Source organism: Anticarsia gemmatalis, chromosome 10, assembly GCF_050436995.1.
Source record: "Anticarsia gemmatalis isolate Benzon Research Colony breed Stoneville strain chromosome 10, ilAntGemm2 primary, whole genome shotgun sequence".
In the NCBI taxonomy this organism is placed as follows: Eukaryota; Metazoa; Arthropoda; class Insecta; order Lepidoptera; family Erebidae; genus Anticarsia; species Anticarsia gemmatalis.
In genome coordinates, this window is record NC_134754.1 from 6,485,761 (window position 1) to 6,546,708 (window position 60,948).

A 60,948-nucleotide genomic window follows, 5' to 3' on the forward strand; every position below is an offset into this window, starting at 1 on the left:
AATATAGAATATCAAATTTATACGAGACTCTTACTGAACACACTTAGGGTTAAGTATAACAATTAATAAAACCAAACATGGATTGTTAGTACTATTTATGCTTTACAGGAGGGGTATTTACAGAAAAACAGTTTTTTTTATAATTGCAATCCCAATTGAAAATAACAATTTAGATGTGTCCGATGCAGGTTTCTAAAAATGAAAAAATCTCAAGACATGCATATTCTATCCTCGAACAACTTATGGAGAGCCTTGTAAGCGAGGTTATCGGCTGTCAAAAGTATACAAAATTTAAAATTGAGAACATTTTTCACCCATAGACTTATACGGGCTAGCGATAGACAGTTTGATACAGCCACTTCGTTTTGGTGATACATAAAGCTGTGATTTATATTATAATTTAGTGCACACCAAGGCTCTCTACAAACTTGTTGGACTATAACACCTAACCTTTGCAAAATACAACGCATTAACGCATTCGTTATAGGCACTACTTACTTAATATAAAACCTACACGTAAAGGATGCCGGATTTTTGACATTTTATTTTACCGCTAGGGATTTCCAACGAGTTTTAAGAACCTAGAATTAGGATATAAAGTAGAATACATCTTTTACAGTATACCTAGAGGTTGAGGAGATCTCATAATAACATGGTAATGTTATAAAATCAGACAAGGAATGAATTTATAAGTGACTAAGTTGTCACGAATATGACGTAATAACTCTGCCTACCCTAAAATAGGTAGGTTCTGTTAGTAGTAATAATATGTGTCACTTATATAAAAATCAAGAAGCACTACCAAGTACCTACGTAAAATACATACAATATTTTTTAGAACCAGTTTTGAGTCAATTGAAAATTTTATTTATTTAACGCAAACTAAGTAGTCACCACAGAGAATCTACAAAGAGTTTGATAAAGACTGAAAATTCACGGTATTTTTGTCGCACAAAATACTGCATAATTTGTTTTGCCATAGATCATCAATCAAAGAAGCATAGCAGTCGTCAATATTATTCCTACGTGTCTCAAAGAATGAACACCAGCCGTTTTATAGCTTTACCATTGACAATCACTTTATTACTTCACCCAAGTCCAAATGGTCACCAAGCATACCGTAATCCGAACCACAATATAAGTACTAACATACAAGACCGAATGTCATACGTCGCTTTACCTTCGTAAATTCATATATTGCATACAAACCTGTAAAATGTTAACGTGAAGTGCAATGTACGATTATCATTCGATCTTCATAATAAAGTACAGTAAAGCGGGTGTGAGGTAAACGCGGGGGAGCGGCGGTTCATTCATCAAGCCTTCATAAGGCTCTAAACCTAATTCGACAAGCAACCTCGCAACATCCGCTCTTGCAAAACGTTATTTCATTCATAACTTTAGCGCGTGCCGTGTTTACACTGAGCTCAAAACAATATGGCCAATTAATTACGTGTTGCCGTGTAGCGCTTGTCGGATAAAAACTAATGAGTAAGTGGAATGAAAACGGTACTGTATGAATATTAGATGATGTCATTTTATTTATCTTAAAAGGAAAGCGCGCTTGGTTTGCGTCACGGCCTATAATTAATTTGCTTGTTTGGGTATGGTGATGTAGAGTTAATAAGTCTAAGGATAGAGATTTTTACTAGGCAAATCTTGAAATGTGTTTAACCAAAATGCCACACATAAGAAATTATGTCGTAGCCTTAAAGGTGTAAGAAAAGTATGCTGCAATTTCTTACTCATTCATGAGTTTATAACCAACCTCCCAAATCGTTCCACATGAATTGAAGTAGGTACCTAATGAAAAATTTTATAAAATCAGTTTTACAAAAGTAATATCGGAAATAAAGATTTTGTGGGTTTGGTATAACCACAGCCGATAGTGGCTGCCGCACCCACGCGACAGCGAGCGACGGAAAATAACATTTAAGTTGAGCCGATGACATCAGCGCATGCGCCGCGCGCCGCGCCCGCTACCGCCGCGCACCGGCGCGAGCGCAGCTGCACTACACCGCACCGCCCGCCGCCGCCGCACGCGCACGCAATCACGATTTTATAAAAATACGAGCTTATTCCAACAAAAGATAGTAATTGAGGCTCGGACACGATAAAAACCTATATGGCGAAAATTCCTTTGTTCGTATTTGCTGTTATAAGTTGTGTATTTTTTTATGGTCACTTGAACCGTTCACCCGATGTTGGTACATGACATTCTTATTTAAGAAGAAGACGATGCCAAATGGTATTAAAAATCGTTCAATCAAGAACAAATTACACACGTGCTCATTATAGTTAATATGCAAATTGTAAATAAATATTGAATGAATAATTAGTTTCACGATTCTTTTGGTCTCTACTATTAAAGTATTAATGTGTAAACAGAACTGTGCGCTGTTACGGCAGGGATCAGTGTCAAAGATGTTGTTCACAGTAAATGAAAACTAATCAGTTACTTCCTTAAAATTTATTAACGTCTCGAATAATAAATTTAAACATTATAAAGGGACTAAGCGCACGCCATAGACAAAACGGCTCGCTCGATCTGGGGTAAGACAATCCGTGCGATGAAAGCCAGCTCGCTCTTCCTAAATCAACGTCAAATTACCACCTTTTAATCTTTTGTAAGCGATTCGGTTACACACACGTGTTCTCGACTCGACTAAATAGTCGCACAGACTGAAATACTGACGGAGATTGCCGTATAAATCTGACGTTTGAGAAATTTTACACGTCTTTGTTACAAATATATGTTTGTCGGCGGTCAGCTATATTATTTTACTATTAGCCCGTGAATGGAGCGCGATGTCGTAAATGACCCATTCTTTTGTGGTGAGTTTCGGGTTTAAATTTATTGTAGCGTTATGTTTGAAATAGTCATTTAAGATAGAATCGGTGTAAAATTGTGTAATTTCGTTCTTTGTACATTACAGTATGATGTAATAAGAATCGGTCGATGTGTCGCCGAGAGATCATCGACACTTAAGGCTTTATAGACAATAAAGCAGACAAGTGTAATGGAGTCTGACGTGCCAGGCGGCCTATAAGACAGGTCGTAGGGCACTCCGTTAGGACTCATTGTGAAACAAACTGTTGGGAACGATCCCACCGCTGTAAAGAAGAATAGTATGCACATAAGGAAGTACGACTGTGAACACACCTTTGTTCTGATGATAATAATGTTTGAGCATTCCAATTATTGTGTCCTTTTGCTCTATGAACTTTCAAATCTACCTGCTAAAATTCGGAAGTTAAACATAAAAGTTCACTAATTCTTATTTTAATCTCGTTTAGTTACAACCGGAAGGTTTTAACATTCGAAATCAAACAAATCCGACCAAATAATTTTAGTATTAAACAATATTCAGCCCTTTAACATGTTTCAAAATTTCGATCCACAATAGGTCGACACAAATCTCATAATTTCGAATGATAGGCTGTATGATAGTTCGCCGACGTAGATTGCTGGTGAAGATAATTGTCTTGAGTTAATGTTGGCTAAACAAAGTGCGTATGGTGAATGAATGACGGGCGTGCGCCGCGGGCCTCGGGGCTACGTGGAATAGAACGCGTATGGGAAAATCTACGGACATATGTTTTAAATGCTTTTACTATGGCGCGCACTGCGACTTTGATACAATCGTATTAAATAGCGGTACGAATTTAATCGAAATTATTTGATTTGCCAAGACGATTGATAGTGTTACGCAAGTAAAAATAGCGATGATTAGTCAATATTTTCTTTAAAATACAAGGAGACTATTTCATTCTCACTGTTGTTTACTTGCTACTATTACGGACTAAATTGTTTGATCACAAAATGGTTGTATTTTTTATGTTTGTACCTGTACCTACGTAGTAAGTAGCTCTAACCTATGCTACCTTGAAATGAAAATATCACCAACAATTCCTATTTATAACTTAGATTTTGTCTCTGTTAGGTAAGGCTCACTGAGACCAAGTTTTGCCTCACAAAGGTTCAATGTTTTTTTTTATTGTTGATCCTAAAAATAATGGTGTGATGCGTGTAAGGGCCAGCCCTCACTGGCTCATATCAACGGGCACAACAATGGCCAGCACACACGTGTAGCGTTCCATTAGACGGGATAAGTGCGGCTAATTCCCACTCTTGATGCTGCGCTAACGCATTAGAATAAAGATACGAGGGGTACAAATAGGTATAAAAGTAAGAACACGGACTGATTTGATGATCGACGTAAAGAATTTATTACAAAATTGCTGTCTTTATATCACTAGAACAATGAAATATTGTTTTTAGTTACTTTATTGTCGGTGAAAATGTTTACGACTCGTACCTATCCTTCAGTTTGTGACAAATTATCACAATGTGTCGGTCCACACCGTTGAATATTATGATTTTATTCAAGCTTACACATAATTTTGTTAAATTTTCCTTTCCGTGGCAGTTGTTTTACCGTAAATCTTTCAAAGTGGTCAGTAATGTTCAAGTACAATCACTTGGTCTATGTATGAGGTGCTTATTCATTTGTGCGTCGCAGTCGGCTCGTTAGCAATTGGACATGCCCGTTGCACGAAATATTTCAGCGATTGAAGCGGCGGTAAATTGCACTCAACAATAGCACGCGTCCGCGGCATGCGCCCTGCGCCGCAACTAGACCCTATTTACTACAAGGGTTTTACGATTCTCTCGTTATATTAAAATTATGTTTACTGGTTTAGGATGCATGTACCAGAAAATTATTTCACTGACTCTACGGCACTTGCCGTCTCAACCAATAAATTAAAGTAATTGTTTGGTACAGTATTAGAAAAGAACTGTTACTGAACAGTACAATTCTTCGTAGCGGATAAGGATATAAAATGAGAGTGATTCCCATAGGCGTGGCCGGTACCGGCGGTATTAATTACAGCGCAGTGATCCGAGTGGAGCGACGCGGCGACGTCGCTGGCGCATCCATCACACGCGTCAGATAGCGCGTTATGAACGACGCACAGATTTGTAGTCGTAATTTGTACCACTGTCATCACATTTCAAAGACAAATATAAAGGATTGAGGACCGGAATGACAAGTGTCAACGAGCTCATTCGGTTGGTATTTTAAGAGAGGTTTTTATTTAACACGAGCAACAAGAGGTGGATTGATCGAGACAGGTTTCAAGTGCCGTTCGATGGCCAGGTAACGTCGCCTCGACGCGAGTCCTTTACTGTCTCGCTCAGCGTTCCGAGAAATGTCCTTACCTAACTCTTCACATTTTACTAACAACAATCACATGACTCTACTTATGTTTCTTTCTCTCATCGGTTATTATTTTATTGCCAGTATTCATTTGAATTGTATAAAATACATAAAAAATGGGACGAGGCCTAAGAAAACTCCAAGTTATCACAAAGATCCGTGACAAAATAATTATATTATGTACCTACCTACCTACCTATTTCACGCGCTGGAACGCCAGTTCTGAACTCAACGGTTTTTCCAATAAATTGCCGTGTAACCCAAAATATTTTTGTCGAAAATATGGTCATGTTTGGAATATTAATTCATCCGGTATGAGGTCTGTCGTCGCTACACAATTACACGGGTCGATAGTATCAGATGCTTCGGAGCCGGCGGCAACGTGCATGCGTCAAAATTTAATTACCCGCGAATTCGCCACTCACTCACGCGCGGGCTCCAGAGATACCATCAAATCTTCGGTTCAGCTTCACAACATCCGCTCACATTAACCCAGTGCTGACAGACTGTTCGCCTCAATGCATTTTCTGATTACTCATTAGCATTTCCATTTCATGACAAAAACACGTGTTAATAGTCACTTGCATAGTTTGTAGATAGGTGTAGTAGTCATTTAGTTAATTTCGCATGTTTCAAACTTTACCAAAGGTTCGTATGCCTATGTCCGTATAAAGTAAGAAATAAAAAGATTTGTGGGCCAAAGCGCCTGAAACCAATCAATATCATCAACAATCGGCGCGAATTAGTGGTCACTGTAATTGAACATTGATAGCTCTTTGTTATAAATCATCCTAGTGTTGTGTCGAGTCATCGAATATTAATTAAGAACTGTGAGCACTCGGAATATCATCTCGATCTCGCTCGGTGTGACTTGTAGGTACATATTTATCACAAACATTGTTCAGTACTATGGTGGCTGCACTTGCATTATGTTATTTATGAGTTCTGATAGTCATTCTTGTTTTGCCACCTTCGTGGCGAGATATTGTGATAGAACAAGTGAGTCGTCACGGGTGTGGTTCTGATTCACTAGTCATTATTATTTCGTAGAACATAGAATACTATTGTGATTTTTAATAATCTATCGGTTGTTTAATAATAGCTTAATTGACGGTCGAAGATTCATTTTGACGGCGTAGTCCGTGATTTGTTAGTTGTCGATGTTTGAGTTTTTAATTACACGTAACTAAAGATGTGTTATTAGAGAGGCGGGGTGCAATGTTTTCGTCACGGCTATCTCTCAACGAATGAAGCGTTTGCTCTTGTTCTTTTTGGACAGGCTTATTTGTTGTTGAAATGATCTCACATTATGAAGCGATGTTTCGTAAGAACCGACAAAAAATATTTGTTCGGATAACCGATAATGTTCAAGAAGAAAACATTGAATCGAGCCAATCTTTCCTTATACATGGGCATTGATTTACTGAGTATTACAATTTACAGATATGGAAACAATAAAACAATGATATTACATCTGAACGACGACGCATAATATTAAATTAACTGTTGACATCGCGAAGGCTCATCAATCTTTAAATATATTCTGATACGAATAACATATTCATAACCTACTTGGCGTGGAACAGCTACAAGTAAGTGTACGCCAACAAATTGACGTGTCATCTTTTTCTGATGTTGTTACTTTTCTTTTGCAAAAGTGAGGAAGTACTTGTGATTATCGACGCAATCAACATGTTAACGGTTAATAAGTAACATATTGTACTTAGCAAAGTATTGGAACATGTAGGATGTTTTAAGATAATAAAACAACATGTGCAACTGAACCCATCGAATATTGTATTATAAATAAAATAATAAAATGAAGGTCTAATCTATGCGTACAGGGACGGACTGCAGACAGTACAGACAGTACAGGCAGTGGTCGACGCAGCCGCGGCGTGTTCGGAGCCCTGCTGCGCAGTGACATGTCAGCGGTGCTCGTCCAGCCCTCAGCTAAGACAAAAGACAAATTAATTTTGTACACAAGGCATTTAATTTGAATGTGAATAGCATGAAGTGCGACGAATGGCCGCGGAGAACAATGGCCGGCGCCGACGGTCCCGCCTTTTTGTTTTACACTCAATGAAAGTAAAAAGTACAAAATCTAAACGTTGAACAGACAATTCCGTATTATGATATGGACACAGTAATGGAGGGCTGGCGAGGCGCCTAATAGCTTATAATATTAAATGTACGTGATGGAGCAGAGCGAAGTGTAAAGCCTGTAAGATCGCGCGGCCGGGCCTCACGGGTCAGTGCGGCCGGAAATAATCGTTAAGTGTAAAATTTTTGATCATAACGCCTGAATTATCTTAGAATAGTGGCGCGTCAAATTGCTTTCGAACAATCCGATGTTCTTATCGTGAAATGGAGTAACGTAGTATTGTTTTTTTAACTACATATTTTTTTATTTGTCTGTATATCGATTCAGACCAATAAATTAAAGTTAATTTAGTTCAGTATTATTTATCAGATGTTCTGTTATGATTTCAAAAAATTGAGTTATAAAGTAGGGAGGTACCTACAACTTTACAATATGTGTGTTAATATAATGTGTGCTCATTATATTACAAACAGACACTGTTTATGTATGCATAAAATCAAAGAAAATTAACGGCAAACTATGACTAGGCAATTATTTAAAGATGAGGAATTTGACAACTATCAGGCATTTTCAAAATAATTATGTTTGTACTATCATATGCAAGCTCATTGATTACATATTGCTTTGTATTAATGAATAATGAATTATGTAGAATGTACCTACCTACTGTTTCAAGTATTATTTTACTAACTCAACATTTGGAGAACATGTTTATCTATAAATAAGATTACGACAACATGCCAAAGGCCGTTCATACGAGTGTAATGTATGAGTTATTGTTATCCAATAAAACTTTAGTTAATGTATTCAATGTTGAGGCTAGATTGAAAGCAAGTTTTGATTAAAACGATCGAAACTGTCAGCAACAAATCTTGAGTGATGGAAACAAGTGAGCCGCGAGCGACGGACGTTACACACCTACCGACAACACCGCGTGTTTACTTTATATCATTAGTCCATCAATCAAGATCTGTTGAATCGTAACTGTAAGTTAAACACTAACAATCATTGGATGCGAGGCTCGGCCGCCCATCAATCAGAGGCTGTTGACGCGGTGCCTTCGGGTGTCGCGGCCTCAGCGCCGCAGCAGCGCTGGTGCTCGGACGGTCTGACCGCTGCGCTCGCGCCGGTGCCGACGCCGCAAGTGCCGCAACGCCCTCTAATGACAGCTCTCGCGCCGACCCGACACATCCAATTCACATGTTAAATGGAATTCCCCTTTGCGCCTCAAAATTACCAACGTCCGTGTTATTAAAGTGTTTGTTTCTTATCGTTTTTTGTTTAGATGTTTTATCCAATTAGTGCTACCGTGTCGAAAGGATAATGTTGTAATGAACATATAAAACGTTTAGCGCGTTAAAAGCGGAGCCTTGTCGGCGGCAGTTACAAAGTACCAACGAGGACATCCCCCATTCTGTTATACTTGTATTATTATGACAAACATTGTTGTCAAGTTTTGCTCATAAGTTATCTAGTAGTGGTAAGTTTAGCAATATAGGTACCTATTATTTATTATCATTATCAGGTCGTTATAAGGCCGTTAAGGAGGTCACTCTAATTGTCTATTGGACTCCAAGAGTCCAATGTAACAAATTCAATGACATTAGCAAAATCCCAAAATATCGAATTGCACTCACTCATTCTAATAGGTAGAGTCACTGGTTAAAAGCGTAATCGGCTTAACTTATCATTAATAATCATTTATAACTAGGTAATAGAATATAAGCTAGTTAAAGCTAGGATCATAAAACACACTTCCTTGATCATTTATTTCAGGTATTATTCACGAATATGTTTTCTAGTCATATTGATATACGATATTTCACGCCAACATTACTAACCATTACCATTTATAGATGTTTAGAACATATTAAAGTCAATTAAAAGCACCAAGTGAAGAATACATACATGCAACAAATTACCCATAGTGTATGTAAACTTAGTATCCAATGACATCGAGTTACATTATACCTAGTAACTTTATAAAGTGTTTGTACATAAATGTAAAGAAGCAGTGCGTCTCGCATAATGAGTGGTTTGATCCAATCGCGGAAGTGCCGCAATGACGATTGATCGATAGTCTACCAATGACTGAAGGGCATCATGCTCACCTACTTACAAGTAGAATAGTCGGTTCTATTATAAACGCACAGGTGTATTGTAAATGGCGCATTAACGAAAATTATGAAAAACATTTCCAAATAATTTCTTATATAAATTACACTAAATTGGTAACCAAAATCTAAAACTATGGTGTATTTACATACGTAGTATCTGATTAAGCCATTACATTTCCATGCTAACATGGAAGTAAAAGAATAATGTAACGTTTGTTTACCTTCTGCCGTTAGTCAGTAGGGCCGAGGCCGGGAAATGGATTGTTATGGTGTTTGGTCAATGTTTAACATCGTACAAGAACAATTTGTATCAATATCGCTTAGAGTTTCACCCACCCCGCTGAGGCGCGATGCGTGAACGATACATAATAATAAATAACACTCGTATGGGAAGGGAGCGTATCTAGTGCGGAGCTGTCATCGATGGTCCGGTTTAATTTAATTGACTGAGCTACGTGCCGATGATAAATGTAAGCGGGGTTAAGCATATGCGCGGGACTCATGAATAAATCGCCCCTCGGTGAGACGAGCTGATTTGCGATAAGCGCGTATTTATTGCGTTATTTGTGCGCGCCACCTGACGGAGCGCTGCGACGGGGAGTAGCGGGCGCGCGCCGCCGCGGGAGGCGCTCTATTGCCTTTCACTCCGCGGCATCCCTCCCGGGAACAAGCGTGCTGAACGCGCCCTCCGACGCATAAATCACACCGGACGTAACAGCATTAACTGTTGATGGATTTCACCCATTCAATGCTCGCTCGATATCTGTACAAATTGCTTGTGTGCATCCTCATTGTCTTCGCAATAACGAATTGAAAAAGGTTCCATTTCTAAAAGCTGCTCTTTCAGTTCGTTAGAGTAGAAATACGATGCACTTGTAGAACGCTATATCTGATTATACATGTTAGATATGAGTGCGGTAAGACGGTAAGTTGAAATAAATTTATGCGATTATATATCAATGAAGCGTACGGCAGCAATTCTTGACTCAGTGACATTTAGAGCTGGCAACCTAATTATATTAAACGATATTCAGTTGCGCAACGATGAGTGCCCGCGATATATTCACGTGTAGGCAGATATTAGAGGACAAGACGAGTAATTGGACCGCGCCGGGCTACCGCACCGATCAATTATGTTTATATGAATAGTAATTATTTTATTATGCAAGTTGATTGAACGGATTTCGGTTGGGGCGCTCTATTTACCGTTCGTGTAATTACGTATTCAGATTAACTCTATCGAACGGTCATTAGATGCACTTTGTTCACATTACATATGTATCTTCAGAAAAACTCAAATACCTGAATGTAAAATTTAAATAAATGAACAAATTAATAAGCGAATAAACTGATGAACATCTATACGTTTCGTAAACGATTCCAATCGTAATCAACGTAAGTTAGTCAATACTCAACGCAAACAAGCATAAGTAACTGTAGACGTCGAAAATAAATTTATGTTCATGTAATGATATTCCGAAAGCGATACACAGTACAAGTTAGTACGGCTCCGGAGTACGGACTGTACGGAGTGTACAAAGTGAGCAACAGGCTCACGTCCGTACGCAGCCGCAGGCGCCGATACACGTCGCAAACTAAAAATGTGTATAAATTATGAAGATTACATGAAAAAGAGAAATGTGTTACATTTAATTTTATTACATACGATAACTTATGGGCTAGGCACGGCACTCGCTTGAAAAACACGTTGCTCTATCCTTTTATTTCTACAACATCTTAAGATATGCACTACGCGTAAGCGACTTTCCTACCAATGCACCAGAAATAAGCTCTATATTTACCTAAAGCAAACGTTTTAATTAAGGCGTTTGGATGATAATACCATTTCATAGTTACATACAGATCATTTGTGACATTAAAATATCAATTATTTATGGTGTTGAGATAGAAACAGCTTTTCGAGAAGAACTTATCCTTCGGCTTATCTATGCAAACTTGTTAATATTATAAACGAGGTACTAGACTACAAATTTAGAAAAGATGAAATGTTATTTATTATCTACAGCTGCTAAAATAATCTGTGTTTTGTTTTGAATTTTAATTAAGTACAGTATTATTTTTGTTTTAAATAATATTTGAATACAAATCATCGAGTGATCGAGTTCTTGCGGATGGTTAACGGTCATGTTATTGACAAAAATAATAAAATCTATAACAATAAAAGAGATATACGACAATTCCATAGATAGCATTGGAGTATTAAAAACTTAAATTACTATCTTATAGTTTGCTATAAGTTAACGCGAGTAAGTTGCGTGACTGTTATCTTGATGGCCTTGTAAAACACAAAACGTGATAATAAGTTGGTGGAAACATAATTTCATGTATATTTATTGGCTGTTTACGCTCAAGTTTCTTTATTGCGCCGGTGTCTATTATCAACATTATAACTTACACATAGATACAGTGTTATCGAGGGGACATAAAACTGGTACAAACCTAAGACCCCGCAATCTGCTATTAATGCGATATGGTGACATTTGAGGACGTTTTCCGCATGATCCTCGATATCGTCGAGGGACATAAAAGGTTCTATTAATTTAGGTGTAGATATTTTGTAGGCGACCGGCGAAAGCTTCAGTAGATACTATCGAAGGTAATTTGTAGCCGGCGAACTAATCAAAATATTTGTCTATCGGCAAGTGAGGCAGATCGCGATGTTTATCGTCTCATAATGTCCGCGTGTCGGTCGATAGCTTATCTCTGAGGCCGCGGATCGTCACTTAAGCATAGCTTAGATACAGATTGTAGTTTTATAGCCTTCTGTGATCTATCTCGGCCGGCGACAAATTGTTACATTTCCTGAATGGGTGCGGCATCGGAGTGGAATCTTTTGAAGCGTCATTTAGCTACTGTAATCTTCTGAGAAAAAAGATGCCGATCAAGTTTTGAGTTTAATACTTTGTAATAAAAACGTCTTACAACAAACTTGGAATGTCACAACAACAAACTAAGATTTGTCGAGCGGCTAATGGTGATCATGGGAGAACAAAAAAATATTTGTCTGTGAAGTCTGCTAATGTGTAACTAAGCCCGTGAGTGACACGGAAACTCTCTTCACACACGTCTGACCTCCAACAAAGGAGTTCTGTTTGTCTTGTGTCGCTACTAAAATATTGAAACGACGAGCGAGTGCGTGCTCGCCACTGCGACTCTACTTGTAGAGCGTGTGATAGCGCTCCACTGCCAGCGATCATTTGAGATCATTGGTTTTATATCTTATACCTACTATATCTTACAGTGTTACTTATGAGTACACACGTAATACGACACAATTAATAGTAATGATCAACAAGAAGAACCACGAGGAAATATAAGTATTGCAATGTTACTTTCAGTTTATACGTGTTTCGTATGCATAACGTCTGTCATAACCTCCTTACTCAAACACAGTTGACAATGTGAATAAGAGAAAAAAGCACTTTGTTTTTGGGATATGTTTTTGAGCGTCATGCTTAGTGTGCACATTCCTTGTGGCGAGTGTCTCACTGCATGTTTGCTCTCGCGACATAGTAAGGTACGGTTCAACGCGCAGTGTCCGGTAGAGTTCACTACATGCTCCACTGCGAAACGACCAGCGTCCGACCAGTTTCTGTTTAGTCAGACACACAAGCCAAGCTGACGGCACTTTCGGAAGTGAACCATTTGACGAGCAAATATCCTTCACACGGCAACCAACAGGTTCTGTGCATTCGCGTTCGAGCTTTTTAATATGACTGATAGTTAGACAAGAGACTTTTCAAGACTTGATGTCGCCTTGGAGACGGTTATTTGTTGTAAAACATTTCGATTGTCACTAATTTTGTTACGATGATTATGCACACCATTTTAAATTTTTTTTACTTATGTAAAATTTTTGCACCTCATCTCTAGTACCTAGACTACCTAGTTGTATAGCTCTGGTAACAAATTCCAACAAGCGTAATAAGTGACCAGATTGAAAATAATTGTGCACATAATATATTCCTTCTAGATAAACGTAACGAAGTCATGCACGGTCGTGTTTTGTTCAATATTGGACGATTTTGTCTCAATAATTCCTGCGCTGGGCGGTGTCACGCGAGCGTTCGCCAAGACCAATTAGTTCGGCGCCTTGGTCTCAACACTGCAGGTTTGTACCACAATAAATCAATAATTAAACAGTTCATCTACCGGCAAATGCTGATTTATTGTTGCCAGCTCTCCACGCTCGCGACAAAGTGTCGCGCGACTTATTATTATTAGGTAGATGCCTCTCTATACACTGCAATGAGTATTAAATGTACAAACTATCTTATAATAAGTAATCATAGAGGGTTTGTTTCATTAGGTACAAGACAAGAAGCAATTTTTTAATCTAAAGTACCTATATTGAACCTGATTCAAATAATAACGTAGTAGCCTGCCGATATGCGACCTATCGATAGTTGAAATATTTAAACTCAGCCATATTATTGCTTCGTCATAACAGTCTTACAATCACAATGTTGAAATTGGCATTTAATTTTCTCACAACATTAAATCTGTTAAGTCAGTAGTTAAATCCTCAGTCATGTTTGTTTCTTTTGCATTAAATAACACTACAATTGTATGGGATAATTCGTGTATCACTGAGCCTGAAGTGTGAGAAGCCGCTGACATTTCAATATCTATTTATTTTATTAGCTCTATGAGTGAGGTTTGCCCCACCCCGTGAGTCTGAGGGTCAAGTGCGACAATCACAACAGTTCGGTCAAAAAAGTTCAAGCATCAGTGATGAATAGCTTTTTTAATATCCGCGACATAGATCAGGAAAATCTAGAGTCACACGGCATACTAACACGAATTAATGACGGTCTATCTTATTAGTAAATTCCCGCAATCAGCAAAAGAACTCGCTAATATGTTGAGCATAGACGTTGTTTGTGTAGCATTTCTTTGTTAATTTCTCTCTAAGCGGCACAAAGTGAAAGATTAAGTATAGTTTACTTTGTGCATTAACGAGTGTGTCCGATCTGAACAGGGCTGAGTTTTCACACACGCACTGGCTGTCGTGTTTGTTTAGCGCATTAGTGGCGGAGCGTAACTGTCGCGAGTAACGATGACACGCCGCTACGGTAATGAAGTTTACGTGCGCGATGCACACTCAAAAGAACATAACATTCCACAATGTGTACAAGAGGGACGCTTTTTGTTGTAAACGTTGAAGATTAACAAGCATAAACAACATCTGGTATCTGACTAGCAATCATTACTGAGAACACTCGAAACCTTAACGTTGAGCATTTCAAATTAAAGTAAATTAAAGACATGGAACAACTAGAGGTAAGTTAGGTAGGCGACGCGACGCGGGTGTAGCGGCGTGTCGCGGCGGAGGGCGGCGGCGCGCTGCGCGACAGCTCTCCGTCACCACGAGGGCTCTTCGCGAGGCCACCGAGTGTTTTCATACACACACAACGCGCGGACGTGTTAATTCGTAGACACTTGGTTTTTTTACCGCGGTGATCGACGACTGTGGGAACGTTTTTGGGTGCCTTCGTTAGAAGTACCTACTCCACGCTGTAACGAGCAAACAGTCGGAATAACTCCGAGTATCGCTCCTGCGTTAAGTGGCTGTCCGCTGTCGGAATTTATGACATTTCACGTGTAGGTAATAGGCGATCGAGTTCGAGCTAACCGTGTGTTACGACTGTGCGTAGACGCGAGTTATAAAAATCATTTTGGTTTCCAATTTGAGCGTTATTGTCTGCGAGACGAGAAAGTTGTCGGTGGCGCCGACACCAATAAAACTCGCAGCAACGCGGCAACGGTGCGCACGCGTCGCCGCCGAGTGGCTCGTGTGCGCTGCCGATAACTCACACAGATTCTCAGTCCACTCATATAATACGCGTTTATCGCTTTCAATGTTTGGTATCAGTGCGAGAATGGCAAAATGCCAGATGATATCAGTACGCGCGGATCATATATTACTCTGACAAGGCAACAATAAAGCTGGTTACCTGTTAGCGCCGAAGCTTCGGTATCTGCAGACAGACAAATGGTAGCTTCGCCGATCTTTGACCTAAACTCGTCATCTCACCTGCATTTCTTGAATTGTATGCATAAATTTCATTGTTCTCTATATCAGTATTGCATATAGAACCTATTATTGTCAAACTATGTACAGTAGGTACCTATATCTATACTCATTTATCTATTCGAATTCAATGGCAGATTCACCTAAATGTCCTCGAATGACCACACAATGAACGTATAACGGCAATATTTTTCATAACTTATTATTTATACAAACTACGAAAAGTCTTGAATGTGTTGGCTAATACTATCCCACGCAACGGAATCCTTCTTTCAGCTTTCTTCACAAAGTAGAGTCTAGACGAGTAGGGCGAGTTTCGCGAGGACAATGAACCAACTTTTAAGTAGCCGAGACCTTCGTGAACTAACTTATTTATAATTTAGTTAAATTAGGTGTTACTTGGTATTCCATTCATGGTGTGTTATGGCATACTTTGTAAAAGTAAATCAATGTGTCGTGATTAAGTTACACAGAAATAAATGTCTCTTCTTATTAACTAATAATTAGTATAGACATTTTTATAGTTAGAATATTTTTTTCTAATGTTTAAGACTAATTTACATCGTAGTGAGTGACATGCACAATAAATCAGACACAGATACAAACGTTATTTAAAGTGGCATGTATTTCAGCAATAGTTGCTTGCCTTTACCTAATTCTGTAACAAATCAAACGGAGAACATACCCTCACTGGTTGACAGGTTGTTGACGAGAATCACTTTGTCTCACAGTTACTAATATCCGTTCATGAATACATTACAATAGACAAATTGAATTCTCAAATAGATTTACATAAATAGTGTGCAATAGCAGCGCTATTATAATGCTATAACGCGTTGTAAGACAATAGCTGAGCAGGCCCTCCTACCTCCCACGTGTCGTGAGCCGTTTGGTAGACGCGGGCGCATGCTAATCGCCTCTAATCACGGCTCGATCGAGAGCTGATTCATCTCGCCTTACGATCCTTTATTCTGTTTATTTACCAATCAGTGTAGTTAATACCCACCGCGACCATAAAAGGCGATATATTTGTCTAGTGTCGCTCTCAATTAGTAGGTGGCGGCGAATCGACGCCATATGTGGTCGCCGAGTTAGCGTCGACTTTTAAAGAATATTTTTTGTTAATGTGAAATGTAAATGAAACAAAATCATTAATGTTTGCCCCTTTAATTTCCTCTGACCGCTTTTTATGGTAGCCAGTTCGGTTTAGTCGCTCGGATTTCTAAACTACTAAGCTTTGCATGACTGACGCCCGTTCAGGTGTTAATTAAATCAAAACAGAAATGGTACTGGAGTTTCGTTTAATTTCTACGTAGAAGTTTACTAAATAAATGATTGAACTTTGAATCGTTAGATTTTCAATGAGTTGAAAACTAGTCATGATTCATGAGATTAAGATACAAGCAACAGTTGAAGAGTTATTTACAGGAAATTTATAAGCAATTAACATGCAAACGATTGCTAGGTATATTTCATCCAAACTTAGGCAGTACTAACAACCCAATCAGGATTTGATTGAACAATTACCTATTTAAGTAACTAAAATAATGTTATATTGCCGACAGCAGTACGATTCATAATGTCTGGGTAAACTAATTTTTTGTTTAATCAAAAAGCTTGAAATAACAAAGATAATTGCAAATAAATTATTTATTTTATTTCGTTTATAATGAATGTTGACACTCAAACATAACAATAATATAGGTATAACTTTAGTGTCAGAAAACCCCATTTAAACACAGCTAGATATCGTGCTGATAATACATTAGAATATTATTAAAATCAAAAGACAGTCCATTTAGATGCTAGGCACAATAAATAACGATGCCAATATACCTATGCAGTTTCTTCTAAGAATGCCACAATCGAAAATCATACATGTATTATTAATTATGATGAGATTTTTTATGTAAGGTGGCGCCAGGTTTCACGTCACCAACGCCTCTCGGCTCTAGTCGTCCAATTTCGTGTTGATTGCGAAAATCTGCCCATGCGCAGGTGGCGGGCGAGGGAGGGGGTAGTGACGTAAGGGGGGAGGGGCGGTGAGGTGGCGCCCGGTGGCAGGTCCGCCCAACTCTTTGTTTACGTAACGCCCCCGCTTATTACACGAACTCTGGCCGCGATACTACATGTCGTGTCAGGTGCCAATTTTCACATTTTTTTCTTGTTAGCTTAGTAAATAGGTGTTGTAAGTAGCTTTGATTACATTCGGTAGCAGATACGTGTCTTATGTTCTTTGTATTTTTTGTTAAATTAGTATTACTAGCTTATTTTTATGCAAGCGAGTAGTAAATGATATAATTTTTCTAACGATCAAAGCTATGAAACATTTTAAGTCACAGAAATTGGCCTTGATTCGGCATCTTCACATTTGATTTAGCCATTCAAGTTTCAATAACCATAAAGTACCTCTACAAACATTAGCATAACCTATATTCATAATCACCCATTAGAGTACCTACACAATGTATCGAATGATGGGTTCATCGGCGACGGAGCGGTGTGGGCGCAGGCCATATATCAACAACACCAGCGCACACACACCAGGTTCGATTTCATGTTATTGCATCATGCGATGCGGAATACGGTAGTCGGATTGATTGCACAATTAACCCGACCGCACATTATCTGAAACAGTCTTATTTTAAAAGTAAACAAGACGTCCATAAATTATGCACTGGACCCGAATGTTGTTTCACGTGGAATACTGAGTTTTATAGCTTTTTTATAACGTGTGACAAGGATACTCTTATTACTGTAAATTAATTATTTTGTGGTCAGTTAAGTATAAATACAACTAAATATGTTTTAAATTACTCTATCAGAAAATACATGTTACTTGTTTTGTCTCTACAATACATAAAGTTTTTAGTAAGTAACAAATCTTTTTACGAGTAATATACAAATTCGCAACCATAAAGCTGTTAAGAAGAAATCCTAGATCGTGGTTATCGTAGTGGGGTACGGAAAAACTTCAATGTTCAAACTTTGTGAAAATAATTATCGGCAGACCTAATAAATTATTATTTGTGAGATGAGCCGTTGAGCCTGCAAACATTTTATGTCTCTACATCAAGAAAGCTCACCAAAGCCTTAGGACGATACAATCCGGTTTGCCATTAGCTCATCGCAGACTATTATCCCGACAGTTCCCGATTGTTTCTCGATGGTTGCCGAAGCTCATCACACCCCGCTGTGTTCAGTATCAGCTGTGCAACTGTCAGCCAGCGCTGTATCGCACGAGGCGAATAACGACTGGCGCCGCGCATCCCGTTACTCGCCCACTAGCGATGACTACTCGACCCCTCATACTTTGCTATACAAATTAATTATTTGTTTTAGATATATTAACGCTTCTGGCAAGAGTTCTCAATGGGCAGATTGATGGGACTGCTGCCGTATACCCTTATGCTAAGAAGGAAATTAATGTTATTGACACGCCTCTGTCTAGTCTTTTGAGTTAATGCAAGCGTGATGGTTTGGTTGCTACAAATCGAATTTTCGAAATTTGTCCTCTTTAATTCCTGTACGGAACGAAATTTCTGTTTATACAAAAGACTGTATAACATTAAGTTTTATTACCATTTCCTGAAAAAAGTTAGAAATGGAATATCTGTCCAGGATTTCGTAATACGACCAGTAGATATAAACGTAAATTCATGATGGTAGAGTCACTTCAGTACCGTTCTCTTTTGCGCACTCAATAGAAAATAAACGTCAAAGAGCGCAATATTGTATCCGTCGTTATTTGTATAGTAAATCTGTGTTTTTATTGGGAACACATATAAGTCGACGCATATTTCGATAACGAAATCAATTACGATTGGACACTGCGATTAAGTCCAGTTCACTGCTTGTCTATAGTTTGCACAAATACATAATAAAACTGGTATAAATAAATTTTATATCGAATTTAACCTACTAATAAGATGGAAACGGAAAAATTGGGATGGTTTCTTCTTTCTAGCTTTCGAGGTTGGCGCCGGCGCGACCGCTCGACCGCTCGAGTGGCCACTACACGCATATCTTGTGAATGTCCGACTCATAGTGACAACCGACACAATAGCAACACGCATTTGCATAATTAGATATGTCCACGTCGAGATGCATTTCTTGACAACAACACTTCATATATTCTCATATTCAGCTGTTGTATATTCAAACAGAACGAATAAAATTCCACTGTTTGATCAATAAACATTTTTAACTGTCAATTCTGCTATTGTTACACACTTATATGAAAGCTCCAGCATTAACGGATTGGCAATTTGTTTATAATCGAGATGAAACCGGTCATTAACGGTTTATTCTATTCACACTTGCATAAACGCCACCAAAAAAGTAAGCGCCAAGTAATTATCACCCACATTTCAGTAATGGGAGATGAGGCCAGTGGTTGCGCAAGGAGTATTACCACAGTATTACGTTGATTTCGGTCCGCCAACACGAGCATCAGCCTTGTTTTGTTTATACGTGAGTCAGGGTTTATGAAAGTGACGATTATTTATTAGCAGCGATTCTTCATTGTTGCAACACTGGCGACGCGCCGCGCACCGCCCGCTCGACAACAGCTTGAGCGCCGGAAATGACTAGTGCCTTGCTCATCGAAAGCCCTTGAGTCGAGCACGCGATCTTGTCTATTGGGCTTTCATTATCTGCTGTGTATTGTCTTCGATGTTCGGATACACGAATATTAATTAGTGGTTTTTGTTTTATTGATGTAGGTACAACGTATCAGTTGTCTTAATCTTTGTAAGTTGTTTGATAAAAGTTTGTTATAGATCTACAGTAAAAATATCAGCGTGTAATATGTTAAACTATAGAAATTCATACAATAAAGAAAATTATCGTTCTATATGGTATCAAATAAGCGTTAATATTTATTCTTGTGGCGTCATTATAATTTATTCTAGAACAGGTTACAGCAAAGTGCAGGAATTTAATATTTTTCGAAGAATGGAAGTAAGAAATATAGCACAAACATTTAATGGAAACTTACATGCTTATTGAGTATTGAAAATCCTTGCGGATTGCGCATCCACTATAAATCATGCTAACAAGGTGTGCTTGTGGATGAACGTCCATTGTACTCGATGTACAATGCCGTCCCAGTATCGCGTCTCTAATGACTCGCCTAACGAACTATTAAAGGAGCCTGCTTAGCATCCCGATACATAGAAATGTTGTACTTTATTCCTCCCTGAGTTTTGCTCAGTGTATTTCTATTTTCATACGTATATTAAAACATAAATGGTAACTACTCTTTATAAGTAAACATCCAGTTCTCGATCTAGATTATTAGCTTTTATAAGTCGTAAGATAAATAAGTTTTAAAGTTAGCATAAATGTAATTATTTTTCATATTTTATTGCGCTGCAAGAAGTAAGCCTCTTAAAATGTTATAATAATACTTTAGTTTTATAGATCTAGTATGTAGAGCTAAGAAGACTTAATTTCAGTTGGTGTTCTTACTTGTTTGGAATAGATATATATTTGATGTAGTGATATTAACTAGAAGAATTTGATGTCAAGTAGACTTATGCTATAATGAACTGGAATTATATAGTTTATCGTAAATACAGGCAAAACGGCAAATTCCACGCTATCAGCGCCTGCTAACTGCAACGTTTTGTTAGCTACGAATTGTGTGCGCACGAACTAGGGAACGGTCCCGGAGAAACCGTTGGTTCTGCTAACAGTCTAACACGCACCCGGAAAGAGATCGGTTTGCAAACATTGAAAGATCTCATTTCCTCAGTGCATTATAAACTGTTGACTTTCAAATATCATTTACATTTAAAATTAACTTCTCGAATATTGAAGAGGTAACTGTGCTCGAAACGAACGCAGCACGTGGCTCGCCTAGGCCGGTATGCAAATCCGCGCGTGTATGTGTGCACGTGCATACTACACTAGCTCACACCCACACACCTGCAGCTCACCGTCCATTCATAAAAGCATGGCACTATCTAGCTATGAATTAATCGCAACCTTTGAATATGTTTACTCTCACAAAGGAAGCGACCATTCAGAAAAACTTGCCCGAAAACAGGTTTGGCACGTGTCAATGAACGACGGGAATATTTTAGACGCCATAGACGAGCTAAAGTTGTCGGGTTAGATGATTTAAACCGTTTAATAGATGCTCGTTTCAATAGTTGGTTTATATCAATTTATAATATAACGATTTCTGGCGACAGCCAATCATAGATATTTCGTAGCTGTCATATTTGAATTACGTTTTAGTAAAAGTTGCATATTAATTCGAAATCAGTCTAGAGTCTTGGATGATTTTATTGAGAAATAAATTTCTATTTCTATGTTTATTATAGTACTTATTAGTGACTTACAGTTACTTAATCGAATTGTGCGAAAGCTTTGATTAGACCTAAGTAAAGGTAGGTAGGTAAGTGTATAAAGAGCTAAAACTAAAATTTATGCGTAGTTGCTGGCTAAGTTTGTGGTCTAGTTCACCTTTCGAGTATTTGGTTATTAAATTAAATGAACTATTACAAAACACCTGTGGAGTACTTATTCCCTATCAATATTTAAATTGCGTTTAGGCTCATCATAATACCAAAATGTAGAGTCATACATAATAACGATTCACATGCATGTGTCTATTCAAGAATATGTGATGAGAATGTGATATGTAGTTTACTCGTTGCATATGAAGAAACTGTTACTCAACATAAACTGAAGTAGCTTAGCGATTAGATTGCAGATTTTTCACGTTGCAAATGTGACCGTCGTGCCTATGAATGAAAGTTGGCGACCTCCAAGCGGGCACGTAGGCGAATACTGTTGCAACAAGCGCTGCAGAGCACCACGGCTCGGCTGCTCGGTACCCGACGACGCTCGACGATCCATTCACAAATCCAACGGTGGGCGTACGCAACACCCGTTTTATAACAATTCATGCAACAACTAGTGACACACTTTTCATTCAACATGGAATGTTACGCGACTGTTGCCTAACGTCAGCTTGTTTGAAAATCGCAAATATTTGACTACTTTAAAGTACAAACAAATATGTAAACAGACTGTTCTCACATGGCTCAAGTTATTTGGTCCACCGACATTTCTGCCGTGCAATGTCACAATAAAGGCTTTGGCCGTCACAGAGACACAATGAAAATATTTAGCTGGGTAGGTATGTAGTTAAATAAATGAAAAATATTACATATGCAAAGTAACACGATGTAATATAACATTACGACCTACACGTAAAATTCGATAGAATAACACACATGAATATTATTTTTATAAACGACAATTTGTAGCAAAGTATAATTGTCTCTACATTCGAATAGATATGCTTGAATAGGATTCCATAAGATGTTATAGTTTAAGCGGCACTCCGTGAAACAGAAACAGCTAGTTAGTTGATAACCATCTCACAGGACAAGTGCGAGTTCTTTATGGAGTGGCTCACTTTATAACAAGATGTAAGATACGCGGTAAACCAATTTTGCCTAGTTGGTAATACTTGGTAATTTAAAATAAGCAGGAACTGAGATACGTGGGTAATAATGTGATGTAAATTACAGATGTTTATTGCGTGGCTAGCCTTCGTGGCGATCGTGACCGAAAACAGATATGAACTTGGCCATCCGAGGTTGCTCAAGTTGGTAAAACTGCCATCGACGCTTTTAACACGCTACGATTTTTGGAGCGAACTGATTGTTACGTAAGTAAATATGAAGATTAAGTTGTCAAAATTATTATTCTTAATGTTAATATATTGTCATCTGCCCATTTACGCATCATCTGACGAAATAACTATTTCAGTATAAGGTAAAAAAGGTTCATCTATAAGATTTTTATCAGTGTCCGGCAAGGGGCTCTTCATTACCTGAGCAAGGCGAATAGGCTATCATGTTAAGCAAATATTAATCGAGGGCCAAGACATTATTCATAAGTCAGTCTAAGATATGCAAGTTAGGTTATGTTTGCAAAGCAAGTGATAACTAATGCAAGACGTACGTGCTTTTACACTTGAGTCTTAGATCTCCGACTTGTTGATTCACTACTGGTACAAAATGGCTACCTGCATTTGTTTATTACTCGTATTTTGACATCAGAATATGTTGCACTCATTTTGTTACAACTCTTTTTGTGCATTACACTGGGTTCAAAAAACCAAAAGTAATTTTATTTTACATAGATAATTAACAAATTTCATTTTCGGTAGCAATTTTAGCTCATTAGCAAGTATTTTTGCAATTGCATTCCCATTGCAATGAAATATGAATATTGTAGAGCGAGTTATAACGAATAAGGCTAGATTATTCGCGGACTGCGCTAATCCGATCTTGTTTACATTGCGAACGAATTCAAGTAGAGGCTGCCAGTACCCTTATCTACAAAGTATTTAAACTGTAAATACATTGGAACGCCTTGTTAAGCTATTTATTGTTTACCTATTCCTTTAACTGCCTTATACAAGGTGCCCTTGGGATATTTTCCATTTGTGCGTTGTGTGATTGTTTTTCATGCAAATCGTATGTTGTAAATATACCAATGTATGGTCACATATCTGATACAATTTCCATTTATCGTCACACTCGTACGTTTATGGAGTCACCAGTAGTTTATTGTGTAATATATTTTACTTGTATGTCGCTACCATTACATTCTAAAACAGGTCTTATTCATTGACGTTACTAGACAATGTAGTATTAAAATCATGGACAGAAAAGCACTTTAGGAAATATATTAATGCATCGCACAATGTTTATAAAATAATGATTCTTTTGTATGAGCACTGTATACTTCTTATTTTATTTCGGAACTATAACTACCCATTTGTTAGACTTTACGCTGAGAGCTAATATTTTGATTTGTTTTTAAAATATTAACAAATGTTTCTGGAAATGGAAACATACTCTTAATTAATATCCTATGGTTTCAACTTAGATGACAGACATATAGGTACTCATAGATGTACATGAAAGCAAAAACTTTAAGTTAGGTATACTGAAATAATCTTTGGCACATCTGCTTTATAGCACAACGAGTAAGAACAAGTTTTCTGACTACTACTATTTATAACGTTAACAAATTTAATATTGCGAAGATATAATTGTTTTATCGACCAGTGTTATGTGTACTTAATTTAATAACACACAACTAAATCTGTTATTTGCATCATAAAACATTCTAGTAAAAAGCTGCAATTAATAAAACAAGACATTTTTATTCACGACGTTAGGCATTGCCTATATCACATTGGAGATCGAATGCGGGATAACGTTAGACAGGAAAACAAACATAATAATATATTTTAAACTCGTAACAATACAAACATCGGACAAAACTATAAATCATTCAGACTTTTTATGTTCAGTATTAAAAATTTTCAATAGCGTCTTACATCGGGTCCGTAACCATAATTTTCGTTAGGTAACTTAAATGTGGACTTAAAGCCATTATATAAAATTAATAGCCCGTTCACCAAACAATTACCCGTCCAGTTAAATGCTATCAGCAAATCTATGGGTTGAAATCTCATAACCTTTTGCCTTCGAGTCAAACCAACTGTACTTATATATATGAGCCTACGGGCGGAGTGCGGACTGACCGCGCAAGAGAGCGTTTACACCCAGCCAAATACTAATTTTTAGTCATCAAAGCGTTTAAACTTTTGCCCAATAATTCTGTTGAATCTTATTCATTATAATAATAATCATTTACTTAGCAAGACTCCTACAAGGCACAGTTAGACGAGCAAAAGTAAACATTCAGTCAAAGAATATTAAGGTCTATTGTGGCTGGCAGAATAGTAGAGTTACAATTGAGGCACATTGAGAGCGACGTGACTATTCACTTAGTTTTGATTCGTTAATTCGCAAGCGGTTTGCATGGCATGGTATAAAGTGGCATTGAATTGATTTTCGTAGCGTGTGATGCGCGCGCGGCTCTCGTCCGTTATGAATGGGCCACAGTGAATCACGCGACTCCATTCATGCCAGTATGGCAGCCGCCTCCGCTCGCCGCTCGCACGCGCCTAACAAAACAAACGCATTATTTGCCAATACAGCCGTATTGTCTTTCATTTGCACCATCAACCTCTCACTTCCTGCCATAGATAAAGCTCGTTATATAGTTCACTATCATTAGTGTCTTATGCCGAGCTATAATCTCTTTTAATTCTATACTATATACGAGGCTTTATTGCATTAAACGTCGATTTCCCGTTCGAATGTTGAGTCGTGAAATTTGAAATGAGACGTTAAAGTTAGATTAATGATCGCTTCTAACTGTTTGCCTAGCGTATAGTATGTAGTATGTCTAACGTCGTTTACTTCGGGCCCTGACTTGTGGACCTCGCTGACAATCACTCTGTATTGAAACTTGATATGTACAAAATATTGCCTTGACCCGAGAGGTAACTTCGCGAGAACTTGTAAGTGAAGTCGTGACACTCGAGGTGACATTGAGCCTTAATCATCTCACATGTTAATCGACACATCTAGAACATTTCAACACGGGAGATGACAGAACATGTCCGTGGCTTCAATATTAACTTTAAAACACGTTGGTATTTTGATGCCTTTTAAGTGAATGAGTATACTTAATTATAGCCCGGGTCATTTGCCATTCTCCTCAACATAAAAACCGAGAATTAATGCTGAAATACTTTTATATGAGCTAATTTAAATAATTCAATGCAAATTCGACATAAAAATTAATGGTTCAACTTAAATGGATTCTAATTCCTGATTAGGCACGGTGGGATTATTAGTTTGTAAGTATTGGATAGATTCCCTGAAGAGAAAATACCAAAATGTTTGTCAGAAATAGTACTTGAAAGTTTAATTCGTTGGTAAGTATAATAAATGGTGATCGTTATTAATAGTATGTTCCATCAGTGTTTAAGTGGATACGTATAGATTTTTTACACAAAATATTGTCGCTACTGTTATGTCGTACGCATTTATTAATATTATTATGAGTAAAGCTGACATCATGTATAAAGTAAACATTGTGCAAAAAATATTTTTAATAAAATTAAAAAGAAAGCAAAAAATCGAAGCGAGAAACATGGAAAGGTTGTATGGACAAAATACCTACCTATTACATGACTCTAGTCTAACATAAGTGACTTTTGAAAGAAACATGAAAAATAATACTTTTTTTAATTGTCATCATACCATTCCATTAACCATTATATCATGCAAACTTCTTAACATTTTGTATTTGTATCAAATTTTATGTCTTTTCTAGCAGTGTTCCGTGCTAGGTGAGTGTGGTTGGCAGTCGGGCGGCTCCACAACATAATTAGGTACGGCTACTTAGGTACTGGTGGGGCCACTTAGCGTGTCGCTTTATTGAATGTGTATCGGCCCGATGAAAGTTTTAATGCTTTTTAATGAATTTAAATGTATTCTTAATTACAAACTGGTTCAGGTGCGTTAACCTGCATTTAGGGTACGTACCTATAATGCATTAGTTGATCAATCTAACCATTTTTCAAAATGTCACCCGATTTCGGATTGAGTTATAAGTTGTAACGTTACTATAATTTAATTTAGGTGATTTATTTCAATTAAGGCATGTGTGATAAATTGACTTGTTCGTTGAGTTGTTTCTTATTTATTTTACTGCGGCAATTGGGGGCAGTTAGAATTGGTTTTGTCTGCCATTTTGTCGCAGTCTAGATAGAAAGATGAGCCATTAGTGTTATGCCAACTCTATGCATATTTTATCTGGTTTGTTTACTGACAGCGATAAACAAAAGAATACTGTCACGGTTGTAGAGTATAAAACTGATATACACTAGGATCCACCAACACCAAGATCCGATTCCAAGGTAAAAAATTATCCAAGTAGTTTTATTCAGTGAAAAGTTATCAACGTAAAGTTAGGTGTCGTGTAAAAGCGTATCACATTATGTTTCTTCCGTAAGCTCAAAGCTCAACCTCTTCGTTAATAGTATGAGGTAGTTTCGCTCTATGTGGACTAAGCTTTACTAATACACTATTTATATTAGTATTCTTACTTATCTAGTTCAGACCTGAAGCTTGCAAGCTACTAAAAGCTCTATTATAAACTAACTATATAACCTAAAAATTATCTTTGATAATTTTAATATCTCTGATACAATAATAATGTAATAACAAATAAACTCGAGCACCAAATAACTTGCGTTTGCTAACATCTTGTCCTAAGAACCCGAAATTTCTATCATCCGAACTTATGACTAATTCCAAAATTAATAAATCGAAGTTTTTCAAATACATATGAATATAATAATATAACGACTATACGAAATAATAAGCGAGGTACTACTGTATTTTCAAGTCATGCTATAGTTTACTGACTGAAAAAAAATAAAAATCACATTGTTTTTTTTCTTGCCTTAAAAACAGGTGGTAATCAATGGCAAGAGATTTTGCTTCACCGCTCATATGATATCTATAAAGCAATAAAAGATGCGTGGGTCGCCGTTAAGAATATCATTAATAGAATTAGGTTTTCCCCAATTATAATCACCTTGTTTCACTAATGAATGTATTTTAATATGATATCGAACACATCAAGGTGCTTTTGCACAGAAGACCGAATGTGAGTCATAAATTTTATTGTTATTATATGAACTTCCGTTGGCGATATCATAAAATAGCATAAATTAATTTAAATAAATAAAAGTCTCTGGAATATAGATAAATCTACCAGTTTATTTGTCTAAAGATTGTGGTTTTATTGTCTCATATGTGCCAGTACTTTAAGCTTAAATTCTTTGCGTATTGACTATTGCGTTACATAAATATGTATGTATGTTTCATATAAGAATTGCAATATGTACTCAGGTACTAAACTTAGGAATAGGTCTTAAATAGAGACTAAAATAGACTACCAAGAGGTAAAAGTGAATGTTTACAGTGAAAATGCAGCTTACAGTCTAGATGCGAAGAAAAGTGAAAGCTTATCTCGTTTATTTCCACGTGTCTGTAATATGTGCCGCCGTTCATTGACAATAGAAAAGAATAGGTAGATGAAGGTTTTCTACAGATCGTTGCGAAATAAGGAATACCTTATACGAATTAAAAAAGATATCGTCATTAAGATTATTTAGCGAGGGAACATAACTCGCTGGAGAAGTGTTTGAATGTGCGATAAATTGACAATTCATAAAATCATTTTTCATTTCAGTCATTACCCTACGTGATTCCTAACTCTACGAGTATAAGTTTACCATTTATTCGTAGTCCAACGGCCCCAAAAAATCACAGGCAAAGTCGTGGGCCGTGAGTTGTATATTGCGTTTAAGATATTATAAGTATTATTTCCACTTAAAAGTATTTCAAGCTTTTAAGTAAAGTGTCTTAAAACATACGTAATCACATAATATATACATTTTCTAACCGTAAATCGGGTTTTTAAAACCAATAATCGTTAAAGCTCATTGATTACTCACGATATAGAGACATGGCACTCTTAAATTTCAAGAACTGAACGTGTTAAGTTTCCCTAGTGAGCGGACTTGCCAGAATTTTCTTGTTTACATTGAACTAGCTTAACCTGTTTGTAAATAATAATAATTATAACCTGTGGTTGACATTACCTTAACCAGGCAATCCCTGACACCTATGTTACACAGAACATCGACCAGTAATACAGGATTAATAAAAGTGTACATAAGTGTGTATAATTTTCGCCATCAATTAATGGTCCCCGCGTAAGTCCTCAAGACGTTAATGTGATAGCGAACTGACTCGCCTGTGACCACTGATATTATATTACGATATGTAAACCGATAATCTCAATTGAGAATCCCCTCGCCCTTTTATGGTGTACTTAATGTTTGCGATGTAAAATCGTCGTTAAAATCGTGTTTATATTTTACCAGATACCATTGATATTCAACTAAGCTACTAGATCTTTATGGGAATGGCTTAAGAAGTTTACGGCTTCTTTTAAGAGGACCTCAAATGTGGCAACTAATGTCAGAATTATGAGGCGATAAGACTTGAGTGTGCATGAAATTGAATGTATTATTACGATTCATACACACCGTTTGTCAGATCAAATTGCCTAGAATATAACGATACTGCGGGGTCAACTCTAAGGAATACATTTTCCATCCTTGCATAATATTATAATGAGGAACAAGAAAGCCTTCGCAATCACAAGGTGGGTTCCAGTTTGGTTATTATAATACTGATATTTCCTTTGAACGGGATTGATTTGGAATAAATTCTGCCCACTAGATATTTCTGGGAATGTGTCGCCCATAATACATCTATTCATATTTTAATCAATACAATAGACAAAGTTATTCGTTGGTTGTGAAATGTTTGGCATAACATAACGGAAAATCTGTAATATGGTGACGAGAATTCATAATAGATGTATCCGTTGCGAAGCGTTAATGAATGAACGTTTCACGTGGATATTTCGCGTCTGTTAGCGAAATAGTGACAACATTGCGGAAGGCTGTTAGTGCTTGGAATGAAGGTCTTGGTGTGCGGGGCGCGGGGAGGTTTGAAACTTCGAATGAAGGGCCACGCATGCGCGTTGCGCAAGCGGTGGCGCCGGTGAATGGAGCCTCCGCGCCACGAGTGGGCGGCAGTTTTTATCAATGAACGGCGAATTTGTGGCGTACGCACGACGCGCCGTGTCACGGCCGATCGGCCACCGCCGCCGCTGCCGACCGCCGCATCCAACCTTGCTAATGGAGAATGTCAACACACGCTGACATACTAACTGTTGCGTTACTAGGTATTCCAACCTTTAACTTAGATGCTGATGAGACCCTCCAACAGTTTGATATTTACCTGCTCATTAAACAAGACAACGACGACATTTGTTATGAATTTCCACTGTTCAATCAAAATATCTACGTGCTCCAGCACAGAGTGAAAATTAGAAAAACATGAGCCTAACTATTTTGACATTTTTATTTTCATAATTTTATTTATCAATAAAATATTTTACAACTTTATCACTACATATAATGAGGTGTAATTGATTATATTACTGATCATTAATAATTTATTTAATTAATTTCATCCGGCTGTGATCACGAGCCGTGCAGTTTAAAAGTGTATGTTTATTGATGTATTCAAGCAAATTTGAAAGGAAATAATTAATTAATATAATTGGTATGGCACTAACGCCTCCAGTTAGCCTTCGTTCAGATTTAACTATGACGTCGCACGCGCAGTAATCTCGGTCGTTGAGAAACGGGTCGCGCTGTATTTGGCGATGACTGCATTAGAAACTCTCTCAGTGTTACTTTATCTAACGCACTTGGCCTTATTTATTTAACAGCAAAGAGCGCGGTTGATTATGTTTACTAAGTTATTTTAGACATATTAGATATTGTTTCTGTAGTTTAAGATACCAATCATGTTTGCCAAACATACTTTGTAAATACATGTTAGTACCTAAGTTTGTTACATAGTTAATATGAATTCTGAATACATGATATAATGTTATAATTTTCCTAAGATTCATCTACGGATCATAGAAGAGAGTCGATGTTGTTTATCTCACTAGATTCTATAACCTAACAATTTGAACAGTCAACTCTTGTCATTGTTGTTAACTAACAGAATAGATATAAATTGTGCTAATGTTGTAATTACATAGGTTTACCTTTTTACTACTAGTTCTTCAGAGTAATTACAACCTTAAAATGGTCGTTTGTGATGTGGGCACGAAAACTCACGTTTCTGTGATTGGTTTTTTGTGATGATCTTTATTAATGCCGTGACATACTATAAGGCTGAGCCTTAAAATTATAATTAAGTCACATATTTTAAAAGTCTACGTTATTATTTTCTTATATGTTAGATAATATCTAAGATTGAAAAGTGAGATACAATTTAAATTTATGCAATTAATACGAACTAAAACCATCAAACTTTATTGCATTATCATAGAAGTGGATTTTGTTGAATTGATTGATATTATATCGTGGCGTGGGCGATGGCCACGGGTGGGCGTGACGTGGGCGACCGGAAGGAAGCCGTAGCTTTTGGCTTTTCACATATAACAGCACTTGCGACACGTGAATAATGGTGTTTGCCTTTATAACTCACGTGTTAATTCAGCGCGGGCCAGCTTTTGTGATGTAAGCCCACTTACACAAACTTCGGTCTAGTCGTAATACCTTTGATTGGCTGTTAAAGTACCGCTCGTACGACACGAAGCCTCTTTGCTAACAGAAACCGCACAAACTAGGCCCGGCAGTTTCAGGGGCAAGCACAGACTCATCTGATAAACTGAATTAAATGCGTAGGAAGTTAATATTGTTAATGCGTAGGGCAAAAGGTCGACATCTATCTGGTAAGTGTTGTTTCTGAGAGTTTATCAACAAGGAAAGTGCAGCATTTACAAGACAGACGGCAGCCATTTGTACTGCCTACCGCTCTCATTAGTTAAAGGTCAATTCTGTTGTGTGTCATACGTTTTCTTTGTTGTTTTTTTATTTATTTTGTCTTTTTGTTTACTTAAAAAACTAATTGTAAGATATAGGTAATATATTTATTTTTGTTTATTCATCATAAAAAAAGTGCGAAAGCTTTTTCACTAATTAAAACATTGTTGAGGTATAGATTTAACCAGATTGATAGAACAGTATAATTTTAAATTGATTTTTTTTCATGCTAAAAGTTTTACCAGCAAAACCTCATCGTGACGTCATTTACTGTGATACAAGCTAAAAAGCTCTTGTCTCGAGCTTCATAGCCTCTTATGTATAAGGGTCAGCTGTTTTTTATGTATACCTAATCCGTGACCTTTGCAATCCACTGGGAAAGTAATATTCTAGGTTTTATTTGAACTGACAGAAAACTTTATTATACAACACTTCATGCACAACACGCCATGTTGAATTTTTATCAATAAAAAATATGTGCTTTTAGGGTACTTAAAGGGAATGTCTGTCGATCGCCAGACTCTTAGGAAGGAGATCTTACGAACTTTGACTAAACTAGACAGCTGAATTTGAGTTGGTTCATACGTGACAAATACTTCATCGTAACTCTTAAGATAAGTTTAGACCCTCGACCTAGCTAAAATAATTAACAGAAGATGCTTAGCAAATTAACAGTACCTACTATATCAAAGCAGTCTGGTAAGTAAGTGATAATTGCCAAAAGAATAGAACGATAACTAGGTACTCAGTATCAATACTCTTTTACCTTTCAGTAATAAAGGTAGGTACTCTATCATCGAAAGCGTCCGTAGACATTCGCGGTTTCAATAGTAAAGTTCAAAGCTCACTGATATATTAAGTCGGGGAAAAAGTCTTTTCGCATTATAGTATGTCTGAACTTCTAATAAAATCTTTTCTCTACACAAAAAAGCTTGATATTTGGGTGTATCACGAGCTCACTGAAAGAAACCTAATTCATTCGTGATTCTTCTCTACTCATTTGTGATTCTTGAAGCCAAAGAGATTTTATTATATGTTCATTCATACTATAATGCGAAATAACTTTTTTCCCGACCTAATATGTTACTTTAACCGTTTTCCTGGCATACCATGGAATGCAAATTTAATACATTATAAGTATAATACAAACACAAAATACAAGTTTTAGGTGCTAGCCAATGTAACAGTTTTGTGTTTTTGATCGTTGCAGGCAAAACATTAAAGCCTCAAAGGCATTTATTAGATCCCAAGTGATCACTCATTATGTCTAATAAATGCATTTCTAAGCAAATGTAAGCCATAAATTCATACGTTTAGGTATAATTTGAACACGAAATATAAAAAGTCAGAATGGTGGAAGTTATAAATCTTATCAAATCGAGACACCTGGTGTTATGGCAAGAATTATTGCAACTAATATAACTTTAAAATAATAACAACTCAATATATTATGTTTTATTCCTTATGTTCGTTAACCAAAATTATTTAAGTACAATGCAATTACGAAGTCGATTACTGCCTTCTCTAATGTATGTAATTGACATCAATCGTTTTCCTTCTAAAGTATAATTACAGGCAAATCTTACACATCAATTAAATTAACTGAGATTAAACTTATTACTTAAACTTACCTGTTATAATTTTTCCGTTACGGGTTATATATTCTATATAATTATATTTCTAACAGAATGTTTAGCATATCAAATATTGACTAACAATATTTTAAAAGAACACACACTCTGTGGTATTAAAACGTTGAATGCCTAAGAGCGTTTTTCTGATAGTTTGTCATCACATTAATGCAAAAGGCAAAAAGTTATACACGTTATAATGATATACATTTATTTATCGGATATGAATTATTGAATTTAACATTTTTTAAACATTATTACATATATTATTACACGTCTATGGCCCACGGAGAGAGCCGCAGGCAACGTCTGGTCATCTCATAATCGATACAACCGCACGATCAACTCTACATTAATATTATATTCTACAACGTCGATAACTGCACCTCAATTTCGACAATTACATAGTCCAACAGATGTATTAAGTAATTATGTTAATATGTTTATGTGTACTTAACGACAACCGTCCATGTGCATACACACGTGTGATTACTACGTACGGATTGTGCTCGTCACAATGATGCAACACAAAAACATATTTTACTCATTCTTACCAAATGAATATTGCAGCAAGAACAAACCACAAAAATATTGATTTACAGAAGAGTGTTTACTGCTAAAATAGAGGACTCAAAATCAAACAACAGTGCTGTTCATTTGAATATTAAGAAAAACGTGGCGAGTTTCTCTATGGGTGTTGCGTCCGCAAGTATTTCCGGCGGGTCACCGGCCGCGCACACGCCAAACCGGTTCAGTAATTTGGTGTTTCTGGAGAGCCATGTCGATTAATTTACGATAGACGAGCTTCCTGTCAAAAAAGATGCGACATTCGAATCCATGATATGACAACTCAACCATTAGATATCTATCAGATATTTTGTTTCTTTTTTTACCTTTCAACAGAATTGTTAATTAGCTTGATAACCTGACGGAATCTATCACTTGGCTGACGTTGCGAGTAAATGATATCCACGCATCGAATGTGATACCTTTGAACATTTATCTGATTGATACAACGGTTTATTGAATAATATTAAATGGACCTGAAGGGATTATTCTATTTTTGTTTTATTTTCCTGTTGCCTTGAACTTGCATCTTCCTCTACGCAGAAGGTAATTTTAAATATTTACACGTGGCCAGCTCTACGGAAATTTTAAGAAATAAAGAATAATAAATGGAACTTTATCTAAAATTAAATGCCACAGCGATCAAAGGAGATAAGTGCTCGTAATGGGTTTTAATAAACATACTATTACTTGAATAGATGTTTTGAAGGCTTACGTCACCATGATCTAATGGCTAGTACCTGCCCCTCACTTCAAAACCAAGACCTTCAAACTAATACTCTTTAATAATGATGAATAAAAAACAATAAAGTTGTAACAAATCTTCTCTTAGAATAGAACACGGTCAGTGTTGATCATTTCTTGTGTCATTTTGCGGTTAACCGGAATTAATCATTAATTCATTCAATATTGGCTGAATACGGGACAGTTCGAGGAAGTCAATTTATGAATAGGTTTGAAACTCACGGTGTTTTGCAATATTTATTTAGAAGGTGACTGATTCATTAATAGAGCAATTTATTTAATGGCTAATGATTTAATTTTGAACTAATTCTTAAAACAGGAAGGCCTTCCAACATGAATTTGTGATTCATCCAGATGTTAGACATAGAATATACATTATACATTTATGGTAATAGTAACGTTGACAAGTCCAGATTGCTATCTAACTATCACCTGATTTATGAAATGTATTTTCTAATAAAAATAACTTGCTAATCAAGATTGTATCTATGAAATCGAATATGAGAAGCCGCAACTTATTGAACACAAACAACTTCGATTGCGTCATTGGTCAAGTGTACGTATTACAGGACATTTCCTATTTGTGTGACATTTACGTGGCGTAGGAAGTTCATATTTTTAAACTATTAGATATTAAATTTCTGTGTGTACTTTGCTAATTTTAGTTATTTTATAAACATGGTAGACGTGACGCAGCAGGTTACAGTAAGTAGGTAGTCAATTTCGAACTCTCACCTTTACCCAGCCTATATATTTCCAATAAGTCGTTATTTTTACGAATTACCCATCAATTTTACCTACTCAAATTGCTTCTAGAGGATTACGTAAATAAGCACCAATTAATATAACATTAAGTTCATATAAATAGCTATTAGGTTTGTTTGTTTTGGCTAATATTGTTTGTTAGCCCATCGGAATATTTAATTATAATACGCATTTATGGGTTTTAATTTTAATAGAAGTGTATTACGTAATTAAAAACAGTACAAAATTAATAAAAGCTCTCGACTCTACATAAGAACTTTACTAAAATATTAACCTAACTGCAACATTTATTTACAAAAGATATGTTGTGATATCTCTTCTTTTTGTTTCACAAACAAGCTGAGGAAATAAAAACAAACCAATAACAAATTCTCGTTGGCAGGCCATTTTTTTACGCTAACATAACGTCGCTTAGTCGAAATTGAATTAACTTTTATAAACACAATTAAACCTTGTGATACTTTATAAAAGTGTCCGAAAACAACGGCGGCTATAATACATTGACATATTAAGTACCACTATAAAACTGCAAGGGACCACCCGGGTCATGGTACTTATTCTGAGAACTGTCACGTCACGTGACACACACATTACTTTTCGTGACCCGTAAGATCGTTCGCTAAAAGAACACCATCCAAGCTAAAAGTATAAATGGTATATCACCCGCTCATCAAACATAAATCACAGTGAACAAAACCAGTAGTTAGAGATGAGAAAATAATTTGTTTATATAAATTAGGCGCGGTGCACGGTGGAGGCGCGTGGGCCGAGAGGTGAGAGGGAAGTGTCGCGTGCGCGTGCGCAGCCTACGCCGCCGCCGAGCTCGTGCCGCCATTATTTTTCAACTTGTCGGTTGAAACGAAACAAAAGAAATGTGTTTTAGCACAAAGAGATGTATAGGCGTTGTTTTAATTAACCTTTGGTCTTTGTGTGCAATTGTGAATGTAGATCACATAGGTGTAAGCTCATATAACAATCCTAAATTAACTGCCTCGTAGCTATTCTCATCCAGTTTTAGTATAATTTAATGGATTAAGATATTAAACCATCACCATAGAAGTTTTATGATATTTACTTATTATCAAAACACGTTTTGTAAGCGTAAACTTTGTTAAGGGTACGTAAACCTAGTGTTATTTCGTTTTTATGACTTCTTTAAAACTGTTTTCTTTAGACACTTTATTTTAAAAGGCTGATAGTTCTATCGTATCTCAGTAATTATGTAACGGCAATGAGAATAAAAAGCGTTGTTTATTTTAAATTAACCCATTGGCGTTAACTGATGTGGTGTTTTACGAAATAGGCCAAGTTAACGTTTATTTAATCCGACAGTTTCCACTTGGAACTAAGCATCAAAGAAGGAATTTTATACAATAAAAGTAGATCAGGTTTTTTTATAAATCTAGCGCAACTTTTATTATACTTAATAGCAATTAACAATATGTAGTTAGTATGATACACAATAATAAAGGTAGATTAGTAGTTACACGATTAATATTGCAATTAAGTAGCTTTAACATAGGTACAACTCTACATTTTCTGAACATTATCATTGACACAAAAAAGCTGGATAACGAAACTTTATAGTATCAAAGAAACGTAAAGCAATATCAATGTAACGCGAACATAATCACAGGAAGGAAAAAAGATGCAGAATATATTTTCGTAGCATATAACATATTTGTTACCACTAACGCCATCTAGAATTCAGTTTTGAACTGTGTGCCAGCGACTGGTCCACAGAGGTTTTTACCAACAAGCCACTTGGCCAATACGAATCGATGCCGCGTTGAAGGCACAGTGGGTAGAAAATTGTTGCCGTCTGCCTGTTCATACAGCAACATAATGTAGCGATGCTGACCTGTACCGCGAGGTGGCGCTGGTGGTTTGTATCCTAGAAATAACAAAATCTTTTGGTTATTTTCCGAGAGGTAACACAAGGATAAATCCTTTCAATGTGAACCGGAAAATTAATCAAGAATTTGAGTCATTTTGTGATTTAAGAACATCAAAATCCTAGAGTGATGAATAGCAAATCTGTTAATACAAAGTGAGTTACGTATGGGAACATCGCGTGGTAAAAGTTGTAGAAATAAAATAAAAATCAAATATTCACCTCTGTAATCAATTCCAACGGTCTTACTACTTTCCTTTGCCTTTAAAGCTAATCCCTGGAAATGAAATATTATTTTTAATTGAGTGCAATATGAGTGAAGTAAAATAGTAGCACTAAAATCTTGCTATAACATAAAAAATAAAAAGTCAAGTTTAATTATTATACAAGGCTACTAATGTTACTTACCGGTACATTAGATTTAACCATGTGAAGATAAAACTCTCCATCCATCTGCGGGGGTGCATCTGGATCGACCATTATTATGGTGTAGAACTTTTTCTATAAAAATACACAATACGCAATTAGATAGTCTAGAAACTCACTTATCTCTAGTTACTTTTAGGAATCGAAAAAGTATTTATATAAAAATGTTTTTCCAGATTTTAAATATGTATTTCTGGCGCAATTTGTTAACACGAAATCGTATTGATCTACCCGCACTCATATTGAAACCAAGGAAGATATAACTTAGGTAACTTGTTGTGGTTCGACAGAAATTAAGAAACAAATATTACAAATTAAAAGAAAATTAATTACCGAGTCAGCCAAAGGATACTGGAACAAAGGTTCTTCAATAAAGACTTGTTTCGGCAGGAGTACATCACAGTTGTGGTCGTTAACAATGGTCCCGCCGACGCTGGTCACGTTCAACCCATTGAGGCGATCACACCCTTCCAGGAGACTTTTCACATCAGTAAGAACACATTGCGGAGAAATAGCCCCATATACTATCCTCCAAGACAATATAAAAGCAACCCATATGTTCCTCATGCTGAAAGCGTAAGGCGTTTGAACAGCCACAGGCAAAAACGTTACGATTAAGCTTACTGTTTGATAATAAGGCCGATATTTTGTAACTGAAGTAAGGATTTATCGAGGAAACAATAGCGATGAACAAAGCATTCGATAACATTCATACAATTGGTTGAAAAAAACATGCTAATTATGAAACACATGTCTATTGTTTCAAGTGAACCTTCATGCTTATTTAAGTTAGAATAATTTATTATGACGTGATCTAGCGATCTCAGGAATTTGTCGTTCAAACATATAATAATAAACATTATGAACAGGTCTTTTTTATCTCATGTTTATTATGACACGTAGACCTAGGTACCAAATATTTTTTTTTTCATAATACAAGCAACACTATAAACCCTCCTTCCTCATTATAGGTTGCTATGGAGAGAAAATCCTTACAGGTTTTTTAAACGTCAAATTAGCACGACAATTATTTTGACATGAACTGTCTATTTACACGACAAATGTCTAAGAAATGGTATCGGCATCATGAATTCAAAATTATAATATTTATTAAGTAAACTATATAGCCTGCAATGCAGTGCGAAACTTTGCATAATTTAGGTATCCCACAATTAACTCGACATCAGATGGGTCCAGAAATTACAGAACGAGTGCGTTGCGCTCGGCTGTGGTGCCAACGTTACTGGAAACTGCTGTGCCATCCCGACTTGACTTCGCGATCAAAGTTTGAAATTTACAAAGTATTTGTTAAACCCATACTTACATACGGTTGCGAGCTGTGGCAGTTAAGTAAATATGAAGCAAAAAAGCTCTTGCGTTTCGAAGCCAGCATTCTAATAGACATTTATAAATCGAAGTATCCTCCCAGACATCCAAAGAGGCTGAGGCCAAATCTGCGAGCTGTTTATAACCGATATCGGGGAACCAATGTTGTGCACCATGTCACATGTGAGCGGGTGCACTGGAGATGTCTGTTGACCCATGAAGAAAACGCTTTGAAGAAACCACGAGCACGTGATCCGCTTGCAGTTCACTGGTGGGATAGATCATATTCCACAACCAATAAACGTACTCCAGAGCCCAAAAACAATCGATCCACTTCTAATGGGAATGACACCAAACGAACAATGAGTATGGACGATGCACCCGGATGAATACTTGACATTAATAACCAAAGACTGGTTGGTTAATCAGATTTGTGCAAAGCAAAGACAAAGAGCTAACCGTAGTCGCTCACCATCCCAAGAATCAGCTCGGAATAATACTAACTGATATCACCAAAAGGAAATTCATTTGCATATCCTAGCGACACTCATGGAGTAGGTACTCATGCGTCCGGGGCTTTTAATATGAATACTCTATGTCCTAATAAGGGATTTGCTACTACCCTGATTTTTCTTTTTCGAATCGCCTTACCTCTTCAATCTAAAATAGAAAGAAATAAACGCATTTACCACGCTTTTAAACGAATAAAAATATACCTTAGACATAAAAAAATATGTTTTATTCACGGGTTTTATTAGTTAATAGACAAATAAGTAACAAGTGAGAAAAGCTAAAGAAGCAACAGATTGTAAGCAAAATGGTTCATATTTGTTTTCGGTGCAATAAAAGATCACAGTACTAATTTTCAAAATATTAATACTGGACAATGTTTAACACGCTTTGGTAGTCTAGTTTATTTGGTTTGGGTGTTTGATTGAATAGAAAATACCAAATTTAAATTCTGTTCATATTTACTCTCTTCAAATTTACATAGCACGTTTACGTAGGCTAGCTTTTTGGACTTTGCATTTATTGGCTAAACGACGGCTTCTTCTCAGCTTTTGTTGCGTAGTTCTGGCCGATGTCGCCGTGGAGTTAGAATTTGTCGAAGCATCACAACGTCTTTCGTAATATTTCCGTATGTCTCTAGCTCTTGTAAAATATGGTGTTGGATCACCAGCGGTTTTGGATATTTCGTGAAGCATTTTTCGAATGTTACTTGTGTGAGAGCCAGTAGCTCGGCCCCATCGTATCTCTTGTAGTTTCATGTATCGTGTTACATCAATATCTGTGTAGTGTTTGTACAAATTCTTTTCCTTTATTGAGCCAAAGATTCGTCGTAAAACTTGCACTTCTAAGTTTTTCAACTGATCCTGCTGTCCATCAAACCAGTTGTATATTAGTAACGGTCTTAGAAGAATTTTATATGCAAGAATCTTCTTTGCAGTCGTCATGTGGGAACTTTCCATCAACTGATCAGTTTTTGCCAACCAAACGCGAGTTAATTCATTGTTTTTTCTACGATTAAAATTCATATTTCTGGATTGCAATACTCTTCTTTACCCATAAAAAACAGTAAAATCTGTTTAATAATGTATTAAGTTTATTTATTTTAACCAGATTTAGATCAAAAGAAGATATATTTTCAAAAAGTCATCAAAAATAAAGTCATCAGCAAAGAGGTAGGTTAGATTATGGTGTCACCACTCACCAGAGACTACAGCCACCTAATTTTAATTTTAGAATTCTTAGATTAGTTACTACGTCTTTACCTTGAAGTTATCGTAGATTATTTAATTCTGCCATTCAGGCTATTGTTAGTAGCGGAACTCGTATTTAAGTTGGGCGGGGACTTAATATTATTGTATTAATTGTATATGAAATATTTTATTGGCAATTTTGATTCCTAAAAATGACAACTTTGACACTCACCGCACAATTGACATTTGACACTGATGATAGTGTACAGCTGACAGACATATACTCTGACAAATGACAATGACACATAGCAATATCAAAAGCGAATGGTAAATAAATAGTTTTATCAATAGAAGCCAAATTCTATAAATACAATAAAAGAAATGGAGTCACATCCACTTAATTTGGTAAGTGTAACATACGTTAGATGCGCACATTTAATCGCATTTCACAAAAAATCTAATAAGTGCTTATTGTGGTATTATAGGCTCATCAACAACATCGACGTGCTGAGGCGCACCTCATGAACAATAGATACGACGAAGCAATGCAGTGCCACCACAATGCTGCGGAGTTACTGCTAGACGCAATGAAATCGACCACGTCATCGGTTGCCTTAGAGTCCATTACTCTACAACACAGCTACCACCTTAAACAAAAAGACCTCATCAAAAGTAAGAAAGAACAATACGAACGAGTGAAGAAAGCAGTGGATAATTTAAAAGGCTTGGGTAAAGATCCCACATACAATATTCCAGTCAATGATAACTCGAAAGTACAATTAGCTATTTATAGAACAATCAATGAGACAGATTCATTGTTATACACATTACTCAATAGAAACAATGACCAAGGTATAAAAGATGCAGTTATAAAAGTTGATGAAATTGATGGCAAAAAGAAGGAAAAGGGTCAAGAAACTGTAGTAGAAGAATTACAGATATTAAATCAAAATTTACATTCATTAGTGGAACAGTTAGTATTACAAGTTGAAGTACTTAAAGATGAAAACATGACTTTAAAAGAAAGGGTTAGTTACTTAGAGAAAGAGAGAGTTAAGTACCTGAACCTTCCATCGTCACAGAGTGATGTGTTACAAAGGAACTTTTCTAATATGAATTTAGGAGGTGAAGGACTATCAAATGATTTTATTCAAAAGATGCCTATTGCTAGAGAGCCTCAGGTGGGTAGACCAATAAATAGTATAGATAGGACTAGTCCTGGGGCTCACTTTGACTTAAGTGCACTTAAGGACCTCTAGGTACAATTACAATGCAATTGAAATATTTAGACAATTTTTAGATATTGTAGATAATATATAATTTCAAAATGTTATAGATTTTTATATAGCACCAAATAGCAATAGCACAACCCATTCAATGTTGAAGGCTAGAAACGTGGAATAAAGCAAATCAGACATAATCTGTGTAGCGGCTCGCTACATACAGCGACATCTACTAGGACCAGCGCGCAACCAACCACCACGCGCAGTGTGACTGACGTCACAAGTCCTAGATCGCGCTATCGAAGTTTGCACTGCAACTGACTATATATACAAGATCCCGACTACAACAGTCGGGCAGCCTAGGCCCACCAGGCACGATCACCTCGCCTGGTCGGAGGATCCTCCCTTTGTGATGGAGGAACATGATCACCTCGTTCCTCCACAGTGGTGACCCCGACGTGATTGGAAGCAGCCTTCACGAAGATCAGACCAGCAGCAGCAAACCTTCGCACCCTCATCACTCCTCACTCCTACAGCAGCAGTCGTACAACTCCAGCCAGCATCTTCGGCCACACCAGGGCACTCCACGAACATGTCGCTCACGCACATGACTGGCATACCCTACGGCCTCAGCGGCATCCAACCTGGGCATCATCGTCACGCTACTCTGACGCACCCAGGGCACCGCAACGCTTCGTCTCGACTCACCGCAGACAACAAGCACCTCGCCCCGACTCACTGGGGACACTTCACCGCACACCGCACCTCTCCGACTCACTGGAGTTAGCGGCATACAGTTCCGACTCACTGGGACTAGCGGAATTCGAGTTCCGACTCACTGGAACTCATCAATGCATGGCACTGGAGAGACTGACTGACATGAAGAGAAGATCGACCTACGGTCTGAGGGGGAGTGATGTAGCGGCTCGCTACATACAGCGACATCTACTAGGACCAGCGCGCAACCAACCACCACGCGCAGTGTGACTGACGTCACAAGTCCTAGATCGCGCTATCGAAGTTTGCACTGCAACTGACTATATATACAAGATCCCGACTACAACAGTCGGGCAGCCTAGGCCCACCAGGCACGATCACCTCGCCTGGTCGGAGGATCCTCCCTTTGTGATGGAGGAACATGATCACCTCGTTCCTCCACATCTGTATCTTTGACATCTTCTATGGGAGCATTCAAAAGCATTTGTTCATTTTTCTAACTGCACTGACTGGGTTCTTATTAAGTAATGTTTAGATAGCAGTAAGATGTGAAGCTTATGATACGTTTTATTATATAAATTACTTATTTGTACTGTAATTGCAATTATTCCCATGACTAAGGTATTATCTCATTTTATTGCTCAGTGTTTGTTACATAATTTAAAATCAATGTCTATTGGTGTGTTTGTTGCACCCGAATAACAGAATATATGAAAATTCACACAAAACTGATCTTATATCATAGTTTTTATTGGTGATGTTGAACAAAGGGGTAAATTAAAATATTGTATGTGGCTGGGTCTCTATTATATGGGACTGTAGTTCCAAACACAATGTAGGAGTATATACTTTTGGTTGTATTAGAAAAAATATTGTTGATTACTTGTGTTGCTATGTTTATTTGTATTCTGTTATAGATATTTTATTAGTGGATATGGTATGCTGTGTATGTATTTATTAAGTCAATAGATTATTATTTATAAAGAAAAGACAATTTCATTTATAGATATGTATTGCATATTGGTCTTACACAAAAATAAAATCTTACTCTTGTTTAAATGTAAAAATAAACTTCCCAGTTAACACCAGGAATAACTATTCTTACCCCTATAAGGAATCTATACATTAACAAACAATAAAACTAATAACATGCTTATATTTTTGGTAACATGGATATTATACAAGGGGTTGCTACCAGTACTATTTACTATCATAGTTACATATTTTAAATTTAGGTACATTTTGTATAGTTAATCGCAATAACATGACCACAATTGTATTCACTAGATTCTAAAAAGCTCATTTTATTGTTTCTCTTGTCTGAAACAGACCTCTCGACAAATGAGTAATATCATTTTTTATTTCAGTACAATTATTATGGATTCATGCACTTACAATACATAATTGTTTAGCTATTTTGAAGTTTTATTAGCAAAACATAATGCAAAAATATTAGTATATTATTTATATCATCTAGTTTAACAATATTTCACTATATTAATTTAACGGCATCATTGCCTTATTAACATTAAAGGCATTTAGTAATGGATTGCTTTGATTTCGTATTTGGAAGAGTCATTAAAATCAGATTAAGTAGAACAGATGTAATACACATGTAGTAACAGATGCTATAGAATGACCTAAAATGTGAAGAGTTTCACATTTCATTACAGTGACAATCAATAAGAGAGCCATTAAGATAAAAGCGATTGATATTGGGCATGCATTTGTAAAATGATATGAAAACATCACAATTAACCTGAATATTACAAAACCATTTGACAATTTTGGTATGTGCATGTCATTCTACTAACTAATATTCATAGACAGTGCATAGTATAATTAATTGGACAAATTAATTCTAAAACATTAGTGAGTAAGCACATACAAGTGCTCAGAACAACATTAATATTTTGTTCATTTCATATAACAATATGCACAAACTAAGAATAAACCGAGTAAATATATTTAAATGGTTATGAAATGTTAGTTTTCCCTTAATCTATAAAATTATATCACCTAGTTAGGCTATAAATAAAAGAATATTAATTTATTATATTTTAAAGCATCTTGAGAAATACGACATGAATAGGCACTAAAATGGCAAATCACATGTAGAAGTGAACAGTAGTCATTAATTAACTCACAACCACAATATATACATACAGAAACCAAACAATACAACATCATTTTAGGCAATAGAGTTAAGATTTGATACAATAAAATTTACCTAAACATCTTAAAACATTCATCACATTTAGATTAAATTAAATTTAAATAATAATAAAATGTAGATTCTTAACCATAACTGTAGATTTGTAGTCAGAGAATTTCACTCAATATTTGGACTCCCTATGGTTATAGCCATTGTGAAACTTATCTGAGATTACTTCCATTTCCCTTTGTCAACTTCGACATTGAATTTCCACCCAAGTCTCGCAACTACTCACAAGCCTTAAACTAATCTTTCGACGTTGACTCAAAGAACAGTAAAAAATAAAATAATAAATACTGAAGACATAACTAAAATATAATGATATTTGGGTGATTCGACAAGATCCGCATCAGTTTAAAATCTCAGGGTGAGTAAGGAGGAGGCGGAGGGAGTACCGAGAGGTCATCGAAGGGGAAATATTGTTGCGCGCCCAGTACCGGAGGCGCGTAAGGTGGGTGTAATGTAGGCACGTAGTCAGCGCTCGGCGTGTAAGGCGGAAGAGTCGGCACTGCGGGAGTCGGCCCCACACTATGTGCCTCATACCCGTCCCAGTCTTCCATTAAATTTCGTCTTTGAACATCTTCATCACTAGACAAAGGAGCGCCCCATAAGTTAGCGGCAGACGCTAACAATGCCAAGGCACCTGAAATGTACAGGAAAAAACATGTTAAATGCTTGTAAATTACGATAATAGTCGTTATGTACCATCTAACACTTAGAATGGATTTGTTAATTGGCTATTTATGCAATGAGTCATTAGAGTATTGTATTATAACTTTTACATAAATGTCATAATTTTATTTTACTGTTCACTATTAGCAGCACTGTGCAATACATACTCTATACAAGAATTTCAGTTGCAGGCACATGGTAAGAAGTAGGCAAAACTTAGCTAATTTTGGTCAATTTGACCAGAGTAAGGACCTGCACAGTTCTGTCTTTCCTTAACCAAAAACAACAAGAAATAGTTACAAAACGTTATAAACTAACCTGCTCCTGTGATAGTGTAAAATCCATACTCATAATCCACTTGTATAGTATTGGGATCACTGTTATTTGCATTTCCCAAAACAACAGTAGTATAGTAACACACACCAACAATAGCTATTACCCAAAATACACACATTATGCTGGGAATAGCATTTCTGCGGAGCATCTTGATAGCTCTACTGTTCAAGCTTGTTAGATTGATCAGTGTACCAATACAGGAGCAAAGTAGCACCATAAAACATAGCAGTATTAGGACTCTCATCAATGATATAGTTTCCGGTGTTGTGCATGGTGGTAAACCTGTAAAATTAACACATTATGTTATAGTCAACAACTTAGTAGAGAGTAGTACTCATTGATTATGTGAGTGTGTGAGTTCTGTGTATTTCTTAAGCAAATAAGTTTCAAACAGGCCTTAGACATCTGCATCTATGCTAGCTATGAACCTTGGATACATGGTTCTTTACTTAATTGTTTGCAATAAGAAGGTTATAAGTTTAAAAGGGGGGTGTGTTTACAAGTAGAGTTGTTTTTCAGTTCCCATCACATTATCTGTCCCTATTGTACTGACACCATTAAAGTTTTCAGCATAGTGTGCAAAACAAGGGAGTGCCTGTGAATGGGTGTGTCAATAGAACATTAAATGTTTCAAATAACTGATTCTTGGATTTCAGAGTAATTTTTATGATAATAAAACATACCAGCACACCTGTTTACAAGAATAGATAAGCAGGGTTATATAAAATATAAAAAAGCTGCATTAATTAAGTACTGTATCTTTACATTACTTACCAATGTAATCAGATCTATTGATGAGATCATAATCATTGTCAGTCCTTATGTTAATCTGGTCATTGTCATCATCATCATCATCAAATGAGAAGAATTGTGCTAATGACAAACTTTGTGTACAATGCAGGCCTTTAATTCTAAACCAACTAGGCTGTACCAATGCAGCACAGGTTAATAAAAAAGTTGATATATTAAAAAAAGCTGCTATTTTGTTTAGTTCTTTATCTTTGAATGGAAATGGCATTTTGAATCCTGTAAAACAAAAACATTTAATTTTTTAATGTTTCCAACCAGTAAGAAAATAAGACTAATCAACTTTTTTTTATTTATAGAAGTTTGTAAAACAGCTAATTTGCATCGAGAATATGTAAACATTTCAAAGAAAAGTTAATACAAGTAATCTATTCACTTAGAGGTAACATGGTAATGTTGTGTACAGGCTATAAATAGTCACACACCTCAGGGGAGGCGTGTCTTCGAGGGAGGCCGACCACTTCATATTAACTTAGATAATGTTATTTTCTCGCCAAATATGCACTATATGTAACTAATACCGTGTCGTAATACAAATAGCTACGTACGCAGCCTTAATAACATTAAGTCAAGGAAAAGGTCATACGAACGATGCTAGTCACAGTAAACTATGATAACAATGAGCTAAAGTCTAAACATATCACTAAAACGTAATTAACTAGCTCATAGGGCAATTAACGTACTGAAAATACCCAATAACAGAGTAAAATAGTCAACAAGGTTGGACGTCATACCTCGGATCCACGTTAAACACCCCATTATGTTGCACTTTTCATTTGAACAATATACTTAAATACACAATAGGCACGTTTGTATATTATTATTGCTGATTATTTGATAAACAAACACTTTTAAATCGCAAAGAATCACTATTTGCTCACTTCTGGCTTCGCGTTTCCACTCCGCTAAATATTTTGACAGCTATCGCAGATACTGCAAACACAGTGTTGTCACATGAGAACCATAATATTCGGACTTCTCTTTCACACTTATGAGAAAGCCTATAGCACACAAGCGCCACTTGTTGCTAAAACAATTTTGACAGTTGGAGATAACGTTTCATTTTGCTCAGCAACCTTTTGATCATTTAGTTGAATGTTATTATGACTTACATAGATATGTAACACTATGGAATAAAATGATAATAAACAACATTTGATTGTACAGATTTAATAAAAAAATATTAAGTACTAGCTGATACGGCAAACGTTGTTTTACCATATAAATAAAAAAAAATGTGTCACTTAGGGGCATGAAAAATAGATGTTGACCGAATCTCGAACCTACTCAATAGGCCCACAACATTTCATGAGAATCGGTCAAGCCGTTTCGGAGGAGTATGGCAACGAAAACTGTGACGCAAGAATTTTATATATTAGATTTATTCTTATTAACGATTTCATTTTTAAATCCATGGCACAACAGTTGGATGGTCACCACTCCTGACGCCACTACGAGTTGTAGGGTAATACAATTACCTACTTTCGCATGGGAACTTCAGTTGTACCTACCACAGTTGTACCTACTGTGGCATATTGGCAATATATTTTTGCACTCTTTGTCATCAAATAACTTTTTTATTAATTCTTACCGAGCACATTAGCAACAAAAACTTTAACAATTCTTATTCCTTAAACTTTGCCGATTCCGAGAGTCAAACTCTGGTGTCTTTACCAAATAATGTACTTGCTAAAATGAAATAACCCTTAACTTCACATCCCATTCTTTTAAATCGTCTATTATTAAATGCGAACTATTTTGCTGCATATGCAAAAGACGTACAATACGAGCACCGAGGCGGCAGGGTATAATATTTCTTCTTTATACGGACGACTACAAAAATAGACTGAAAACTCTCAGTTGGCCCCAGGCGTTGACATTTCTACACAGAAAGATCTTTGTGTGTCTTTGTCGTGTGAATATATGTTATATGCGGTTAACTTACTATGAATCTAGTTTATTTAGAAGTATCTCCGCTATGTAGGTCGACTTTAAAATCTTACCCCAGTCAGTCGTCACCGAACCGTTTGGTGGAAGAGAATCTTTTGTTTATGCAGTTTTTGTCGCCTCTAGTTTTCTGTTAATAAAGTGTATGAGAAATTATTCGAATAAATCAAGTACTAAGTGATTCCCAAAAATATTGTAACATGTTTGAAGATCAGTGGTACCTTAAATTTACAAATGACTTTATTTACCTAGGCCAATAAATTCGGCGCTATGGACTTTAATTTACATAATGTGGACTATTATTTAATTTACAACGATTCATTGAATTACAGCAATGAATCGCTATCAAACTCTTCTCAAACATTTTGTTTTTCTACTGATTCGTTTTACAACTCAAGTTTTGGAATTGAAATCGCGGTTCCAGAATGGGAAGCAGTGACAACGGTATTGATATTGTTCGCAGTTATATCTGGGACAATATTTGGGAATATCCTCGTTATACTTGGAGTATTCACATATAAACCTTTGAGGATAGTGCAAAACTTCTTCATAGTGTCGTTGGCAGCAGCTGATTTAGCAGTAGCAATACTGGTGATGCCCCTTAATGTAGCGTACATGACGTTAGGACGGTGGCTGTGGGGTAAACAGCTGTGCAAGATGTGGTTAACCTGCGATATAATGTCCTGCACCTCGTCGATATTAAATCTCTGCGCTATTGCGCTCGACAGGTATTGGGCGATAACAGACCCCATAAATTACGCCAATAAGAGAACATTGAAAAGGGTGGTTTACCAGATTATAGGAGTATGGACTTTGTCATTAATCATAAGCTCGCCACCACTCCTAGGATGGAACGACTGGCCTGAAGAATTCACAGCCGATACTCCTTGTCAGCTCACCTCTGAACCAGGATACGTCGTGTACTCATCACTTGGATCATTTTTTATACCCCTGGTTATTATGACCATAGTCTACATAAAAATCTACGTAGCTGCAAGAGAACGATTAAGAAAACGAGTTTTGGTGACAAAAATGCAGAACAACAAGCCGACCTTAGTAGTTGAAAGCCATGAAGAAAGTCAAGATAATAGAGACGACTCTGAAAACGAATCGGATAGCGGAGAAAGTATAAAACGATGTCAGAGAAAAGCTTTTATGGATATGAAGAAAAACTTATTTGTGCCTTTTCTATTGTTGAACGATCCCGTAGCTCGGTTGACTATTGAATCGAATATAAATCAGACGCAATCCGATACTTCGCCGAGTAGTTGTGGGAGTTATAAGACAAAGATGGTTGGTTCTTTAAAGAAATTGAGTCACAAACATAAGAAACAAGAGAAACCGCTATTGGCGAGTGTCAATAAGAGTGGTGACGTCGTTAATCAGTTTATTGAGCAAAAACAGAAGATCTCATTATCGAAGGAGAGGCGCGCCGCTCGTACACTCGGTATAATAATGGGTGTGTTTGTTGTCTGTTGGCTTCCTTTCTTCTTAATGTATATTATATTGCCATTCTGTATTTCATGTTGCCCAACCATAAGAGTTATTAATATAATAACGTGGCTGGGGTACGCGAACTCGACAGTCAATCCATTAATTTATACGATATTCAATCTTGAATTTAGAAAAGCTTTTAAGAAAATATTAAGTATTAGTCGGTAAGTACTACTTACGTATAAATACATAACAGTAAAATGTAAATAACAATAGACCTTACCTGAAGTTACCTGTTTGTAGAGACATTTTCGTAGCAACATTTCTAGTGGAAACCGAGTTAGAATTAGGCATAGTGTAATTTACATTTTAAATGATCTAACAAAACAAGACGTAGCGAGGTCGAGTCTCTTGGGCTGAATACGAGGCTTGTTAACAATCGTGCGAGCTGTACTTAACAACTGACTTGAGTCGAGTCGCCCACTTACACGATGTTGGTATACCACTCTCGCGGGTTTATAGTACACTCGTATTATCATTTTGTTGTATCATTCTGTCGTACTTAATGCTAAAATATTTCTCTACAATAGAGCTAAATTATAATACAGTTTTTATAAGCAAGTAGTTCTGGAGCGTTAACAAGAGTATAATTTGCAATTCAGACGGCGAATTCCAAACATTTTAAATAGGAATCTCAATATTGACGTTCGTTAAATTTGCTGAATGTGTAAATTGGTTAGGAGCAGACGATACTGAAACGACGGAAAATTAATAGTCTCCAATCAGCAGAGATATAGAAATGTGTGTGTTTTTGACAGCATTGATTTGATAAATTTATAACTATTGCTGCCTCCGTGGCGCAGTGGTAAAGGTCGCCACGCCGCAACTATTGCGTCGGAAGGTCAATGGTTCGATTCCCACACGGAACAATTATTATTTGTCTGATCCACAAATAGTTGTTTCGGGACTAAATATAGTTTGTGTCCGTTATTTGTATATTTGTAAAAGTCCCAGCGACACAAGAGCAATTCTTAGTGCGGAAGTTGTCTTTATTAACATTAACATAATTAATACTGTACTGCGATTCTCTATCACTATCGAGTATCGACATCCAGCTGTGGAAAAAAATTGTATAAAAATCTGATCAGCGCCTCTAGCGGACGTCTTAAAAACTATTTTGAAGGTACGTTTTAAATCTTAAACTGTCGATACTCGATGATTCGATTTGCCGAGAATCGCGCTACGTAGGTACTCTGTAACAGACGCTACAGCCGTTACATCTGTGTATGTCACGCTGAAATGTGATTGTCCATTAGACGATGGCTATCAATCATAACCTGTTTTAGAGACGTGAATCATTTGCAAGAGACATTCGCTTGATGAATTGCTCTTCATTACGCTGTAATTCAGAGGTTTTCTAATTTAATTATTGTACATATTTTTAGGCCAGATGTGACTTGATTATGTTAGACTTAATTAAAGCTTCGGCGGTTAGTCACTTACTGAGATTGATTGCTGAAATGTTAAGTTGTATTATTTAAAATTGTGGTAAAGCATAATTGAATGTTAAAACAATTGTTTTTGTTTCTGTTGTTGTAACTATAAATATGTATATGTATGGTATAAAACAGGTAGAAACCTCAATGTAAGCTACCTAATATATTTCTAAGTAGTTTCTTAGAATAATATTATACTTGATTCCCTTGAGGGTTGTTCAGTAAAGTGATTAACTTCGCTAGTTCAGTTTTGGTACTACGTAAACACAATCGACTTAATGTAACTTGGTTTAATATAATATTTGACTATCATACATTTAAATTTCGCAAAATACATGTCATTAAAAGATGTCTATGTAATTGGACTTATTGATTGTGTACTTACTCTTGCAATTTCAATATTTGAATCAAATAAAATTGTAAAACCAAAGAGTAATTTCATATTTATTAAGATATGCAACGAAGCAAACCGAAGCTATCCCATTAGCATAATAACTTAATCCTTCCATTCCCGTATCATATTAGCTAGATGTAATGGAATGCGAAAGTTGTATTAATTTCAATATCCATGTTTCAATAGAAGAAGTGCGAACTTCAAAAGCAATATCTTCTTTTCTCTACATTTTAACATTAATATTAGTAGCGCAATTTTGTATAGTTTGTACTGTCGAATATCGAGACTTTGACATTTAAAATGTACGGGTTTTAGCTGTACATTTTAACACTCTTATTCATAAACACACTATAAACCTATTTTAGTTAAAAAAAAATATTATATGTTTTCTCTTTTTCATTTCGCTAAGGAGTGAAAGAAAAAATACTCTTTATAAGCCTTTCATAACTTCATATATTTTTATGAATAGGAGTGTAAATGTCAAACTGACGATACTCGACAGTGCCGGCTGTAGAGAATTGTACTTTACCGAAGTATGATAACAACTTCATAGTTAGGAACGGAATTCTATTTGCTATTCTCATTGAATATGAGACAGTTTATTGGAGGCGGTAGATAGGTAGTACCTACTTATTACGATCACCTGTTCCAGCCACTGGCAGATGTTTCTGGTGCCGAATGCATACTAATGTCCATTCCGTATTGCAGTGGAATCGTTAACCAGCTCATATTTCATGTTATGCTCCGTACAGCATTGTAGAAGCAATAAATAACCATTACACCAATAGAATGCGAATAAATCAAAAATCTGTTTGACAAATCATAAACCTATTGTTGTATTGCTTTTCAAAAATCCGCTTCTACAGTTTTTTAATATAAATTTGGTGGTTAGTTAAGGTATTGACTTTTGATGGTTTTCGTGTCAATAAGAGGTAACTTACCCAAAAATTACCTCAACACAATATTTGTCGTTGATAAAAAGAATTATGGAACTCGAAGTTAGTTTGGGAGTACTTAGGTACGTACCATGTAACTGTGTTGGTAAAATCTTGTTAACATTGTTATTAATATTACTTATACTTTGTATGTATTTTAAGTGTGTCGTATTATATATCTATGACTAAGTATTTAATAAGTATGTACCTACTATATTTCTTATGAGATTAAATATTGTGAATTACTTACATTGTTTGATTTGTTTCTGTATTAGCCTCTGTGTTTATTTATTCAAGTTTCATATAAGTTATGTTTTCCTTACGACAAGTTTTCGCACTATAAAAATGAAATAAAAGTTCCGCTAGAACTCAATTCCATAACATATTTTCACCCTCTATCGAACTTAATTTCTCAAGAACTATTTACTTTCTATCCATTAGTCGGTTAGAGAAAAGGGTTCAGTGGTTTATGCAATTAAATAGGGTAATTAGATTTGTTTGTACAATCACGCCCTTCAGATCACTTTGGTTTAGCTAACCATTTAATTAAACGGTAGCGCTATTGGTTTATTCAACGTTCGAACGCATAATTAGTTTCGCATGTTGCACCCGAAACGGTAAGAGGAAAGGCTATTCAATTTCATAGACGATAATAGGGCTATTTACATTTAGCCCCGGTTTAGCCTTTATTTGTTTCGTTGAAATTATAAAACAATGGATTCGTTTTGTAGGTAACTAATACTCCTCAATACCATTTTCGTATATGGTCACCCGTTCACTGTGGGTCTACATTTAAACAAACGTATTTAATTAAGAATCTGAGAACCACTGTAGATTTTTCGTTTTAAAATATGTTTTCGTTACTCATGTGTCAACTGAAGTGGTTTTGACATTAGAAAATGTACATTTCAAGTAAATACCTACCTGTAGAATTTATTTCAAGCAACAGTATCGTATAGAACCGGTAGCCAATCGCAATTTGTACTTGCAGGCGTTGCAAAAAACTTTTAATTACACTTTCCTGATTGAAAAACACGAATGTAGCTATGCAGTAGTTTTTCGAGGAATTAACTTGGGTTAAGCGAAACAAAATCTATATCGAATCGCCGAAATCGAGAACAAATAAGTGTCTCAAGAACCTGTACGTACCTCACCGTTACGTCCTTATATGTCATAGTAATCAGAATATATAGCCTGCCTTTAAGTAACATGTATTATGAAGAGTTATATAAAATACACGTGACAAAGTTTACCCATTTATTACAGGTTGTACGTGTAAAATATTAGAAAGATTTCGTTTGTTGTAAAATATTGTCAAATATGGACAGCAAGCGATATGTGCATACGAAAGGAGCACTTAGTATTCTACGAGTGTGTTTTAAGAAAAATATTACGAATAGCCTGACAACTTCATAAAGAGCCACGCAGAGGTCCTCTACTCATTTGTCAGACTATAACGATTTATCTAGATTGTAATTCAGAATTTCGTGTATCTCCAAATTAAGTAGATGTATCTGATAAACCACCAAAACCTAACGGGTCATTGATAGTCTAGGGTCACAAATGCTCTAAATTCTAAATACCTTTGCCAGTCACCCTTGCAAACAAGCCTCTGTATTAAGTTGTCAGGCTACAGGTATATAAGATAACAGAGACTGTAATTCACTCTATTGCAGCTTATTGCGATAGCTGTGAGATATAGCGCCACCATCTTGACTTATTGCCGTGCTACTTTTACGTTATTAGAATCTTTAAAAGCATTTTAGAAGTTATTTTGGTACTGATTGCCACCTGCAGATACTTTAACCTCTGATGGAGTACTGTAATGATATAATTTTGCAATAATGTTAGGGTCTCGGTAAAGTTTAATAAGGCAGGTTTTTAATTATGTAGATATATTGTCTACTATTTTCTCCAGCTTTTGCGAAAGGTGGCACATTGCGATTAGTGGGTTGTTTAGGACAAACAAACGGTATGTGTTATAGTGAGCGTAGTTTTCTTTTTAAGGCATCAGACTTCTTAGTTTTAACTTTTTAATCTTTTAAATCATACATTTACTAAACACATCCAAAATATGTAAATGAAATTCGATCTACCTCTGGCTGGTAAAAAACAAAAACATTTCAATTAGAGACCAAACACCTGTCATAAAAGATTTATTACGGTCTACGTACTGTTTCCACCCTAATTTATAAAAAGCAAGAATGTTCCTAATACAATGATGTATTGTTTTAGTAGGGTTTCAAATTATTAGCTCTCATTTCAGAGAAAAGGTTTAATGCGTAGGTTCTTAGGGCTTAAATCCGACCTTTTCCACCCAATTTTCTTTCGACACAGTTATAACTACCTAATTCTTTAATACTCATGTGCATAACAATAACTCTAGTTGAAAAATGTGACTTTTTCTCCATCTTTATCATGCCGGACGCTTTTCCCTATCAATTCAAACGGACCCGATTTATCCGTCAACCGAGCTAGGATATGAAGACTTAGATATAGTGGAATAACATTACGTGAATTGTAGCGTAATTCTCCACTTCTATCGACCGTTCACAACCGGCTAGCTATCAAGATATATTGTATGAGAATCTGATCAGCTCGGGTGCCGTATTAACAATGTTTTTTTATGATGCGGATTCGACGTATACCGCACCCTCCCTTTCTTTTTTAATTGTAACTTTGTTTATATTAATATAGTTTAATGTAGTTGAAATACCTGTCAAAAATTGTAAACCATTAAAATTCATTTGTTATAAAAAAACACTATTTATGCATTTATTTTAAATGACAATCTTTCAATACTTGATAGTACTGTTCAGAATCGCATTACAGTACGCTTTGTCTTGCAGCTTTGCATAAAAAAACAACGTTTCAAACTTCTTTTATTCCTAGCAGTGGTATTACTGTGCTGTTTTAATGTTTTCAATTTAAGTTCAGTGTCGTTAGTTGGAAAGCACGGAGCGTAATTTCAGTGTACACCGTGATTAATGCCTACGTTTCCTGCACACAACGGCTGCGGTTTCGGGTTACTGCCTCGATGCAAATCCTAGGCGTAATTCGCACTATAACGGCGTAGATACCATTGACTATTTATGATTTGAAACCCGCAACACTTTTATTAACATGGATGTAACTCCTCCATGACCTATTTCGACTGAAAATTATACTACTCCTTACTTACTAGTTCATTTTATAGCTTTCGTAAACATTTTAGTTTAGAAAAACAAACTGAGTACTTACCTACTTATTTTATACTTTCAAGCACTTTTACATTAATTTATGTATGAACATTCTTTTTATCTTCACGTTGAACCTAAGTAATACTAATTTAATTACTTTTTAAAATTGTCCATAAGTATTGAAACACTTTCATGAAGCTTTTAATTCTATTTGTGTCAGTTGGCCTCCTTCACGCCTTTTTGTAACACGGGCTCAAATTAAAGGTCCAAATTAAAATTACTGAGATATTTCAACCTTTTATTTGGAACGTATCCAATATTTCTCGATTACTTTTGAAACTGTCCGATAGGAAATGTGAACCTTCCACATTCTTTCACTGCGACGTTTCATTATTACGGTGCTGAACCGGCATTGAAGAACAGCAATCCGATTTCCTACTTATCTTAGTAATATCCTTTTTTCTTATAAAAAAAGAAAAGAACATTCGATTTTCTATAGGAAATTTACCTGAACACTATTTAATATTGTAAGAAACCTTTGAAATTTTCTTATATAACCCAGAGAGGTCCAATAGGCAGTCGCTTCATGTTAAATACTTGTATTCAGCAGCATCCGGTGACACTGGAAGCCGACTCCAATGTATTTGGAAGGAGGTCTAGGCTGATACGTAGGTGATACGTGATATAATTTAATTGAGAATCCAGGTTATAATTATATTCGATACAAATTGATAACAATTTCATGGACGCGCTATTAATAGCAGTCGATAACCGAAAGCTCGTTTACATCTAGATAAATGTGAGGGCTGTACATAAAGTAAGCTTGACGATATACAGCGTTTATGTATTCAATCGGTAAAATATGTCCCCATTCATGTATATTTACCTAGTTTTTTTATGAACCTGGTCTCGAAAATATAGACATATTTTTTGATTATTTTCAGACTGTACCTAAAATTGTTTACGTAACTTAGTTTTCCGATATAGTTGTGTGAATTTCAATAAAATGAAGCGCACGTTCATAATATATTTCATAAAATTACTTGTAATTTTCCGCATTAATTGTTTTAAGAATAGGAGAGCGCTTGAGTGTGCTTTTTGATAAAATATTTTAATTTCTTGCGCTTTGTCACATAATATTATAACGTAACGGGTCTCTAAACAAATAAAGTATCTTAAATACTTTATTGGTTTTGATTGAAACGTCGATTAAACGAAGAAGATACCCTAACTTTTATTTCTCAGTCGCGTTTAAGACCCTTTACATTGTAATATTATGTGCTGTTTGAATTTAAAGAGAAAGTAAGAATCGTGTCATAAAACATGTGTACAAAATAATGTACCTAGACATGTATAAACTGCGTACGATCATTGGTGTGATACAGGTCATAAACTGTACTCAGAGTGTTTACCTCTCCGGATGTTCTTGTAATTTATTTTTATTACTAAAGGACCCACTTCGGCTCTTCGATAAAAAATATACAGTAGAACACATCGTTTACGATATTATATCACGCTTTAGAAAATAAGGTAAGAAAAATATACGCGACAATCAGACTAATACGCTTCTCATAGACGTAGGTGGAGACCTAAGAACGCCACTTGCTACGATCCCTACAAACTTCTTACGCTTCATTCACACCCATACATCTTGTAAAAATATACAAGTAAGTATCAAAATTATAATATTCTCGCCTACGCTGCTTATAAAAGATTTCAATGTAGAATAGTTTGAATAGCAAAAGAAGTAAATGTCACGCTTAAGTCCGTTTCCTTATTTCAATAGGTCAGGAGGTTGGCTTAAAATATCTTTACAGTGGGATATTTCAATACTTGTTTGTTCTTAATGCAATAGGCGACTACCCTATTGCATTAACGAAAAATTATTTAACTCTTACTCGTAAAAGGTTCATCTAAAATGCTCAGACTATATGTAGCTTTATCCGTAAATAATGTGGAAATTGTAATTATTACAAACTGAAACATTTTATTAGACACTCATTTGATACCAATGAACCATAGTGACGTCACTACGGCGTATTTCTATACTAAAATGTGTTTTTGACATTTCATAAAGAGTAACAGATTTGACTAGTAGGCGACTACCCTATTAATACAGTTATGTGTTCTGTAAAGTAGTCTTATAATCCTAAGAAGAGTAAGAAGCACTCCTTATTAAAGTTCAAGTTTATTCACTTCGCAGAATCGACTTTGTTGTCTTAAACGACACTATTTAATATTGTATGAAACCTTTGATCTTTTGCAATTTAGTTTTTCGTAGAACATCCTTTAAGTAAAATGTTATACCAAACTAACGTGTCCCTCTTAGTACTGCGTAAAGTCTAGTAACCTTTAAAAAAAGTGAAGCAATTAGTGAAAAATAATTTTAAAAAGTTGTGTAATTAGTTAATTTATATTGTTTGAAGTTTCAAACAATAGATGCCATGAATAAAACAACATTAATAATAATGTTTAGCTTGTAAAATAAACGATTAACGTACTTGGACCATTACTTTGACAGACATTGACACTTATATCTAGTTTTAACACGTTTTATTTAATTATGTATTATAGTTTTCATTAAAAGTATGTTTTTTTAATTTGTTTTCCGTTATTATTAAATTCGTGACGCTAATAGAATGCACTTAAAGTCTGCTTTCAGGTTCAAAACACCTTCTTATTTCATTGAAACCCACAATTAGTTTTCTTAAGCCCATAATTATGCTAACCATGTTTGAAATATGTTTCATACGACTCTTTAGACGTATAATTAGGGAGCTTTCATTATAAATGTGGTTCTTTACGATATTTATGGCTCATTTTCTCTCAAAAGCTTTCCTTTGTACACCTTTCTAACATTCCCGACGCGTCAAAATAGCTCAAGGGTCTTAGGGAAATATTAACAGTACACTTTTGATGATTTATTTTATATAGAAAACTTTGGCTTGGATTAAAAACGGCGTAATGACCCCTCGTCATCAATTATAATATTATCTTTTAAAACGGCTGAAGGTGCGCTAATGAACTTGATGTTTTTCTTTAGTCTGGAAATTAGCATCGCAAAGATTTAATTAACGGATACTTAGCTATATTTTTTTGTAATGTTTATAAGTTTAAATTTGTAATTTAACTCTGTTTGACATTTTATTCGTTTGGTTCTGAGATTCGAATAATAACTTAAAATTTCAAGTATATTTTTAGTAGTGTTTAGATCGTTTTGAAGTGGAGCTTTGCTTTCAAATTGTGATAAGACAGCATTTAAATTAAATACATATAATAAAAAAGGTATTGTTTTAATAGCTTTTTGTGTGTGTGTGACACTGGGCTGCGGAGTGGCATTGGGAATAGTTTGATGACTTCGCTTGTTCTCACAAAGGATTTCTACAAACCATATTAAGTATATTCATTTCAGATCAAAGCGTTATTTGTGTCATTAATATTTGGATGTATGGGAAAGTTTTAACACAAGAATCATGTTTGTCATGAAATTGGAATCTGCATGTATTCTGCGCGTTACATTTTTCGTTGACTCCATTTTGCCACCATTTTTTTTTGTTTATGGTCTTAGGTAGTACTAATTACTTCGGTTTTCATAACGTTGACACTCATTACAACGTTTCTCATTATGTACCCGGTGTAATTCACATGAAATAATGTAGAAATTATACCCAGAAATGTATGAAGGAAACATTTTTCATCCTCATTAAAGCGTTGAAATTACATACTATTTTTCTTTCTTTATGAGTTGCTGTAATTGTAAAATCTTTGGAACTCCGTGACTGAAACAAAATATAATTAAATTTCTTGAAAAATTGTTACCGGAATAAATATTGAGCTCACCTACACCGTTAGTCTATATATAGCCATTTGGGCTCACTGGTTGGTAAGGGATCTGTGGGTTAAGCAACACTTGGCGTGGTCGTTCCATAGACGGGTGACCGATTAGTGGTACTTGAACGTTCAGCCATGTCAAAGGACTTTCTGACAAGGCTTAGGGTCAAACAACATTGACCCGAAGCTAATTTTGATTTAATAAAAAATTCTATTGAAAAATAACAAGTTTTCAACCAGCCGTAAAAAATAAGACAGTAGGTAATGTCAATGGGCTATAAAGTGTGAGACTCAAACGCTCTTGTGTGTGGAATGTTTGTATCCGACTAGGAGAGGTGCTTGCGGCAAAGCTACCAATTGTTTTGAAATTAGAACGACGCGGTTTGAACATTCTTCAAGTGAATTTACGGTTTCCTTTAGCAAACACAACGGCTGAGATGATTCTCCGCTTAGAATTTTAGATGTTTAGTGAATCTAGTTTGTGGGTTAATGATAATAAAATTATTTTAAGCAAATACATAGAGATTATCGTGCAACAATTTAAGCTTATTCTTTTCTAGTTACAGCTGTGCTAGATCTGGGCTTATACGGAAAAAGGGCGAAGAGTTCGCAAAAATATTATTAGACACATATTTAATTTAGGCTCCATTTAACCGCCTCTAAATACATGCATGTATTTTTTGACACTTATTTTTTTATGCATTTACTGTCACGTTATTCAATAAGAAGTTATCTTACCTAACACTTATTTATAAACTGTGTACCTAGCATTTGGAAAATTATAGACTTTATAACATGATTTCTTCGTTACAACATTGTCT

General features: G+C 36.0%; 4 protein-coding genes across 4 annotated transcripts; 2 read left to right on the forward strand and 2 right to left on the reverse strand.

The window, feature by feature from the left end:
- Positions 1 to 36,980: 36,980 nt before the first annotated feature.
- On the reverse strand, positions 36,981 to 38,518 carry LOC142975984 (protein D2-like). The gene is made up of 4 exons (XM_076119154.1): positions 38,249 to 38,518; positions 37,898 to 37,990; positions 37,712 to 37,766; positions 36,981 to 37,489 (listed from the first exon to the last, which is right to left on the reverse strand). The coding sequence occupies exons 1-4, from the start codon at positions 38,480 to 38,482 to the stop codon at positions 37,296 to 37,298; spliced, it is 576 nt and encodes a 191-aa protein (XP_075975269.1). The 5' UTR covers positions 38,483 to 38,518; the 3' UTR covers positions 36,981 to 37,295.
- A 2,670-nt stretch (positions 38,519 to 41,188) lies between these two features.
- LOC142975859 (nuclear receptor-binding factor 2) lies at positions 41,189 to 43,882 on the forward strand. The gene is made up of 2 exons (XM_076118971.1): positions 41,189 to 41,346; positions 41,427 to 43,882. Exons 1-2 carry the CDS (start codon positions 41,323 to 41,325, stop codon positions 42,198 to 42,200), a joined length of 798 nt encoding a protein of 265 aa, XP_075975086.1. The 5' UTR covers positions 41,189 to 41,322; the 3' UTR covers positions 42,201 to 43,882.
- Positions 43,876 to 47,846, reverse strand: LOC142975858 (transmembrane protein 127-like). The gene is made up of 4 exons (XM_076118970.1): positions 47,646 to 47,846; positions 46,879 to 47,130; positions 46,087 to 46,386; positions 43,876 to 45,739 (listed from the first exon to the last, which is right to left on the reverse strand). Exons 1-4 carry the CDS (start codon positions 47,668 to 47,670, stop codon positions 45,459 to 45,461), a joined length of 858 nt encoding a protein of 285 aa, XP_075975085.1. The 5' UTR covers positions 47,671 to 47,846; the 3' UTR covers positions 43,876 to 45,458.
- Positions 47,847 to 49,128: 1,282 nt separating this feature from the next.
- Positions 49,129 to 51,557, forward strand: LOC142976287 (octopamine receptor-like). Its single transcript, XM_076119575.1, has 2 exons — positions 49,129 to 50,151; positions 50,224 to 51,557. The coding sequence occupies exons 1-2, from the start codon at positions 49,129 to 49,131 to the stop codon at positions 50,518 to 50,520; spliced, it is 1,320 nt and encodes a 439-aa protein (XP_075975690.1). The 3' UTR covers positions 50,521 to 51,557.
- Positions 51,558 to 60,948: the final 9,391 nt, after the last annotated feature.

Bases quoted from the DNA above. Each gene is read 5' to 3' on its own strand.
- LOC142975984 (XM_076119154.1), bottom strand. From the start codon at position 38,482: ATGAGGAACATATGGGTTGCTTTTATATTGTCTTGGAGGATAGTATAT. The intron at 37,991-38,248 runs GTAATTAATTTT...GTATTTTTATAG, and splicing joins AGTATCCTTTGGCTGACTCG to AAAAAGTTCTACACCATAAT. The intron at 37,767-37,897 runs GTAAGTAACATT...TTTCATTTCCAG, and splicing joins TGGTTAAATCTAATGTACCG to GGATTAGCTTTAAAGGCAAA.
- LOC142975859 (XM_076118971.1), top strand. From the start codon at position 41,323: ATGGAGTCACATCCACTTAATTTG. The intron at 41,347-41,426 runs GTAAGTGTAACA...GTGGTATTATAG, and splicing joins AGTCACATCCACTTAATTTG to GCTCATCAACAACATCGACG.
- LOC142975858 (XM_076118970.1), bottom strand. From the start codon at position 47,670: ATGGGGTGTTTAACGTGGATCCGAG. The intron at 47,131-47,645 runs GTATGACGTCCA...TTTGTTTTACAG, and splicing joins GTGTTTAACGTGGATCCGAG to GATTCAAAATGCCATTTCCA. The intron at 45,740-46,086 runs GTTAGTTTATAA...TGTACATTTCAG, and splicing joins TTACACTATCACAGGAGCAG to GTGCCTTGGCATTGTTAGCG.
- LOC142976287 (XM_076119575.1), top strand. From the start codon at position 49,129: ATGGACTTTAATTTACATAATGTGGACTATTATTTAATTTACAACGAT. The intron at 50,152-50,223 runs GTTGGTTCTTTA...AGTGTCAATAAG, and splicing joins GGAGTTATAAGACAAAGATG to AGTGGTGACGTCGTTAATCA.